Source organism: Vigna unguiculata, chromosome 10 (assembly GCF_004118075.2).
Source record: "Vigna unguiculata cultivar IT97K-499-35 chromosome 10, ASM411807v1, whole genome shotgun sequence".
Lineage (NCBI taxonomy): Eukaryota > Viridiplantae > Streptophyta > Magnoliopsida > Fabales > Fabaceae > Vigna > Vigna unguiculata.
In genome coordinates this window covers 15,762,924-15,835,012 of record NC_040288.1, presented here as the reverse complement: position 1 = coordinate 15,835,012, position 72,089 = coordinate 15,762,924, and the positions used below count along the sequence as shown (strand labels likewise).

Sequence of the window (72,089 nt, the reverse complement as noted above, 5' to 3'; positions counted from 1 at the left end):
GAGCTGGAAAACAAGAAAAATACATTTAAACACGAAACCCTAGCTTCCCTTACCTGGAAAAGCTACTGTAAGGGGTTTTGGTACGAGTAGAGAAGCATCACAGCTCCTATAACGGTTTAGCGAGCTGAGAAATAGCAACACCAGAACAAAACTAGGTGACCTAGAGGAACCCTAGCTGGAACCACGAAAGTAAGGCTTAGAAAGAAGAAAGTACGGTTCAAGAACTAACTTACGTGAGATGGAAGGGAGCTTTGAGCTAGCATGACCAAGAAGGGGACCAAACCCTAGCAGAGCTTCTATTGAGGGAAAAAGGAAAGAGTAAGGTGACTGATTTTGCAAGGTGGGCAAAGAATGAGAGGGTTAGGCTGGTTTAATGGTTTTGGACACCCTATGAGCCAGCCTTAGGCCCAACTGATTAGGGCAACCCTTAAAAATTGGGCAGAATTAAAGTGGGCCTTACAAAGGGAACAACATGAGTTTTCATTATGTCGTGTTCACTTGGATAGATTTAGTATTCACAGAAAAGTGAGAAGAATGATTTGCAGGTGATGTAGTTGTTCATTTCAGTAAATTTGAGTGGGAGGGAGAGTAAGGAAGAGAGAAATTCCTCTATTTTCCCATCGTCTCTCATATGTCATGATTTGAGGGAGTACATGCCAGACATATTACATTTATGGCTTCAATTTATTTTTCAGTTTAATTATGATATAATATAAAAATATGACTTTTAAAATTATGTTTATTACCGAAAATTTTAAAATTGTTATAAAAAAGTTTAAAAAATAATTATTAATTTTAAAGTTTTCTATTTAAATTTTTAGAAATATTTTTTTATTAAAATATGTTATTTTAATTTATTCATTTTAATATTTTTTCTAAAATAAATCTAATTCATCTAATTATAATATTAAATTATTTTTAAAATCAAGGACAATTTAATAATCTTGTTTTTGTTTTTATTAAGCTTAATTTTTAATCCATCTGTATTTATTAAGTTACTCACAAATTTTGCTTCTATATCAACTCAGTTTGAGCTCTAAATCCTTTAAAGTGAACAATATAAACTTTATTCTCTAATTCACTTAAATTTATCCTTCCGAACATCTCAAATCAATATTTACGAGTGAATACACCTTTATTAATAATAATAATAATAACAAATTACAATCCAAAATAATTTTTTACTGACAAGTTTGTTAAAAAGTTATTTTAAGATAATTAGTTTACTTGTAAGCTATGATGCACCGATACTTCAACTTGAGTCACTTATCCGTATTCGATACGTATTGTATCCAATACTTTAGGATACTTTAACGATACTTATCAATGAAGTATCTAATTTATAAAGGAGTAGTACACTATAATAAAATATTTGAATAGTGAATAATTTGAGTGACAAAAAATAATTAGTCACTATTAAGTAACCAAATTGACAACTAAAATAGTTCCAAAAAATTATAATCGGTCTCTAAATTGATAATTAAAATAGTTTCAATGATGAATTGATTTTTAAATTGATCACTAACATTAGCTACAAGGTTTTGACTACTAAAATAATTGGCTTCTAATTAGAAAATTCGGATTTACATATTAACAATCATATATTATTATGTTTGTAAGAATTATTGTACACTTTTCATTATTCATATATCATATATCACGTATCTATCACGTATCGTATTCTATTATTTTAAAAATAAATGTATCAACGTATCGGATACGTGTCGTATTCGATACACGTGTCGGATACGTGTCATATCCAATACAGGTATCGTATCGTATATGTGCATCATAACTCGTAAGTAATTAAATTTAGATTTTTCGTTAAAAAACTTCAAAACTAGAAGGAAAATGACACTAAAAGATAATTAAAAAGATACAAGTTTTTAGACTTAGAAACAATAATTTACATTTTTTAATAGATTATGTGATATGGCGTAAAACTTTTGAAGTAGAATCCCCTTGTTAATATTTGCAAACATGCTTTGTAATGCCAAATTCGGAACTATTACTTCAATCACAGCCTCGATCTTCGGCGGTGCAGTTTCTTCCCATGTAACAACTCTTCAAAACTGCAACTCTCTCTACTGTAAGAGATGGATTGGCTTAGAAGCAGCCTTTCTATGAGTTCAAGGAATAGCAAAACCCCAAATACCCAAACACAGTCTAACTCCAAACTGCAGCATCAACAACAAGAAGAAAGCGTATATGGGATTACCGAGGAACTCATCAACCACGTCAAGTCCTTCACCGTTGACACCTTTAAGAATTTCCCTCTCAAAGGTTTCCCTCCAATGTTTGTACCCTAATTGAATGAAAATGTGTGATTGCGGGGCACTATTTTTGAATTTTCAATTTTCGTAATTTTCTTTGCCTGTTTTACCATTCACCACAGTTGATATAAATTTCTTTAATTGTCACACTAAGTAATCGTGATTATTGGTTGCTTGGAATTGGCAGCTGTAGTTTCGCATTCTTCTCAGGGAAACCCAATGCTGTTGCAGTGTTATTTTCGAGTTATCTGTTGTTTTTATTTGAAAAAAAAAATGTCTTCTCTTGTTCAATTTTGTTTTTTGGTTGCAGATGAAGATGAAGGCAGTTATTGGGAAGAAACTCAATCCTCTTCAACCAAAGTTCGAAAGGATCTCTCCGATTGGCAAGAGAGACATGCAATCCTCGTTCTATCAAGAGTCAAGGTTTGTCTTTAATTATTCTTGTTTATTTGTGATGTTGAACACTTGAAGAATTAAACAGTAAAACTACGTGTGCTTGTTTGTAGAAATAGAGGATTTTTCCTTCATCGGTATCGCAAATATTGCAAGGTTGATGACACTCCTTAATCTAATCTGTAAAATCTTGTATTTTATTCTTGTTTGCTTGCACCACATTGCCTAGTACCCATCCCGTTGATTAGTAGTCTTTTTTTTTCCTGAGGGTTGAGCAATCAGGTTGGTATCGAGACTACCTATTCTAAGTGTAGTCAAGTGGCCCCACTTAAAGGAGCAAAGCTCTGTCTGATCATGTTCCTTCTTTTCACGAAGGGAAACTATATATTAGGAATAGACAATGACAGCAAAAGTTGTATTCCACTAGATGATGTCAATGGTGGTGAGCGATCCATGTTAAGGATTTCAACTAGTTACATTGAAGCTCGAGTTTCTGGAAAAATCCTCCTTTTCCCTGGCTTGGAACCATCATTTATGAGACCATAGTCTTTGTACAAATAGCCTATTTGCCCATGTTGGCTTTAAAAGATTATAGAAGTCGTGGATCCCGCCAATCGACTTAAGGCCTTTCAGGCACAAATGTTGATATCAAGAGAATCAGACGTGGTGCAATGCAAAATGTTTGTAGAGATCTTGTCTGATGCCATGTTGGCTTGGTTTAGCACTTTGCCTGACGGGCATGTATCCTTACTCGTGGAGTTACCAGTTTGTTCTTTGCTCAATTTGCTGTGAATAAAGTAAAACCTCTCAAAATCGGAAATTTGTTTGACATCAAGTAGCAAAGTGGCGAGCCTTTAAAGGACTACATGGCTAGATAAGGAAATGTTCATGGATGTGTTTGTAAGGACTCCGGGAAAGCCCATTCAGCAAATCACTTATATAGGGAAAGGTGGAGACGCGTAGCTGAGGAAATGATGGCCCACCAAGAAAACAACGAACAACTTAAGCCTACGACCTCCAAAAAGGCTCTTAGTCGTGATCACCAAGATACATTGATTTTGAATTTTCCCTCCTGTTTCCTTTCAAAGTTCAGTTACCAGTCATTATGTTAAAATTAACATTTCATTTCTTTATAATTAGCATTTGAATTTTTTAGGTTTACTCATCCTGTAAGTAGCTATGCCTAGCTCTTGTGTGTGTGAAAAAGCATTTTGAAAGTCTTATCTTGGTTCCTAGGAATCAAGTGGTGATTCAATACTTGGAGCTTATCTTTGAGAAGCATGAAGTTCTCTTTTTATTCTTCTTCTTCTTCTTCTTTTTCTATTCGTAAGTCCTCTCATCATTTTCTTTATTTCTTTATGTCATCTCTCTATATTTATTTTAACCCTTGTTCTTATTCTAGTTTCTATCTTCTTGTGTTGTTCTTATTCTACTCTCATATTATGATTGGAATACTTTACTATAAGTTGATCATGAAAGTATTTCATGATAGCAACACATGAGGAGATTCAACTCTTGTTATTAATTCATGTTCATGAGCCTATATATGCTTCCTATTCTTACATGCAGCCTATCACCTAGTAAATCATCTCTGTTCACGGCCTATTGGTGTTGAATTGCCATATTTTTCTTGAATGGATAATGATATAGTGGAAGTTGTGCTTGAGCCTTCCTCAACACTATCTCCCATATTGGATTCCATCTTAACTTTTGAAATTGACCAGCCTATGGCTGTTCAAAATATATATTCCACACGTAACCCTTTCCCCACTATACTACCCTAGGTTATCATTGTCTTTCCTCCATACATTATGGTTGTTTGTCCTTTTTATCTTTTATTCCAATTCCTTGGTCTCTAAGTGATGTTTTAGCTCACCTTGAGATGTGTGCTCTCCAAAGTAGTGGTACTTGGGAGTTGATTTCTCTCCCAGCTGGCAAAACAATTGTTGGGTTTCAGTGGCTGTACACTCTTAAAATTGGTCTTTAGGGGAACATTGATCGTTATGAAGCTTGCCTACTTGCCAAAATGACCTCTATTTCCCTTGTATTTTTCATGGAAGCTATTCATCACTGGACTTTGTTTCAACTTGATATTGAGAATGTATTTCTCCATGGAGATCTTGAAAGAAGGTCTATATGAAACAACCTCTTGAATTTGTTGCTTAGGGGAAGTTGTCTAATAAGGTGTGTCATTTTTGCAGGTTCTTTTATGGGCCTTAAGCAATCACCTTGTGGATTGTTTGATAACATTTTTTCTTTTATCATTCAACAATACGAAGTGAAGCTGATCATTCAACAATAAGAAGCATGGAACATGAGAAAATATTAAGAATTTGTCATGCCTATAATGATTTTTTCTTAAGGATACATGACTGTAAATATAACAAGAATGAAGATTTGGAAGAATGAAGCAATCTTGTGCCCAGAAATAATATGGTGTGTGGTTTGTTTTTTAATGTTCCTATCATTTATTTCTTTTGTGTCTATGTTTCTTCTATTGTTCAACATATTTTAACCAGAAACAAATAAAAAGCAAAGAAGAAGTGATACTTTTCCTTGTAGATCTATGCTGAATGGAGAAAGCACGAAGTATATTTCCAATTTCTAATTTCTAAGACCAAAGACTTAAGATCAATATTCAGCCAAAAACATAACAGGATATGATAGGGAAGCACCTAGCTACATATCTGAATGAAGAATCTGACTTATTCACCAATAAATCCTCTGTCTGGTAATCTCCTATGTTTGTTGCTGCTCATCCCATCTCTTCAAGGGGGTTGCTCTTTATCTGTGTGAAGGGGGACTGTAAATGTCTTTTTAACCTTGTACTCTTCTATCTGGCAAATTTTGTTCACTATTATGAATGATCCAGTTTCAATAATTATACTAGAACCGAGGAAAATAGAATGAAAATTGAATAAATTTCTTTCACTTATGGTTGTTGATTGATTGTTAATGCTGTAGTCAATTTAGACGAATGTGTGCAAAATTAAGCCCATTTAGATTCAGCAGCTGTAAACATGATAAGTTATTAATGCAACGTTATACAGGATGTGCATGAATCTTAAGTTGGTGAAGACTTTTACTAGTTGGAGTCTCGTAAGAACATTTGTAGTAGCTAAAAGACCACCACTGTCTAACCTTTCTTAAACAAAGTTCGTCAATCTCTCTGTTTTCTCCTCTCCTGTCCTGTTGAGTTGGAATATGGACAAGTCTAATAGTTGAACTATTGTAGCAAAGGCTCATCGTCTGCCTCTCATACTTTGCTTTGAGGTCATCAAGAATAATCTTCATCTATAATCCTCCACACATGTTAGGTTGCATAGCTCTAAAATTTTGCTTGTGCTCTAGATTGAACATCTAATTACAATATACAGAAGTGACTTTGCTATCCAAGAGTGACTTGAGACAGTCTGCATCTGTATATATTTCGATGGAGGACAAAGTTCTTGCTATCCTGAATAGCGATTTCCCTAGACTTGCTTTCAAATATTGGAGGATCCTATCAACTGCCTATTGATTCCTTTCTTGGGGTCGTGTATAAAATTACAGACCACACTACCAACATAGGCAGATAGAAGATTAGTATGCACAACTTCATATATTAGATACCTTATAGATATCTTCCTTTACTCAAGGCAATTGGCATGATTTTTGTGACTTACCTCTAGGTTAACTCATTAACTCCCTAATTAACTATTTAATATCCTAATTGTACTAACCATCCCTTATTCTTATACTTACATGTGACTGCACAAGTATTTGAATGCTCAATTTTTATCTACTTTCCTATTTAGAAAATAATTTATTTAAGAAATTAAATAAAAATGCAATAGTCTATCTCTATGCTTGATACGACACAATTGAGTTACAGTTATCAGAGTTATCGTGGGTATATCAATAGGAATTTATATGGGAATTTCAGAGTCCCTAGACATATTGTCATATTTGATTAGGTTGTTGTATTTACATTGATGTTCCAAAGTCATTAACTTTTTTTTTATGCGCACACATTGAGTTTTAAAAGTCCCAATTGGGTACTTAATGTTTTTGAAAGGTTCATTTTTATTCTTTCTACCTATAAAGTTAATTATATAATAGAGTTAGCTAATGTATCCTTTATCAGACTTTTAAAAGTCTCCATTTTTTGGTACTTTATGTTTTTATAAAGGTTCATTTAGATAATTTGTGATTTAAAAAATTTCATTTTGGTCATTTTTAATTAAAATGTTAATAGGTTAATAGATACGTTACTCAACTTTGTTAATCTATTTAACATTTTTGTTAAAAAGTCTAAAAGAATATTCGATTGACTCTTTCAAAAGTTAATGTATCAAAACGAAAAAAAATATCAAAACATGAAGAACTAAAAGTAAGATTTTGTTGTGTTTTTTACAATCAGTGGTGGCAGTGTTGATGGCTTTTATTACTAACTTTTGATTTCACTTTATTCAAAACAATATTAATATATATAATCTTATAGTTGGATGATGGGAGGATTAACAAAGCCATTCAATTAGTACCCATGAATAATTATGGTTTTTGTTATATTCCAGGAAATATCTCAATTGAGATATGCACTGTGTCCACGCCATTTGAAGGAAAATCAATTCTGGAAAATTTACTTTAAGCTCACCAGAAGCCATGTTCTCGAGTAAGTCATACAAATTCTTGCAAATTCTTCAATGATTATTTGCAAATGAGTAAAACTGAATTACTCTGAAGTTTTGGCTACTTATTTTGTAGATAGTAGCTGCTTTGAGAATTTTGCTATCTTTGTTCCACTCTACCCCATATTTTATGCATGCACACATTCACAATGCCTATCACGTATGAATGGATACCAAATTAGGTAAAATGTCCAATTCATGCTTTTTGATGAAATATGACTCCCTTCATTGCTGCTAATCAGATATGAGCTTCGCCACATAAAACAGGAGAAACTGAAGCGGATGGCAATGGAAGATGAGAAATCTTCAGTTAACAACTCGTATGAAGTTGAAATGGCAGAGGCAAAGGATATCAGCTTTGTTGAGCCTTTACCACCCTCTGAATGAAAACTCTGATATTTGTTGATGGAATGAATAGAACAGGTATTAAACTATTAACTTATTTAGCATTGAAGGATCTTTGTTAAATAGTGTTGCAAGTTTGAAAATGCATTTCTTCAGCTGTTATCAACATATTGTTCTGAACTTAGTCTTATTTACCGTTAATTTGTATTAGCATAGAGCCAATTGTAAATCTTAATACAGCTGTCAATTTGTTAGGCTTGATTAGGATACATTTGTTAATCTGTTAGAATTGTTTTGGATAAATACTGTGTTAACACTCTGCTGTAAACATTTTTAGTTGCAACTATTCAATATATTCAGTTTCTTCTGTTAAGAGTGCATCTTTTATATCAGTTTTCTTCTTTCGTATTATGGTATCCAGAGCCAGAAATCTCCATTAATGGAGTTTATGCATCCTGCATTCTCAACCTCCTCTGTTCCTTCCTTTCATCCTATCTTTGAGAAATTGAGTGAGTCCAATTTTCTTTTATGCCGGCAGCAAGTTGAACCGATGATCAAAGTGCACAAATTGCAGAGATTTGTTGTCAATCCTGTTATTCTTGTGCGGTTTCTTACTGAAGATGATCGTGCAGCAGGCAGTGAGAATCCGGCGTACTGCACTTGGGAACAGCAAGATCAGGTCCTATCCTGGCTTCAATCGACTCTTTCTTCTTCAATCTTGTTTCAATTGATCGGTTGTGTTCATTCGTATGAAGTTTGGTAACAATTTCATGAGTACTTTCAAAAACAGACGTGTGCAAAAGCTAGACAGTTGAGAACAGAGCTTTGCACTACATCCTTGAGCAAAAATCAATGTCTGAGTTTCTTCTTCACATTATGTGGCTGGTTGACGCTCTCAACACTTGCGGTCATCCTATTTTACCTCGCGAACACCTAGATGCAATTTTTGAAGGTTTACCAGAAGATTATGCTTCGGTTATATCTGTTATCGAAAGCAAGTTTAATCCTCTTCCGATAAATGAAGTTGAGGCATTCCTTCTTGTGCATGAGTCACGTTTACCAAAGTTTCGAAAGACGTTACTCGAATCTTCTTCGATTAACATTGCTCAAGATGGATCTAGTTACAATTCCAAGTTTGCTTGAAATTTGGCCATACCACAACTGTGTGTCATTATCGATATGATTCTAACTATCAACCTAACTCAACGTTGAGCCTTCAGGAGCTTGTGTTTTTTAATTCTTCAAGCATATCAAATGTTCGACAAAATGTGTCACAGACCAAAAATTCTGTTCCAAGTGCCATGTTCCTTAACTCTGAGAATCAGAATCCGAACCATACTACGTGGATTCCTGACTCTAGTGCTTCGTTTCATGTTACGGGAGAGTCTCAAAATATTCAGCAGTTGGAGTCCTTTTAAGGTCCAAATCAGATTTACATAGGCAATGGCCAAGGTCTCCCTATCCCGTCATCAAGTTTCACACAGATCTGTTCGCCTTTGAATTCCAGCTTTCCTCTTGCTCTTAACAAGTTGTTGCATGTTCCCTCTGTTACCTAGAATTTGATTAGTGTCAGTAAATTTTCTAAAGACAATCATGTCTTCTTTGAATTTCATCGTAATCCTTGTTGTTAAATCACAGGCCACTCATGAGGTCTTGCTTCATGGTTCCTTGGGTCCTGATGGTCTCTATGTCTTTCCACAATTACAGCCTTCCCAATCTGCTTCTATGTCTATTCTATGTCTCCAAATATTGCTAACAATAAAAGTGTTGATCCAAGTTTTTCTGTTGTAAATCCAGGGCCATCTGGGTTGCTCCTGGTTCTCAAACTTTGTTGGGGTGAGCTTAGACCTCTTTCTTCATACTGTCAGACTCATGGTATTGTTCACAAGCTCATTTGCCCTCATATACATCATCAAAATGGTGTTGTTGAGAGGAAGCATAGACATATTGTTGAGTTAGGAATGACTCTTCTTAAGCAGACCTCTCTTCCAACCAAGTTTTGGGACTTTTCTTTTTAAACCTTTATTTAATCAACAGACCGCCCACGTCCTCTTTACAGTTTCAAACCTATGACAGCATACTACAAACTCAGTAAACACGGGACAAATTATTTTCATGACCCTTCTCTTTATAGGTTACGTCTCTGCTTGATGGTTCTCTTGTTTTGACTCAAAGCAAGTATATCAGATATCTCTTACAGAAGACTAAAATGGATGAAGCCCAATCTGTTTCGTCACCTATGACAGCATACTACAAACTCAGTAAACATGGGACAAATTATTTTCATGACCCTTCTCTTTATTGGTTCGTTGTTGTGCCCTATGGTATGTAACAGTGACTCGCCTCGAATTGAGCTATGCTGTCAATAGAGTGTGTCAATTTATGGCTACTCAGTTGGATTCACATTGGGTTGCTATCAAGCATATATTGCGATACTTAAAAGGCTCTGTCCATCATGGTTTACATATTCCAACAACTTCTTCGAAACCGTTTTTCATCAAGGTGTGATTCTGATTGGGCCTTTGATCTTGATGATCGACATTCTACATCAGGGCAGCAGTCTATTTTGGTCCCAATCTCATTTCTTGGTGGTTGAAGAAACAAACTGTCATTGCTAGGTCCTCATCTGAAGCATAATATCGCTATTTAGAAAGTGTTGCAGCTGAAATTAACTGGATCCAAACTCTTCTTGCTGAATTAGTTGTTTCCTCTACAGTGCCAGCATTATATTGTGATAATTAGAGTGCGGTTGCGGTCACTCACAATCCTGTTTTACATTTTACACATGGAAATTGATGTCTTCTTTGTCAAGGAAAAAGTCTTAACTCAGCAGCTTCAGGTTTATCTTATGCCCGCAAGAAATCAATGGGCTGATGCTTTAACTAAGCCTGTTTCTCCTAGGCGATTTCTGTTTTTATGTTCCAAACTCAATGTTGTTGATTCAATTAGTAATTCAACCCATTGAGTTTATGGGGGATATTAGTATAGAGCCAGCTGTAAATCTTTATACAGCTGTCAATCTGTTAGGCTTGATTAGTATACATCTGTTAATCTGTTAGAATTGTTTTGGATAAATACATGTTAACATTCTGCTGTAAACATTTTTAGTTGAAACTATTCAATATATTCAGTTTCTTTTGTTAACCGTGCATCTTTTATCTCAGTTTTCTTCTTTCGTATTAATTTGTATCTTTTGACATTGCTTCTTGATTCCTGACAAAAGTTTACTGACTGATAGTGCGAAATACTTGGAGACGTCTGATGATGGTTCTTCGTTATGGAGGCAAGCTATTTCTTTAACTTCAAGTTTCAGATATCGGACAAGCAAATCAAGGATCTAACAAATTTACAAATTAATCACGGATGATATTGAATTTGACATAGATAGTCTGTGTTTCTGATGTCTCCTCATTCTTGTCCGAAATGATATATAAGTACAAAATCTATTTGGACGGATGAAGTTATGACCACTTTGCCTATGACGTTAATGTTCATTATAAATGTCGAGAATTGTCTTTTTACAATGTTTATTTAGTAGTTTCATCAATTGTCTAGTGTTGTGACGTTAAGATCATAAAACTATTCCAGGAAATAGTTTCTTCAAAACCGCTCTTAACAATATATTATTGATGAACCAATATTAGAGGTTCTTATTGATTGGGGAGGATATTACAATATCGATTTCTTTTTACAGTATGTCGGGCTGCTTTTTCTTGCATTTCCCTTTTTTTCTTTCTGTACTTTCTGTTAATTATAATATTTCTATTTTACTCTTCATTAAAAATATATTAAAAATCTTAATTTTTTTTCATCATTTGTTCAGTATCGGAGACTGATCTACACCTTCCTCCACTTTTCTTTGTGATTTGAGTCCCCTCCTACCAAAACCATTGTTGACGCTGGAGAGAAGAAGGAACATAGTAGAAGCAGGGATGATTCATCCACTACAACCATCATATCTTCTCTCCTTTATACTACAAACCACTCTTTCTATTCCTCACCCTAACCACCCAACTATATCAAGAGAAGCGTGAAGAAGAAGATGGATGGTAACCGTGTGATGGTTGGTGAAGGATTGAAGAAGGAAAATTTGAAAAAGAACCATGGTGGAAGTTGTTTAGGATACTTAAAAAAAAATAAAAAATCATCCGGATTGGGTGTTTTAAAAGGTTGAAATACCTTCCAAAAAGAAATATTTAAAAAAATATATTTTTCGAATTGGTGTTCTAAAATATACTTTTGGATTTGAAAATATTTTCGAAACACTCAATCCAAAAAATGTAAAATATAATTTCTAGAATGACGGTTCTAAAAGGTGTTTTTGGATTTAGAAATACCTTTGGAAATTCTAGTTTCAGAATTTTATTTTTTGTATTCCAAAATACTTGTTTTGAAGATATTTTTTAATCCGAAAATACTTTTCAAAATGTAAAATGATATTCAGAATGAGTGTTGCCGACGATAATTTTCAGATCCAGAAATATTTTGTTATGAACAAGAATCAAACAATGATGGAACATGTATGGTCACTGTGTATGTATTGTGTATGTATTATGTCAAGTATAAATTTCTTACGATGGTAAAGATGACTACTAAAGTAACATACACATGAAAACAGAGGAAAATTAAAAGATCCAGAATAAACCCATGGCCTAGCAACATATTCCCCCTCCCTCCTCCTTCCATAAACAGAAAGACTATATATATTGGACTCTGCCCACACGTAATTTCTGAAACGTGGATTGATTGTTTTAATTCTCTGGTTATACTCATCTATTGCCTCGAGGTCATTAGTCATCTATCCCATTTCCTTATTCTTCTATTTGTTTTTTTATACCTCTTTTATATTTTTTTCTATTTTACATATTTTATATAATATTTGTTTCATTTTTTTATATTTTAGAGTGGCTGTTCCATGTTTTTGGAAGGTATTTCCGAATTAAAAAATATCTTTCAAAACAAGTATTTCGAACTAAAAAATTTTTGGAATGATCGTTCCTGTGAGGCCTACTTATATTATATGTCTTATTTTAAAAGGGCTGTTCCAAATCAGTTGGATTTAGGGTTGGCCCAAAAGGGAAACCAGATCCTAAACTGCCCTAACCATACTAACTCTTCTCACTTTCATAAATCATCCTCCTTACTCCTCTCTCCCAAGAACTGTGCTCTGCTAGGGTTTCGAAGTTTAATCACATTCAAGTTTAGCTCGACCCCGTTTCTGCTCACGTAAGTGTTCTTCAACTCATGGTTTTTCCATCTTTGGTCTAGTTTCGTGGCCATTGTTAGGGTTTCTATAATAAACCTACTTCTGCTCACTGTTTCTAGCTCGCAAATCTAATCCTAGAGCGACTGTGCTCCGTGGTTATGCGTCGAGGTCTTGTACTAGCTGTTTTCAGGTAAGGGAAGCTAGATCCTTGTGTATGTTCCATGAAATCTACCTGTTTTCTGATTATTTCGTGATTGAATGGACTGTGTGTGAATATACGCTGTTGGGATTGCATGTTTGAACTACTTGGGTGTGTGTGACTGTTGCACGAGAGAACAGTGGTGAGCACTGGTTTTCTTGCCCAAGCGAGCATGTCTCGCCTAGGCGAGATTAATAGAGGCTCGCCCAGGCTATTTTACGCGAGTCGTCGCTCAGGCGACCAACTCTATTTTTGAGCAAGCGAACGTCTCGCTCAGGCGAGGGGAGTGTCGCCTAAGCGAGAATGCACGTAAGGTCACTGTTCTTGTAAGTCGAGCTCTCGCCTAGGCGAATGGAGCTCGCCTGAGCGAGAGTCCCTCTTGCCTGAGCGAGACCTTTCAGCCTGAGCGAGGAGCTGGGTGAGGGTGCTTGACTATTTGTTGCTTCTCTGTTCTTGGATAGTTGGCACTTACTTGAATTTAATTGTTATGTCAAAAGCATGGGATGAATGATTATGCATGAGTGATATGGTTCATGGATTATGAATGATAGGTTTAGTATAATCTTAGCATGTGATTTAAATGGGATGGTTGGTTATCAAAGTGGCATGGTGTCGGTATGGAATACACTTCTATATTCATGGATTAGGAAGGATAAGTTGGAATGAATTCAACGTGGAATATGAATGAAGATTGATTATAGAGGTTGGCATGAAATTTATATACATGATAAATATTACTTGGTTGGTTGAATATGATTGGTATGTGGTCAAGACGTAATTTCATGAGCCTCTAGGTGAGACATCATGGTGGTGCTTCAGTGGTCGGGACGTAATTCCATGACCCCTGTTAGTGGGAGTTCATGGTGGTGCCCCATCTTTATAATTTAGTAAGAATTCAAGGTAAGGTTGCATCCTGACGCTCTAAGAAGTCAGTTAGTCTCACATAGAGCGGACTGACTCTTGTGGTGAGAGTAGTAGGAGACCTGAAATTCATTAAGGGCTAACCTTGTGTGTGGGGGTTGAGACATTGTAACACTTAGCTCAGGGGGTGAGCAACTCGGTAGAGCAGGGAATCCACCACAAGTGCAAGCATTCGCTGAATCCAACTAAATTATACGTATCCGGATGAGTCGTGTCAAGTCTTAGTGTATTGTTTGGAAGGTCATAACATGCTTGGGTGATGTATGTATAATTGACTATGAAAGTGTATTTGCATGATAAAACTATTTTTCGGATCTAGCTTACCCTTTTGTTGTTTGTTGTATGTCCTGTATGTGTGGTTTTCTCTTTTGCGATGATCATCAATTTATTGATGTGAGCATATGCGAGGAACACCCGTGGTCAACCGGGAGGTGATGGTTCCGCTGCGTAGCCCACCTAGGCTGGATGCTACTGTGTTGAGCTTTTGTTATGGGGCTATGACCCATGTATTGGCTTGTCCTTTAAATTTCAATTGTTTTACCGTTGAACTTTGTATCTTGTTTTGCTTTGCCATCGTTGTTTGCCTTGAATATTGTAAGAAGTAGTGTTTATACTCTAAGACCGCACTACTATATTATCCGTGTGACGTTTCCTTTAATTTGGATTATTGATTAAATGGGACGTTACAGTTCCAGAAGACATTTCTGGGTTTGTATATATATTTTGGAACATTCGTTCTAAAAATTTTTTGAGTACTCAAAACTCTTTCTTCCACGATGGTTTTTCTCCAAATTTCCCTTTTTTTTTGTTCTTCTTTCGTTCCTTGTTCTCTCCAGCATCGACGTAAGTGTCGAGGAAAGGCTCAAATAGCATAGAAAAGTGATGGAGTGAAGTGCAGGTCAGTCTGCGGCACGGAAGAAAAGAAAGGATGAAAAATTTTTAGAGTTTTTAATATATTTTTAATGAAAGGTAAAATGTAAATATTATAATTTGAGGGCGCAGGAAGAAAAAAGTGAAGAAGAAGCAGCCTAATTGTCCATGTATAAACCAATCATCTTACCCAGTCTCCAACATATTTGTTATACGATGGAGGGTATGTTTTTATTTACGCGTGATGGTTTATATAGGTAAAATACAAAATATAGAGAGAAGAATACAAGAATGTGATAAAATGATGAAGGAAAGTCTTCGTATCCTATTATTATTATATTGCGAATGTTGCTCAAAGAGTCACAATTGTTATAGAATAACGGGATAATTCACACATTTCACATCTCATTCCTTTTTATGGATCCTTACATATTTATTTATTACACCAAATGTAATCCTTCGGTACATATTATACGAAATATAATTGTAGAGTTAATATTTTTTTTTCCATGCATTCTTCTTATCTTATCTTCTTAAAATAAATTAAAATTTATGTTTGTGTTGTAATAACATAAACACTAATAATTATCTCCTGAGAATTAGAATTACTTGTACCTTGTGATCCATAACTACAATTGTTTCAAAAATTGTATTACCTAACTAATCTATCACTATGAACCACGAAAAAAAAAATAATTAGACACTTTTTCAAATAAATGATTTTGTCCCCATAGTTGTAAAAGTTCTTCCCAATGTTGTAAATTAGAGGAAAAAAGAAAGGCTATACATCAATACAAAGAAAACCAAGATAGGAGTCCGGAGTTGCCCTTGAAAATTTTGATTCATCAAACTTTGGAATGAGGCTAGGGTGTTGGATCAAATGGCATTACCAATCAGTTGAATGAACCAATATTTGGTTGTGGAATAACCATGCTAACTCATAATTTATAGTTGCAAGAATATCCAACCATTGATCCTTAGAAACCTCTTGGTGCTGAACCTTCAAAGTGTACAATTCTGCAATGATATTTTTGCCATTAGTGAATCTCCATTTCCCAATAGCACCTAAAAACTCGGAAACTAATTCAATTGGTAACCGAAGATGATGAGCAAGGCGTAGTTGAATGAAATTGTCAATGTTTCCACAATCCAACAATATTTGTACTATGATACAGTACTGCTAATAAATTCCTGAAATTTCATATAAGACGTGATATTCTACTAATTAAAAGGGGTGCACCATATCAACAGAAGGTGGATCAAGTAATTTAAGGTTTCATTTAGTGGAAACTATCGGTATCAATCTGTTCTTTCCAATCCGAAGTTAGATTTTTGACAAGATGATGTGACAATTTTATTAGAAGAACTCAATCATTGTAATATAGTGGTGCGTATTGAAGGAGAATTTCTAATCGGTGGCCCAATATTCTTAAGCGTCTTGACTCAACTGAATTGACTTTTAGTTGATTCATTGAATTCATAAATTTATTGAAGCAAGTTAAGTAGTTGCAGTGATTGAATTTGATGTGATGAAATTAAGCAACTGTGTTTGATTCAATCAAGCATGCAACTGAAATTGTTTGCACTAAAAATTGATTACCGCGAAGTAAAGGTTTAGATTTAAACTTTCTAGATCAAAATTTATGAGTTTCTATCCTAAGTTCTTTATGTTGAAGTCTTTCTTTTAATCTAGAAAGTGCTTTTCTTTTTGAAATTCTTAATTTTGTATTATTTTCTTTTAACGTTCACCAATCATGTATCTGAGCTTTCTACTTTCTTGAATTTCTTGAATTTAAGCTTATTAAAAGAAGCCCAAATCCATGACGAGGTATGTGTAGAAAAAGGAGGATCTTTCTTCCTACACCTCTGTTTCTTCTGCTCCTCCAAAATTTCTTCAAATTCCCAAAATACCCTTTGACCATTTAAGGAAACTCACAAACATCACACCCCCAAAAATACTTTCGGATGTCGACTTCCGGAAGTCAAAATATATCACCGAAAATCGACTTCCAGAAGTCAAAATATATCACCGGAAGTCGACTTCCGAAAATCAAAATATATCACCGGAAGTCGACCTCCGGAAGTAAAAAATAATTACCGAAAGTTGACTTCCGAAAATAAAAAAACATTACCGAAAGTCGACTTCCGAAAATCAAAAAACATTACCGAAAGTCGACTTCCAGAATTAAAAAAAAGAAAATCAATTTTACACATTTTTAATTCTTTTTAAAATTTATATTTTCTAACTTTTATTTTATTTTTTAAAACACATACTAAAGATTATAAAACATATAAATTTTAAAAAAAATTACTTTAAAAACTAAAAAAAATAACTTATAAAAATACTAAATAAAAAATTGAAAAATAATTTAAATTAAAATAATAAAACTTTAAAATAAAAAAAAATGAATATATATATATATATATATATATATATATATATATATATATATATATATATTTCTTTTTCTGCTTTTAGTTATTATTTCAATTTAAATTATTTTTCAATTCTATTTTTAATTTTATTTATTTTATTGATATTATTATAATTATTTTATTTATATATTTTATGTGTATAGTATTTTATATTTTATTTGAATTTTTAAATTTTGTTTAAAATTTAAATATTTAATTTTATCCAAATTTTTAAAACTTTTTCAATTATATATTTTTTTCATATTTTTAAATTTAAATTTATTTTTATATAATTTATTAAAATTTAATAAAAATAAAAAAGAATTAAAAAAATCATATTTAAAATAACATATATAAATAATGTATAAATAATGAAATTTAAAATTTAAAAAAAAGAATTAATATCCATGAACTTGAGTCTCTCACGTTCTCCTCATAACCCCCTACTCCTACAAATATAATTCTATTTGTCCAAACAATTTGATTAAATTTGTATAAAAAATAAATATTAAACCAATTACACTATATAATTTAGTAATTATAAACTAAATAATTTATTTAAACTGAAACAAGAATCTTTACAAAAATCAACTTAATTAGAGATTTAATTGCCATTATTAAAAATTATTACGAACATGTATGCAATAATGTTTTAGATCGATTTTGGTATTAACCAATCTAATATTTGATGTATTAGATCAGTTTTGGCATTAAATGATCTCATATGTGTTTTGGTATTAACCAATCTACAAGAAGTATTTGGCCTATCGGGTCTTAATTTCTATAATCGTCTCAGATCTCAATGGTTTATTATTGTAAAAATTATTGTAAAAAAAAATGTAGTAATGAATGCATATTAATTATTTCATAACAACATAAATCATAATATTTTGATGTTTTACCTCATCCTAGGAATCTTTTAGACTGACACAAGTTATGGTCCACATCCAATACATAACATAGTATCCACACTCAGCTTTCATGTTGCTTAATACACTAACATATGAAATTTAAGTAATTAGTATATGAAAAAATAATACAGGTTACTATAAAATAGGCTTAATGGAAAGTAATACCTTAGGAGCAATCACTTAGAAGTTATGTGAAGATGAAATGAATTTACCTACAAACATATTATAGACATTCATATCACTAAAAAGAGAAGTCATTAGTCCTTTATATCAAATTTTATGATATAAATAATACATTAGTTTTAATTACCACATACCTGGTAGTATACCTTTCAAGGTTTGGGGTATGTTCTAATGCAATGAACATAACCAAACAATTGCCAGTGAGATTTATTGAAGAAGAAATTTAATTAATGATTTGGAATTAGTTACTTAAAAGCTAAGTGAGTGAGCTCAAGTTACGCTGCAATATGAGGACCATGTAAATTCCTTTTTTGGATTTCTCCATCCATTTTTGAATGTAAGACTGACATTCCATCTTTTTTTTTATTTCCAGACCTTTGTATGTTTTTAGGCTCAAGAAAACCAAAGACATGAGCATTCCCAATTTTGGTAATTAGTTCGTTTATATACATATACTGAAGTTTAGTGACAATGATTAATTTCATAAAATGTTTATTGACAATATAACATAAAGTGTACTAATGACATCCATAGTTGAATAACTACAATGTTCAATGTCTAATCCCTTCGAATGATTTTGCAGACATTGTTCATGTGGATATACAATGGTATATAACCATTATCGATACTGAAGATTGTTGAATTCCAAGAATTACACAAGATGCTTCAAATAGATCTGCTAAAACCATGGGCAAACTCATGAATCAGACTAACATTTTCCTTGGGTTGGGTTGGGATTGGGGTTGAGGGCTAAAATCATATGCACCTGTAGAAGATAATAACAAAGTTAAATACGAAGTTTTTGTTAATTTAGGAAGTGTATCATTCTAATGAAGAAAAATATGCCTGCTTGTTTGTTGAAATAGCCTTAACTAATTTCTTAGGCCATGAAATGAATGTTCTAAGTGCCTCTCCTACTAATTTCACCCCTTTGTGGGCATTGGAACTAGTACTAGTGCAATTTGGGTTTTTTAACTCGTGTTATAGGCATCGATTGTCACTTAACCAAAGCATAAAATGACGCGGTGGCATTTTTGTAATTTTTTCCAAGTTTTATGTCTCGGTTCAGAATATACCCGAGGCAGAAAAAACCTTTCTACTTTGGTTCTAAGAAAACCGGTGCCAAAAAGGATTTTCTGCCTCGGTTAAAAATTGAACCGAGGCCAAAAAGTTGGCCAGTATTTCAAAAATGCCACTAGAATGATGTTTGGCCTCAGGTGAAATTGAACCGATGCCAAAAAGAGTTTTTTGCCTCGGTTAAAAATTGAACCGAGGCCATATGTTCAAAAACGCGAATCCCTTTTCTTCTTCTTCTTCTTCTTCCTCACGTCTGCAATTTCTCTCATCGCGCCTCGTGCCTACTGTTGTTGCGCTCCAACTATTCACGCCACCACAGGTCTGCTGCTCCGTCTACCTTGCACCACCACGTCGCACTGTTGGGTCTCCTTCCCTACGAACGCTACTACAATCCACGATATTGTTGTTCATGATGCAGAATTAAGGTGAACGTTGGTGGTTCTGTCTTCGGTGACTATTGCAAGATGATAGTGGACTCGTTGATGAGTGAAGATGCGAGTGGCGAAGGTTCCTAGGAGGTGTGGTGTTTTTCGGTGAGTCGAAGATGGACGACAACTTCCATGGTGGTCCAAAGGTAGCAGAATAACTCAGATGGCGGAAGAACCCAGGTGGCGGAAGAACCTAAGGTTGATTTTCTATCGCACCATATGGCTTCGGTTCTCATAAGAACCGAGGCAGAATGTGGGGTTTCTGCTCGGTTCACACCCGAGGCCAAAACCTGACTCCATTTGGCCTTATCCTAATATGCCTCGGTTCTGGAACCGTGGCAAAATGACAAAAATAACCGCTGCCAAATCCTCTTCCTACACTAGTGTAGAGTTGTGGCATCTATAATATCTTCAACTACCAAGGAAAAGAATCCAGCATTTGCACAGTGTGTATGGTTGATCCCCCTATGATAAAGGACTATTTCCTGAATATATATATATATATATATATATATATATATATATATATATATATATATATATATATATATATATATATATAAGAAGAATTTGAGGATGAACATTTGCAATTCAAAGATCTATAACTAGGTCAAAGATCAAAACATGTCTCCTTGAGGCTTATAATGTTCCATAAAAGAGGGAACTTAAAGACCAGAAGATCTTGAATATAATTGAAAAAGTAATTTAGGAAATTAAATAAATTGTAATTTTATTTTAATTTTACAAAATGTTAAATTCGTTGGGCAAATGAATCTTATTGGGTAAGCTAGTTTGTATTTGCTAGGCGAGTAGGTCTCGTTAGGTGAAAGTTTGCGTCTTTAATTTTTGTTTTCCGTTATTTTTATGTGTTTTGGGCTTTGGACTTTCTTTTAGAGTCTATATTATTTCTTAAACTTATGTGCCTATATATAAAGGTAACAAAAACTAATTTAAACACTTTTAGTCATATATTGAATTTTATTTCATGAAAGAGATAATTCTCTTTGTTCTTGACTTAGGCCTCAAGTTCTTATCAAAGATTAACATCTTTGTGGCGAATCTTTCTTCACATATCAATCTTATTGATTGTGGTGTCTCTATTATCGGTTCTTATCAAACATTTATATATTTGTAACGAATCTACACTTGACTTATCTATCCCTGTCTTATTTTACACTCTTCTTTGATTTTTTTTATTATGCCTTTGGAAGATTCAAATTCAGAAATGATCATACTCTTTCCTAGATAGGATCGTGTCACCTTAGATACAATCTACCAATGGCAACTAGTTGAGGAGGAACATTTCCAATACAACTTACACCTATAGGAGATATCAATCTTTGTGTCATACTTTTCATCGTCTTGTTGTACCATATTATGTTGTTGGCACATGGACTCCCATCATTGATCAAATTCATGCCTTAATTGATCAACAACTTGTGCCTTTATCATCTATGTTAATTGCTCCATCCTCTGAGGTGTGATAGGAGTCGTCACATATGTGTTTTGCCGATGATAACTTCCAAAATATTGTCTCACACTCACTCCATAACGACCAGGGTGGTCTTCAATACCAATAGTAGTGGTCAATATGTCATGGTGACCTTGGGGAATAAAACATCCCTGTGCACTTTGGTCTACAATAGAATCCTATAAAAATAATATATATGTTACTCATAACAAAAAATAGAACAAATTATTAACTCAAATATATTTACCAACTTACAACTCGTTTAGCAATAAGTTGTGACTTCTCAAATGTCATTTGTCCTCCTTGTTTAGTATGGGCCAACTTCTATTTCTCATGTTCGGTAGGAGGGGATGAAGGATTGAGAACTTCTTCATTCAAATTTGTTGACTCCATCCGTTGTTTTAGCTTAACTTCCATTATTCTCTACTCCAATAATTGAAATCCTCCACGAGAAAGCTTCTGAGGTGTTTCATTTTTTTATTGTATAACTTGTGCTTTCTTTCTGTTTTCCTGTATGGCATGAGGTTAGTTTCCTTACACACAATTAAAGTCTAATATGTGAAAATAGAAATATACCTCCCAAGAAGGATTCTATCAACTTTGAACAAATAATTCTCATGTCTGCTCATTTATGCCATATATCAGACAAGGAGGATTCTCTTTGTATTTACCAAATACATAAAATATAGACAACACTATCTTGAATGCTCTCCATTTTGTAGCTACTGATGAGAGTATCTTCCTCGTTATGAACTCAGAAGTCTCAAACTCAAAATTATGCTACAAAATAATATGGGATATTATTAATTAACATTGAATAGAAATGAGTAGTAAATATACTTATAAGTTGACAAAATAACTTACACAAAGAACCTGCCAAATCATATTTTTATTTACTTCTGACACATGATCCTAGTCATGTTTCAAAATAGGCACCTTTGTTCAAGCTAACACCCCTAAATAACTAACAAAATTTGCACGGTTAGGGCCTATGACTCTACTTGTCTAAGGGTCTATGTCAACATGTATTTTAGCGTTACCCAATCGCTTAATAACTAGATTTTGTAGACAAATACCTTCTCTAATCTTCTTCTTGGATGACTTTACCATGTAATCTGCAAAAAATAACATATGTTAGATAATTATGATTTTAAACAAAATCAAGAATAAAACTAAAGAATAAAAATAAGAATATGAACATAACCTATAATGGAAGTGTTAGAATGTTCTCATATATTCCTTCATTATGATCGTTAGACGTAACATGAACTTCATCATTATCAACATCCTTATTTAGAGGAGGTATTCACCCTAAGATTGAAGGACAATCTTAAGATTGAGACATGAGTCATCATAATCATGAGTATCTGATTTAATCGTTCCTCGAAGAACAATTTACCACCTCTCATTTGAAGAATCTTTGACGTAAAAAGCTTTTTGCTTGGTATGCCATGATAAAAGGGTCTTCCTTATAAGCTACCTTCTTAGGATCAACCAAAGTAAATCCTAGCTCATCAACATGCACTCCAGTATTGTTATCAACTCATTTGCACTTAAATACAAGCACTCTAAATTTGACATAATCAACCTCCCATATTTCTTCAATGACCCAAAGTAACTTATAGAAGTCATAACATAATTATTATCTTTTCAACTAGCAAAGTGCATGGATTATGCTTCAAGGTGTTGCTTCAAGGGTGATCACACCACTATTTTGCATAGTGCTTTTGTCATCTTCCACCTTTTAATAAAAAGAGAACATGTTAATATCAGATGTGGTCCATCTTATAACATCAAAGTTAGGGCTCCATGCTAGCTGTTTTAATTCCTCAACATCACAATCTAATTAACCAATTTTTTCTTTAAACCACTTCAAAAATGTCCTGTTATGCTCAATCAACAACCATTTTTCATTTGTCTGAGGATTCATTGACTTCACCAATTTTTTAATAGGTTAAAAATGCAACCGATCTAATATATTTTTTAGTATTTACAAAATTGTCACCAAAATTTGCATTACATGGGTTCCCCCACAAATGTCTATTTTGCACTATGCATGAAATATATATTACATAACTTTGCATAATTTTGCATAACCATTGTGGAAAATAATTAATATTACGAAAATGCATATACACTACTAATCTATCTTTGATTTTATTTTCAAAATCAGTATGTTGTAATTCAAAAAAGTCCAGTCCAATACACTAATGCAGATTTGGGCTTTTACAACACCCTTTATGCCTCAGTTAAAGAAGAACATAAGATATTCAGACACGGTGGCATTTTTGCAATTTCAGCAAATTTTATGGCTCGATTGTGCAAATAACCAAGGCTTGAAGGATTTTCTGTCTTGATTTAAACATAACTGAGGCATCATGTCCCCAAAAATTTTCAAATTTGTGATCTTTAGATATTTTTTTATTTGAATTCAGAGGATTGGGTCTCGGTTCCCTCCAAACCGAGGCATATAAGCTATTTTGCCTCGGTTGCATGCCACCCAAGGCATAAAACTAAAATTTTTTAATTATTTTATTCGAGATATATAGCCTCAGGTGGTCTATGAACTGAGGCAGAATGGTAAGAATTGGAATTTATGCCTCGATCTTCCTAAAAGCGAGGCAGAATTGGACTTTATGCCCTGGTTGCTCGAATAATCAACTTAGATTGCACTATTCCATATTCTTCTTCCTGGTGAAGCAGCATTCCCTAGTTCGAAATTGTCGCGAGTTCGTCGTGCTGCAACACCTCCACACCAGTTACGTCATAGTTGCCCCACCAATGGACCGACATTTTGCCACCCATGTTGTTCAATGTTTAATCATGTAATTTTGTTGTATTTTATTGCCTTTTTTCTTCATTATTGGTAGAATATGCGTGCACCATTAGTTTTTGCTTCGGATAGATGCAACGTTGAGTGTTTCGCGTTCATGCACGACGATTGAGGTGCATTTTCAACATGCTGGTTCAAATAGATCTGGCGCCGCGAGGTGCAGATGGTGACAGTGCAGTGGTTGTGAGATTGGAGGCGGTGGAAGCTCTAGGGTTTTTGGTTCTAGTTTTTTGTTTGTTTTAACAATCCAACTTTCTACATTACTATTTTAATAATTTATTTAAATACTTTGTTAGCACTCCAATTTTGATTATTTTTCCTTTCTAAATCTTTCTTTTTAGTTTAAATAAATTTTAGTTTTTCTTTAATTAACTAGTTTTTGTTAATTGCTTAGGAAAATATAGTTTTCAATAAAATGTGATAAAAAGGTTAGTTTTAATAGAGTTTTTGTTGCATTTAATTTTATTTCTGTAGAATTTCCCTTTGTAGAATAAATTAGCTTTGTTTGTCAGGAAGTCCTTTAATTTTATTGAAATTCAATTTTGAACCCATGAATTGTTTCTTTTCTTATTTGCATATCAGTCCCTACTGCCTTGGTCAACTAAAGCTTTGACCAACTATTCTCTCATCAAAATGCATGTTTCACTTATTAGTGGCTGATCCAGGTTGCGGTGCTGATCAAAAGAGGTGAGCTCTTTGCAACATGCACACTAGACCCAAATCTGATGATGCAGCCCTTGGTGTTGAAACCTGATGCGAGAGAAAGCTGATGTGTGAATCCAATTCAAAGGAGGTCAACGCAAGCTTTGATCATGATTAAAGAGGTGATTTGAAGATCAAAATGGAGCGTGAGATGGTTGAGTCATGTTGAATGAAGAAGGAGAAATAAAACTAATCAAGGGCGCAAAACTTTTGGTTCAAGATATGCGATTCTAGATTCGGGGCAAAGCAATTGGTTAGGAATTTTTCTTGGTTTTTGGCTCACTTTTTGAAAGGGGTTTTTAAGGGAGATTTAGGTTTTTGTTTTGAGAGTCGTAGTTGCGCGAGTAGAAACATGTCTACAAGCTAGGGTTCGAGAGAGGTTCTTGCGCGAGAGTGAGAAAGTGCATTGTAATGGGGTTCCTCCTTGATGAGCACAAAGCGACCTTCAGAGATTGAGATTTTCTATAGTGCGTTGGGTAGTTTCACTTAGCCAATCATGAGCACAAAGCGGTCGGGATATTGCTAATTTAGCTTCCTTTCGCCATTTTAATTTTAGTACTTTTCTCTATCTTGTGTAATCCTTTTTTGACTATGCAATGAAATATCCTGTTTCAGCTTCAATTCTCGTTTTATAGTTTTCAATTGTTTGATTGTTTAAGACTCACTTGCAATTTAAGTTTTCTGCCTTTAAATTATGCAGTAATTTAGATTCCCTTTACTGTTTTCAAGTCTAAATGTTCAGCTTGTGTTGTTGTGATAGAGTTTTAGCTTGGTTCATATTTTGCACACAATTTTGGTTCCTTCTAGGAATCCACATGACCTCAAAGTGGACATAAATTATCGAGATGTCTTCTTGAGTGCAAAAGAACTGTAGTTTGATCACTAAAACAACTTTTGCATTCATGTTTGATTTTGCAGTATTTAATTTTGGTTATTTTCTGTTATGATTCTATTTTCTTTAAGTTTATGCACCAATTTATGTTATTCATGTCTCAGTTTTTAATGTCCTACAACAAGTAGTTTAGGAAATTCATCCATGTTAGACTTTTGCTTATAGGTGGTGTGTGAACTTTATACTTTTCATTTTATTTTCACGTTTTGCATCTACATTGCATTCATGTTTAAATTACTTGTGCGTGCATAGTATTTTGAATTACTAGTTGCATGCATATTTAGCTAGTGCGTATGCATATAAGTAGTCCATACCATATTTGCATTGTATCTAGAACCTGAATATGAATTGATTGAGCTGCTGTTGGCTAGGTAGTTTTCATGTATTCAGGACTGATATTGAGTGAAAATACATAAGTGTTATTTTGATGTGCAACCTTAAGTGTATATAAAAGTGCATGTCCTTGAGTGGGGTGTGATCTTGGTTATGTGAAAAGCATATCCACTGTAGTTGGCTTTCATACGCTATTTAATTTGTTGTGCTTTTTAGATTGTGCTAAAATAGGCTGTCATGCATACCCATCAATGGATGCCATCTTAGGTGCCTTCTTTAGAGCATAACTCACTTGTCCAGAGTTAGCATTTCAATTGGAAGTTCAGCATTGCATCCAAGTACTAATCTAGCACAATTGATTGGGTATGTGGCTGTGATGAGTGAATCCTAAAACTGTACAAATATGAAATTTTTCTGCATTGTTGATTGGGATTTATGCTGTTAAAATGTACTGATTCTCTACTGTTACAAATAAAATGTTGTTGCCCAGTTGGTTTCATTTAATCTTTCACTTGCATTGTGCAAATTACTTCATTTCTAGCTACATTTTAAACCATTTGAATTTGCATTATGCAGGCTTATTCATGAAATGTTGTTGTCATGAATAGTTTCTTTGTTGCTAGTTTTAAATGCAAAACTGTGGAAATGAACAACTTAGTGGATTCAATATCATGCATTGCATAAAACATGTATTGATTCATTTAACTCTGCATTTCCTCATTATATTTTAGATTAAACTCATTCCATTAGATTCCATCTCGTATTCTGCATTTAACATTGCATTCATGGCATAGTTGCACTCGTGCATTTAGATAGTTTAGTTTCAATTAAATAAAATTTTGTACTTCTATTATTTTCTTTTTAACGAGATTTAATTACGTAAACTAAACTTAACACGCACAATATTTTTGAATTCGATCCTGAGTCATCTTTCCTATACTTCATTAGGGGGATTATTTAGGTTTTGTTTAACTCTATAAACGATTTAAAGAGAGAGAGTTAACATACTTATATCGAAAATATAGGTGTTCCATTTGGAGTTGAAACTATCTATAATTTTGATACTTAAATAGAACGAAACATTTCAATTTAGTTTTCATAGTCTATTTTACAATTCTATTCAATTTGGATTTTTTTTTTACAATTTATTTCGATTATTAATAATTCAGTTATGTTTTTTAACAATCCAACTTTCTACATTACTATTTTAATAGTTTATTTAAATAGTTATACCGAAAATATAGGGTGTTATATTTGGAGTTGAACACTATCTCTAATTTTGATAATGTTTCCAAAGTATTACAGGTGGGGTTTATTTGAGTTATCTGCAACAATGTTTTGGTTATTTTTTATTAGGTTTAATTATGCCTTTGGTCCCCATTTTGGAGTCAAAATTTCAAAATGGTACCCAAAATTTTAAAAGTCTCAAAATGGTCCCCAATTTTGTTGAAACGTCTCACGTTTGTCCTTGCCGTTAAGTCAACGTTGACGCCGTTAGAGGGAGTGTCACGTGTCAGTTCCTCGATTTTTTGAATTTTTTTATTAATTTTTTTATTTTTTTTTAATTTTTAATTTTTTTTTTGAATTTTTTAAAAAAATTAAAAAAATTGCCACGTGTCAAGCTGTCATCGTGCCATGTGGCAGTGATAGTGACAGTGACAGTGACACGTGTCAGTATTACGCCACGTGTCATTTTCTTAGTCTCAATTTGGTCCCTTTATTTTAATTTGTCTCAATTTAGTCCCAATTTTTGTAAAAATTAGTAATTTTGTCCCTCTCCAAATTAAAATCAAATTTAATTTCTGTATAAATGTACACAAATATTTTCATCAAAATTGATATTTCAAGTAAATATTTTTAACCAAATTAAGTTCATTTAATTAATATTTTACATTGAACTTTATTTAAAATGGTTTAAAAGTTGTTAATAGAAAATAATGTTAATAGAAAAAAATTCATAAATTACCTAGTTCATGTTACAATAATAAAACACATATAAATTTAAAATTTTAAAACAATTTTAAGTAAAGTTGAATGTGAAACATAATTTTAACTAAACTTAGCTATGTTAAAAATATATAATAAAAATATCAATTTGGATACAAATATCAAATTTAATAAAAATATTTGTATAACATTTATATAAAATTAAATTTTGTTTCAATTTGAAGGGGGACAAAATTGCTAATTTTTACAAAAATTGGGACTAAATTGAGACAAATTAAAATAAAGGGACCAAATTGAGACTAACAAAATGACACGTGGCGTAATACTGACACGTGTCACTGACACTGTCACGTGGCACGATGACAGCTTGATACGTGGCAATTTTTTGATTTTTTTAAAAAAAATTCAAAAAAAAATTCAAAATAAAAAAAAAATTCAAAAAAAAAAATTAATAAAAAAATTCAAAAAATCGAGGAACTGACATATGGCACTCCCTCTAACGGCGTCAACCTTGACTTAACGGGAAGGGCAAACGTGAGACGTTTTAACAAAAAAAGGGATCATTTTAAGACTTTTAAAAATTTGGGTACCATTTTGAGATTTTGACTCCAAAATGGGGACCAAAGGCATAATTAAACCTTTTTATTATCTCTATTGTTTTGATTGTGATGCATCCGGAGTGGAAATTAAGGTTATGATGGATTGAACTTTTCAAAATACAATCTAGATTCAATTTTAATCCTCACAAAGTAAAATAAATTTATAATCTAAATCTATTTTAATTAGATGAATTTGATTTTGATTTTTTAATTTAATTACGAAATAGGGTTGACCTACTTCAAGAAGGACATCTCATAATGCACTCTCAGTAAAAAAAAAAAAATTGAAAAATAATCTCAGTAATTAATCCATGTATAACAAAAACTTTTATGCTCTTGTTAGGGATTTGCAAAAGTTGGGATATTTCATTTACCTTTTCGCTTTTTTACACCTTTTATAACTTCATAGAAAATACTAGAATACTCTATAAACTCGTACAAAAAAAGTTATAAAATATTTTAAAAACTTCTAACAAGTTACAAATTATGTTGCATCATAATTTCTTCTTCTAACGTGTTAAACTTTCTTCTTGTAAATATTCCATTGAAATTATTCTTTAATTTTCTTCTTTTCTTTTGTCATTCTGAGCTCTCTTCCTTGAATTTCTTATTCCTCTTCCACGATCACATCACAAACCTTTACCATAATCATGACCGAGGTATAACAATATATCTCATTTCTTCATTATTAGATTTAAGGATACTTTGTGTCCAAGAACCACAACATATACGGCAACAAGTTCACCTAAACTCATGGCATGCTAGTTAAAAGAAGCTGATAACCAATAAACCGAGGATTTAGAAACAAATTTGCAGGAAACGTAGTTTAATGAACAATGTGTTTGAGTTGTACGAGTGCTTTATCTTCCATGTCCTAAAAGGTGGTTACGTGTCATGGTAATTCACATGGAGGGGTTCCTTTAGGTGGGTGTAGATGAGCAAAGAGTGTAAACAAAATAACACTCATGAAAACAAATATATCAACAAATGTGAAGAGACATTATATATATTTTTTTAAAATAATAAATTCAAGAGTGTAAACATCATTTATCAGTCATGAATATTTTGTTAATTAATTGTTGCTTAATCATAATATTTTGTTTTCTTAATAAAAATACAAAATATTAATAATAATTGTACAAATTTTTATTTTATCTTAATGTATATATAATTTATTGTGTTCTTTAAGAGCCTAAAAAGTTTCCTACTTCAGCCGTGCTCTGGACCACCACTATTCACACATTATAATCTTGAGCACTTTTTCAACCTAAACTTATTTTGTTTTCATGTACAAGAAAATGAATAGATGTGAGTATTGTATAGTGGAAGATATGATATGATATCTTATCGAAACCATTATGTGATGTAGGAACATTTGAGACCCTACTTCATTAACTCTACTAGTGTCCCACAATATAGGTGGTGGGCAATCATAAATTTTAATATTATGAAAGTTTCCATGCCCATCTCTATCCAAAATTTTGAGTGTTCTTTCTCTTTTCTTCACCTTTATCTGTTCCTTTCTTTAACGTGGAAAGGGAAATCATTTGCAGAAGCGCAAAAACGAACCACCTTTTCTTATATTCGCGACTTCATCTTTTCTAAATCTGAAGCAATCTAAATTTTAAATATTTTTCCTCCGTCTTCACCTTTTCTTGCTTTTCCTTGTTTTAGCTCTCTGGTGCTGGAACCAGACGATCCTTCAATTTTACTTTAGAAAATGTTTTACGATAAATTTTGTTCTGGAATCTCTTCAAATTCAAATGTACATAACATGTACAGTTAAGTTAGTCCTAGAGTTGTCAAGAAAGAAATATGAAAATTAAAATATAAAACAACTATTTCTTTTCTTAGAAAAACAGAACTCTAAATAATATATTTAATACCAATTTGTTTTTTTCAAGGTTTCAAACATGAGTTTTCTTCCATGATAGAAAACATGGGTTCCCTTACATTATTCGTTCATAACGCGTGACGCAAAATGTGTATTTCTTTTTTTTTAATTTTAGAGATTTTGAAAATCCGAGAGATATATGTAATATATTAAGTAGCTTATAAAATAATGTATTCTAGGTAGAATAAAATGTGATAGAATCTAATATTTTTTATATCTCAATTTTAATTTTTAAATGTAAATGATAATTAACATATTTTTATCTTTATATAAAAAATATTTCTAAAGAAAGATGTTTTAAAATTAATTTAAACAAAAAATGTATTAATTACATATTTTCAAAAACTTTATTTTTAAGTAATTTTTCTAATCTTTTATTTCTTTCATAGATAAAATAGAAAATTTTGTTAAGAAATTATCTACCGTTTAAGAATAATTTTAGATAACAATAAAAGTTATCATAACCTAAATAAAAGTTTACAAATGTAAAAGTATTTATTTCTTAAGAATTTTAATTCTAATACAACTTTTATTCTAAATCTTTTTATTGTTATTGCAAATTTTAGAAACATACAGAATAAAATCAAGAATATGAATCTAACATACTAACATACTAATTTCAAATAACTTTTAAACAACAAAGCTTATATGTTGCCAAATTAGAAGAAGGGAAATCTTGTCAAATAAATACACATTATTCCAAAGATTCGGTAACACTGAAGATGTAAGCTAACACATTATTGCCCATGGAAACGGTAATCAAGGATGTCTATTGTGGTATCGATTCATGATCATGCTTACTAGTGACCGACAATTATTAGAACTCAGAACATGTACATGAAAGATATAACACACATAATAAATATAGTATTATTTTATTTTAATAGCACAGTCATGTTCATGGTCTTGAACGGTATACGTGAAGTACAGAAAAAAAGGCACGGATAAGATGTTAAATATCGATTTCCTTTAGTTAGTACTTTGTTTCAAAACAATCCAAAGGGGTTCCAAACACTAGAGAGGTAGAAGTGTAACTAAATTACATGTTGTACTTCTGAACTACTCTCAAAAAGTCTCATACTATTTTTACCGGATTTGGATGGAGGTGCTTCTCCGGTGGGAGTATGAAGATTTTAAGAATCAAGTTGTTGATTTTGTAGTGAAAGAGTTTCTTGAAATACATTGCATTCTTCCTGCCTCGTGTATGAGTATCAAGCTTATTGTTGAGTGTGAAATTGCTAAGTACATTTATGAGTGTAGAATGTGGTCGAGGACTAACAAGAATGGACAAGGACGAAATATCTCTTTTTATTTGTTGCAACATCGTCTCGCAATAACTTTAAGCAAGGCTTGGCCTTTTTCGCAAGGCGAGCTGCAAGCTTTTCGTTAAGGTGTTTTAGACTTCTTTCAAGTTTTTGAGACTCCTCCTCATCGTAAGGATGATCTCACATATTTGTCGGGGTTTTCCTTGATGTCTCGCAGAGTTGTCAGGAGTCGAGAAACTTTTCTCTGTTTACCCCCAAAAAACATTTCTCTAGGTTGATACACATTGTTCATACTCACTTATTGAAGACCATTTCTAGGTGGGAAGGATGATCTACTTTTGTGTTCAACTTTACATCATATCATCGACATAAACTTTCGTATTGTTTTCCATGAGTTCTGAAAACACCTTATCCATTAAACACTAGTATACAATGATAACATTTTTTTTAGGCCCAAAACCTTATAGCATAAATTAGCCCCTTTGTTCATGAGCCTTGTTTTATCTTCATCTAGTGGGTTCATCTTGATTTTTTTACCCTAAATATGCGTTCAAAAAGTCGAGTAATTCAAAGCATGCCATGTTATTCACAAGTTGATATATGCTCGACAAGGGATAAATGTCTTTAAGGCATGCTTTATTTAGGTTAGCGTAGTTGGTGCACATTTGTCATTTGTCATTTGTCATTTGATTTATTTACTATAACCAAACTTTTTAGCCACGTGTTGTACATTGTCTCTCTAATGAAGTCGATTTCTAAGAGCTTCCGAACTTCTTGGTCAACTGATGCATGTCTTTCCTCTCTGAACTTGTATTTTCTTTAGGCTACCGACTTGGCATGATGGAGAATGGCAAATTTATGGCATAGAAACTCTGGATCAATATATGACATATTAGTGGAACACCATGGAAAAGGATTAACGTTGTTTGTGGATAACCTCTCTATCTCGTGTCGTAGGAGACGATTAATTGTATTGTTGTCTTTTATATAGTAAGTCGAAAGGCGACCTAGTTGAAGATTGACCATCGGTTCATCAAAGGTAGGCATGTCTTCCTTGAATTTGGCATTAGAGTCGAGGTGATGAGGACCCATTTTAATCTTAAGAATTATGGAGTTTATGGTGAAGAAAATCCAAGGAAGATCCCCACTAGACATTAAGATAACCAAATGGTTATCTAGATGTGAAGGTTCACTTTCAAGGATTGAATAGAAGGATAAAGTTCAATTAAAATGAAAATGAAAATGAAAGAGCTAGAACAAGAACATGAAAAAAAAAGGCATAAAATGAACAAGAACATGAATCAAAATGGAAGAAAATCTGAAAGACTATAAAAGGGAGGTGGGAAAGGTGCAATCAAGCCACTTAAGGTGGATTATACATGAATAAGATATTTAGGCCCTTCTGAGATAAGTTTGTTGTCGTATTTATAGATGCAATCCTTATTTATTCCAAGATCTTTGAAGAACATGAAGAATCCTTAAGAAAAGTATTGGAAATTTTTAAAAGAAAAAAAATTGTATGTCAACCTATCAAAGTGCGAATTTTGGATGGAAGAAGTGAACTTTTTGGGGCATGTTGTATAGCCTAAGTAATAGTAGTAGATCCTAATAAAGTGGGGTGGTGTTAAAATGAGAACAACTGAGTATAATGACTAAGATTAAAAGCTTTGTGGGGTTAACATGTTATTAATAGAAGGTTTATAGAGGGTTTTTCAAAGATTGTGGTGCCTTTAACACGGTTAACTCGCAAGGACCAACCTTTTGTATGGACAAACAAGTGTAAGTAGAGCTTTAAAGAGTTGAAGAGGAGGTTAAGCAGTGCCCCAATATTAATCATTCTTGACACAGGTAAACCTTTTGAGGTTTAATGTGATGCTTTTCTATAGGGACTGAGTTGTGTTCTTATGTAGGAAAATAAAATAGTGGCTTATGCTTCAAGACAACTTAAGGTTTATGAGAAATTTTATCATCCTCATGACCTAGAGTTGGAATCAATAGTGTTCACTTTAAAGGTTTGGAGACATTATCTCTTTGGGGCACAATTTAAGGTATTCAATGACCACAAAAGTCTAAGATACCTTTATGATCAAAAAGAGTTGAATACGAGACAATGAAAATAGATGGAGTTTGTGAAGGATTATGACCTTTAACTACAATATCACCTTGGGAATGCAAATGTTATGGAAAATGTGTTGAGCAGAAAGACAATTAAAATTTCATCCTTTATGATAAAAGAGTCAAAGTTGGTGGAAAGATTTAGAGATATGAATTTAAATGTGTAGCTTGGTAATAATCTCATTAGTTATAGTGAGTTAACTATAGCTATTGATTTTCTTACCTAGATACGAGTAGATTCTAATTCGACCGTACAATGGAATTGGTGGGAACAGATCAGGCCAAATATTTTGAGATTGGTTTGGATAAGATATTGAGATTTAGAGGCCAGGTGTGTGTGTGCCTAAAGATGAACATATGAAAAGAATGATACTGGAGAAGGGTCATAAAAGTCATCTTAGTTTGTATCCTGGCATGACTAAGATGCATAAATATCTTAATAGGTCTTTTTGGTGGTTAGGAATGGAAATAGATGTTGTGCAGTTTGTGGCTTCATGTTTAACCTGCTAGAAAGTTAAAGTAGAACATGAACATCCTATAGGCATGTTGCAGTAGTTGGAGATACCAAAATGAAAATGGGATAACATATCCATGGATTTTGTTACCCATTTGCCACAATCTGGGAGAGGGCATAATGCCATTTAGGTGCTATTGGACCACTTAACCAAAAGTGCTCATTTCCTGCTTATCAATTAGAGGATGTCAATGGCAAAGTTAGCACAACTTTATGTCAACAAAATTGGGAGATTGAATGGAGTGCCTTCCATTATTGTCTTTTATAGAGACTCTAGATTCACTTCTAGATTCTTGCAAACATTACAAATGTGCTAGGGAGTAGTTTGAGCATGATTCAATAACTTATCAAATTGCTTTTCCTCCTTAACTGGCAAATATCAATAATGTTTTAGGTTAAATATGATTTTCCTCAACTTTCAGTAAAAATTGAAATTAGCCGTTCTTTGAAACTTTGGTCAAATCTTGTTCCCCAACTTTAAAAATGTGTGGATTTAAGTTTTTTAACCAAATTTTGTTAAATTTATTTGATATTTCAAACGTGTTTTATGATAGTATTTAAGTTATTTGCACCATTTATAACATATTTAACCCTAATGTTTTTATATGTCCCAACTCAGTAAATATGTTCCTAACCTGGTCCATATTTGATAATTAGATGATATTATGTTAAAGAGGATTTATCTTAGAAGTCGAACCTATACAAGTGTTGGATCAACAAACAAAACAACTTAGGGGAAAATGATAAGGTTAGTAAAGGTGATGTGGGATGCTAGGATTGGGGATTCCACTTTGAAAATAGAGGAGGAAATGAAGAAAGCCTATCCTCATCTGTTTTCTAGTGAGTAAAATTTGTGAGGATGAAAATTTTTGTTGTTAGGATGTATGTAAGACCCTAGAAAATGGTTAGTAGTAGAGAAGAATTTTATAAAATAATTAGTTTTATATTTTAATATTAAATGAAAGTTATGTAAATATATAACAATCTATTATAAACAAAATCATTACTAAAAACCTTTATCTCTTTAGAAACCTTTCTCTAGAGCTCTTCTACACTCTCTCTAAGATTCTGGCATCATCTTCCATCTATTTCAAGATCCGAGCATATTATAATGATCCTGAAATCAAGATCAACATTTATAACCGATCAATTTCTTTAGAGAAAGTTCCCTCTACTTTTTTTCTTGAGTCAAGAAGTGATACACATGCATGTGAGATTGTTGATTTTGCTTGTCTAGATCCTTATTTTGAGTTCTCTCTTTGTGTTTTAGAGCTTCCTTGAGATATAGAGTATTAGAGACATTGTGAGACCAAGAGAAGTTCTCTACAACAGGTGAGGGAAGCTAGACTCAACTTTTGCCTTTTGATTCAAAATTTTCAGTTTAGTGTTCGTATGCTGTGAATTTGGATTGTGATGCTGTGTTTCAAATTGATTAGTCATGAGAACTTCGGGTTTTGAAATTGGGGTTTTGTTTTGGTCTTGAATTTTATGATAAGTGAAATATGATTTTGATTAATGAATTGGTTATGACCTATTGAATGACACTTTGTAATCTCTATTGAATGGTATATGCTATTTCGCATTGAGTCGTTTAAATCAAAATGTATGATGCTCATTAGAATCCATAAAATGTCATATTGAAATGTAGAATCAGATGCATGTGGTTTGCATACCAGTTGGGCGAGCCTGTTCCTTGCTAAGCGATGGCTAAAATCGAGTTTGACACATATTCAGGGAAAGTCTTCTTGTTGGACGAGCAAAGTCTCACAGAGCGAAAGTCAAACTTGAGTTTGATAGAGAGTTAGTGAGAAACTTAGTCACTGAGCAGAGCTTGCTCTTGTTGGGCAGATTTTTCTGCCTTTTGTTCCAATGGTTGATTTGTTGAGCGAGACATCAATTTGCTAGACGAGAACCTTCCCGATGACTTGTTGAGTGAGTGGATCTGTTCGTTGACGAATATGTTTTAGTAAGTGAATTTTTTTCTAAAATGCAAATTTATTTATGTTTAAGTTTAAGAATGTGCTTGCATAATTGTGCTAAAATGTTGTATGAGATGAATGAATGAGAAAGTAGTTTCTCTTAAGGAGGGAAAACTACCATGTTTATATGTTTAGTGTCATGTATGTATGACAGAAGCAATCTTGAGATCATCTTGACTCTGCTAACTATTGGAATCATATAGATGAAAACAATTAGTTGAGAAAGTCGAGAGAGCTTTGTATATAGAGTATTAGCATTAGTCAAATTTAAGAGAGATATTGAATTTACTCTCTAGCATTGATATTTACAAAATCAAAATCCAAATAAAAAATAACATTTCTTACAACATATATATATATATATATATATATATATATATATATATATATATATATATATATATAATGACAGAATATTAAGTTTAGTGTTGCAAATTATTATTTTTAATTTTACATAAGTACATATTAATATTTAATTTAAAGAAATAAAGACTATATTTTACCAATTTACCGAATAAATCAATAAAATAAAAGAAACTAACACATAAATAAACATTTGATACGAGTGAAGGTTCCACGAAAACCGTTTGTCAACGTTGTCTTTAAGGGGGAAAACTTGTATGAACTGGAGACAAGATATTATATTGACGTAAATCATAAATATTATAGTATGCATTGAAAAAGAAAATAAGACAAAGTTTTGAATAAAACTCACCATTATCAAAAGAGTCCATAAAATCTGCGCAAAAGCAATGTGCATTATTTAGTTACATGCCATAAGATTGAAGTGAAGAAATATTCAAACCCTGCTGGTGACAAACATAATTTGTTCAGAGAAAGAAATGATGAAATTTGGAGTAAAGGGGACAAAAAGAGTGACAGGACAAAATTGTCAAAACCTGTTTAACAACTTTTGTTCCCACTTTCATTTTTGTTCCTCTGAGCAACACTTTTTACTTTTCTCTAAAAACATCTTTCTTAAAGGAACACCTACTATCGCCTCTATTACCTTTTCGCGCGTCTTTAACCCCTTAAAGAAGCCAAGAAAAATATAAAAGCACCGAACAAATAAAAAATCCTTGTGTCTCACTCACACACAATCACTGACTTTCTCTTCCACCTAACTTGAAAATTTTGTAACTAATTGGGGTCATATCAATAGTGAATAAAATGGTAAATAGTTGTCTCAATTATTTGTTTTGTGGGGATGATTTAATTGATTTAACTGAAATGTTATACCATGATTAAAGTAATAAATGTAGTGAACTCTAGACATTGTTAATGTAAGGTGTAGAAGGTTCGTTCGATTTAAAATTTAAAACATCGATGTACATATAGTGTATTATGCACACTATACCTGATGAAACATGTCTATTTTAAATTCATTGGATCGTTGTGTACACTATATGTATGTTTTGATTTTGTTAATTTATTATATAAAAGGAGTAAAGAGAAATGAGTTACGTAAAGCAAGCTGTGACCCACATCACAGGCCCATTACTTTGGACAATTGCAATCTATGCAATGAGCACCACCTGTTCAACGAAAATGGCCAAAGAATTCCCCCAACAGCAACATCTCCAACTGGGTCTCTGTCTCTTTCCACACTTCGCTGCTTACTACCTTAAACTCACTGCTACTATACTTTTATCTTTCCTTTCACATTCGGTTCTGTTTTACTATCTTGTTTTTTCTCACTGCCTATGGATCGTACTGACAAGCAGCAGCTATCCTTGGTCAAGGGTACAAGGCAAAGATACAGTGAATGGTTCGTTTCATGCTTTCTCAGAGTCCTTTCTATGCTCTTAATTTTCCATGCTTGCCTTTTGTTTTCCTCCTAGATAAGTTTTTGTTTGAAGGGAGAGTTTCTGATTATCCATGTTCTGTCATTCTTGTCATTATCATGTGCACTCAGTAGTTTATTTCCTGTGAAAAGCTTTTCTTGTATTATCAGCAGGTGATCTGTTGAACAAGTGGTCTATGTCTTGTCATGTCTTCTTGTAATTGTGTTTATTAACTTGGATTCTGGTATAGACTGCTGCAACCGAACTTGATTTTTCTATGGTTCTTCTGAACTTGCTGCTGAAAAAAAAAATGATCGATCTATTCCAATGTTGTTTACGAGATGATGTAATGTATCTCATGTTCAGCAGATTATGTTCTATGTGAATGACTTCTTGGTTACTTGGATGATCTGAATTATTTTCCTAAAAACTGCTTTCTGCTTGAATTGATTTTGTTTTGGCTAGAATAATTTTGTCTTTAGCAATTGTTATTATTCTATACCTAGTAATTGAAGTTGATTTTTTACATTTTCCGCTTTACTTATTATTCCTGAATTACAGACATTTGGACGATCGCCTTCTTTTCTAAGATTTTTTTGTAAGACGGGGTTCTTGACAAGGATCATATAAACAGAGATTGTTGAATTTAACCAACCAAATTTTGTCGGGGAATGCTGAATTCTTAATTAAGCAAACATGTTCATGGGACTCTCTCATTTTAAAATATGATATTTCTTCTCATCTTTTGGGTCGGTCCTCTGGAGTTAATGCAATTTACTGGAAAAAAATATATGACGTCACCTTAAAACTGTTACATTGTTTGTTCTGGAATGATTGTTGACAAAGTCGGTTTTGATAAACCCAGTATCATTTTTGCTTATTCTTTCTTCAGCTTCCTGTAGTTTAAAGAAAACAATTCGAATAAGAGTTTGTTTATATGTATCTGAATTCGAAGTAATTTTCAAATCTGAATTATTCCATTATTTTTGTATTCTTAATGCTCGAGTGTTTATATCCTTACAAGCAAAGTAAGGATCAATTATCTTCCTTGCTTTTTGAAATCATTATGATGAGTGAATGTGGTGCATGAGTTGCTATGATACAAAGTCAACAAAAAGGAATTATCAATTTTATGTGTTGAATGATTCACGCAATGACCTTCTGCAGGATTTTTCGCGATGTTCCAAGTGATATAACAATAGAAGTGAATGGCGGATCATTTTCATTGCACAAGGTTAGTACCTTCTCATATACTTTTGTTGTGAGGAATTTCAATATGATATGACAAGAAATATGCAGAATTTCCTCCATGATTGTTCTAATTTTTATTACTTCTGCATGAAGTTTCCTCTTGTCTCCAGAAGTGGAAGAATAAGGAGGATAGTTGCAGAACACAGGGGTGATGATATCTCAAGATTTGAGCTTCTTAATCTACCAGGAGGTGCTGAATGCTTTGAGTTGGCAGCAAAATTTTGTTATGGCATTAACTTTGAGATTACATCCACAAATGTTGCTCAGCTATGCTGTGTCTCTGATTACCTTGAAATGACTGAAGACTTTTCAAAAGACAACCTTGGCTCGCGTGCTGAGGAATACCTTGAGAGTATAGTTTGCAAGAATCTTGAAATGTGTGTTGAAGTCTTGCAACAATGTGAGAGCCTGCTTCCTCTTGCTGATGAGCTAAAAGTAGTTAGCCGCTGCATTGATGCAATTGCATCAAAAGCATGTGCAGAACAAATAGCGTCTAGTTTCTCAAGATTAGAGTATAGCAGTTCAGGAAGGTTACACATGAGTAGGCAAGCCAAAAGCGATGGTGACTGGTGGATAGAAGATCTTTCTGTTCTGAGAATTGATATGTATCAAAGAGTCATAACGGCCATGAAATGCCGTGGGGTTCGGCCAGAGAGTATTGGTGCTTCCCTTGTGAATTATGCACAGAAAGAACTGACAAAGAAATCCAGCTTGTGGAATCCATCTAGCCAGACTAAGATTGATTCAAATTCCACTTTGCATGAAAAGCTTGTGGTTGAGACCATTGTTAGCCTTTTGCCTGTGGAGAAACTTGCTGTTCCAATCAATTTCCTTTTCGGGCTTCTGCGAAGTGCAGTGATGCTTGATTGTACAATTGCTTCTAGACTTGACTTGGAAAGAAGGATTGGATCACAGCTAGATGTAGCCACCCTTGATGATATCTTGATTCCATCTTTCAGGCATGCAGGTGATACCTTGTTTGATGTTGACACAGTTCATAGAATTTTGGTAAATTTCTTTCAGCAGGATGATAGTGAAGATGATCCAGAAGATGCATCTGTTTTTGAATCTGACAGCCCTCGTTCACCCTCTCAAACTGCATTAGTCAAAGTGTCAAAACTAGTGGACAACTATCTCGCTGAAATAGCACCCGATGCAAACCTGAAACTTTCCAAGTTTTTGGTCATTGCAGAAACCTTGCCTGCACATGCCCGCACAGTTCATGATGGTTTATATCGGGCAATTGATATTTACTTGAAAGTATGTTTTATTGTTCTTGCTTCATTATATGTGTACAAAAACATTTTTCCAAGGCATCAAGGGGAATTTTGTTGTCCTTCAATACTAACCTTTATTTGATTATATATATAACTTGTAAAAATGACGTTTCTGTTGTAAGCTGATGATACCTTGTGAATTTCAGGCACACCAAGGTTTATCAGATTTGGACAAGAAAAAACTATGCAGATTGATTGACTTTCAAAAGCTTTCTCAAGAAGCTGGAGCACACGCTGCGCAAAATGAGCGTCTTCCTCTACAATCAATAGTGCAAGTTCTATATTTTGAACAGCTAAGACTCAGAAATTCTTTGTCCTGCTCCTACGGGGAAGATGATCCCAAGCCAATACACCAGTCATGGCGCATAAGCAGTGGTGCACTAAGTGCAGCAATGTCTCCACGAGACAACTATGCATCACTGAGACGCGAAAACCGTGAGCTTAAACTTGAATTGGCACGTCTAAGAATGAGACTAAACGATCTGGAGAGGGAGCATGCTTGCATGAAGAGGGACATGGCCAAGTCTGGATCGCGTAAATTTATGAGTTCTTTCTCCAAAAAAATTGGTAAGCTCAGTCTTTTTGGGCATAGTTCTTCTAGAGGATCAACTTCTCCATCCAGGAATTCTCATAGAACAGATTCAAAGGTGATTGAGAGAACCTGTGCTAGCACAGAGTAGGCAAAACTGTGTAGCTATTATTTTCTTACGCATGCGGCAATTGTAAGTTATGCTCATGGGCACATATTCACCACTTTTTGTTTACTTTTCTTCCTTTTTTGCCACCTTTATGTCAGTACAACCAGAAGTTACTCTTGCTTGCAGGTTCACTTTTACGGGGATTGCGCCACTAGCTTTGTTATGTGACTAGATATTATATATTATATAGGAAAGTATTTTTTTACATCAATCGCACCAGTTCACAGAATATTATGATCATTAAAAAAATTATTTTTTGTATTTATAAAGGAAAGAAATTAAAATTTTTAAAAATAAATGTAATGTATGAATACAAATTTGTTGGTATTAAAATAATAGTAGCTATTATATATGTATAAAGTGTTCACATCAACGTTCATTGAAGTATATGTAAGCGGATTTTCGGGTTAGAATAAAAAAAACTAGATTAAAAGAAGAGACTCATTAAATATACAATGCTTTCATTCATATATATATATATATATATATATATATATATATATATATATATATATATATATATATATATATATTGATGTAGCTTGTGTCATGCTATATATGGTAAAGTTAATTATAGACTTTTAATCAACTTATTGATATAAGTGCTATTGAATATTGGGCACGACGGAAATCGATAGCGGTTTTCTAGTCATATGTCATAACAAGGCGGAGGCGAATCGTGTTTTCCGTGGTGGTCCATGGTAATCGCTTTAGGCATAGTGGTTAGCGGTGGCGGAGCAATCCTGATGAAAAAATCAGACTGAATAAAAAAACCAACATCTTGAATGGATGAGAAGAGAAGAAATAGGAGCAAGCAACGACAACGTGTGTGGGAGAAAGAAGATAACATTCAAAATCTAGTTGCATCCTTTATGTTCTGATTTATTTAAAAATTGGACTTGACCCATTAAACATTTATTTACCCAAACGTACAAAAGATCTCTTCTCTTCTTATTTTACTCTTTTATCCTAACTTCAGTCACCTAAATACAACTATTTGGAATTATTGTTGAAAAGTTATGAAAGGAGGAGTTACTAGAGTAAAAGAACATCTCATGGCCAAGAAGGGCAATGTTGCTACTTGCAATAAGACTCTGAAAAATGTGAGAGAAGAACTTTGGAAATTATACAAAAAAAAAAGCAAACAGCTCCTCCATATATCTTGGATATATTGCAGCCAATGATAACCATGAGAGTGAAGATGATGTTGAAATTTTCATGGCTAGTAACGATAAAGGGAGAAATAGCGATGGAAGAAAAGGACTAATAGATATGTTTTGTAGAAATCCAGTTGTTGCAATAGCGAAGAGAGAATAGAAAAAACTAAGGTAAGCTAACATTAAAGAGGCATGTGACAAAATATTAAAGGCCTCATTCATCAGTATATTGCTCGATTTTGGTACCAAGCAGGCTTGTCATTCAACCTTGTGCAGTTGAAAAGTTATCAATATATGATTAACACCATAGGTGCTAATGGACCTAATTTACGCGCTCTAGTTTATCATGAAATTAGAGTTCCACTTCTCAACAAGGAAGTTGAGTACACTAAGAAATTGTTGCAAGATCATAAATTGCAATGGAACAAACATGGTTGTTCTATTATGTCAGATGCACAGATTGACCAAAAGCAACTTTTGGGTGAGCTCCCTTGAGGGGACAATGTTTGTCAAGTCCATTGATGGTTCAAACTTTGAGAAGAGAGGAGAAAAACTATTTGAGAGGCTTGATTCCCTTGTGGAAGAGATTGGAGAAGAAAATGTTGTTCAAGTTATAACAAATAATGGGATCAATTATGTGTTGGTTGGTAAGTTGTTAGAAAAAAAAATACTCATCTCTATTGGACTCCTTGCGCTGCTCATTGTATAGATTTGATGCTTGAAGACATTTGAGAGCTTCCTTTGATAAAGAAGACAACTCAAAGAGGAGTTAGTTTTGTTGGCTTTATCTATAGCCATTCTAGTACCTTGAGTTTGTTAAGAAAATTTACAAACAAAAGGGAATTAGTAAGACATGTCGTTATAAGGTTTGCTACCTCTTATTTATTATTACAAAGGTTACATCAAGAGAAGGGAAGTTTAAGAAAGATGTTCACTTTTGATGAATGAAGCAATAATAAGCTATCTAAGGAAGCCAAAGGGAGGGAGGCTACAAAAATTGTTCTTATACCGTCATTTTGGAATCAAGCAGTATTTACTCTCAAAGTCATGCCTCCTCTTGTTCATGTGCTTCGTCTAGCGGATGGGAAAAGAAAAACAGCTATGGGTTATATAAATGAAGCAATGGAGAAAGGCAAGGAAACAATAATGAAGTCATTCAACAACGATTAAAGTAAATACACTGATGTATTTAAAATCATTGAGAATAGATGGACATGTCAACTTCATCGCCCCTTGCATCATGTTGGTCACTTTATGAACCTGAGTTCTTTTATTCCAACCCAGACATGGAATATGATTTGGAAGTTATAAATTGATTATATGACTGCATTAGGAGCTTGGTGCCAAGTAAAGATGTGTAACAAAAATTTTTAACTGAGTTGCCTCTTTATAAGAGTGCAAATAGACTCTTTGGTGATGATTTTTCCAAAGAATCAAGGAAGACCATAACCCTAAGTGAGACACTTAAACACTTTGTAAATTACGGTAAGATATAATGGTTAAATTCTAAGTAACTTTCTTTGATTGTGTAGCTCAATGGTGGAAGAATTATGGGCATGCAACTCCCCAACTTACAAAAGCTAGCAATCAAGATTTTAAGTTTGACGTGTTATCATCAGGATGTGAGCGAAATTGAAGTGTTTTTGAGCAAGTGAAATACATGACTCATTTCATTATTATCTTGTAAAGTGTAGAAATAAATTAATTCATATATAACTTATTCATAATGCATATTCATTCAAATAAAAGGAATAGGCTAGACCATAAGAGGTTGCATGATTTGGTTTACATAAAGTATAATCAACAACTTTCTCAAAGATATGATATTAGGGATGAAATAGACCCTATTTTATTGAATGACATTGGTGAATGTAATGAGTGGTTAGTGGGAGAAGTTGATGATGATAATGATAATGAAGATAGGGGTAGTGATTTGGTTTTTTATGATGATCCCACTATTAATTAAGCAATTGTTTATAAAGCTTCAAGTATTGGAGAACCAATAGTTTATATAATGAGACAAGCAAATAATAAAAGAAAGAAACAATCAAGTGGTGGTATTGTTATTGGATCTTCTCATGCTTCTAAGAAAGGTTTAGGTGCAACTCCAACTCCAACACAACCCAAGAACGATAAAGAGAAGACTCAAATTCAAGTTCAAAATGAATTGCTTGATAGCTTTAATTCTAAGTTTGAAAGATTACTTAACTTTGACAAAAGTCTCTCAAAAGGGGAAGATGAGGAGGGATATGCCCCATTAGATAATGACATTGAAGACAATTATGTTGGAATTGAGGAAGAATATGATGATTAGAAAGAAACTTAATACATATAGTTTATGATTTATTGTTATTTTATGTTTTGAACTTTAAATTTGTGGTGTTTTGATATGATGTTATTATTAATTGAATTTTTAGACATAATATCATTACTTTTTCATTAAAATTATATGTGGTGGTATTATATTTTTTTACCGCAATATTTTCATTATAACTCGTCATGGTTTCTGTTATAACTTTATAACGGTTTTTTAGGTCGCCAATATTTTTCGTTATCCGATATAATAACACTAATTGCGATAATATAAAAGAATAGTTTAAGAGTTCAAACCCTAAGACATACCTACATATTTATTATAACTAGTGAATCTAAAACAATTTAAGAAAAAAAAAATCTCCAAATGAATTTTTGTTGCAAAAATAACTTTTGTTGCCATTAGATCAATCTCTTCGGACTTTAATTTTAAATCAACAAGTAATTAATAATCTAAATCTTCAATACTGAAACTAATGAAAATAAATTTAATTAAGATGGATAATCAAGGTATATGAAGAGTTAATTAAACAATTCAATGAGAATTAAAATGATTTTCTGGTTCTGAAAACTTGATAAGGTAGCGGTTTCAAAATGGAAAACTTTTAGTAGGTTTTGGTGTATGGTAAGTGACAACCAATATCGTCGGGTAGGAATAAGAAGAAAATTTTCTCCTTCTTTATCTTTTTTAATGTTGAGTGATGAAGCTCCATTGATGCATTTGGTGGTTGAACGAAGCTCCATGGCTGAATGTATGCGGAAGCAAGGTTTTGATGGTGATTGGTGGTAGCGAAATTGAGTGGAGAAAGATATCTAAGAGGTTAGGCCAACTTAGAGGAGGAAGGCTAGAGGAGAATTCTAGGTGAATGCTCTAGCTTTTGACTCTCAAAAGGCAAGGTCATGGAGTGATCTCAACTTGTAACTTTACAATAAAATTGAAGAGTACCCTTTACAAGGTGTGGAGACTCTCATTTATAGTAGAGAGCATCTCCTAAAATGGAAATCAAATGCAAGACTAATGGAATACAAATGCACCCTACACTACAACCTTAGGCCCAAATACCAGGCCCAAAAGAAAACCTAGACCACTTAGCCCATGATATAAGGCCCAAAAGGACAACTTTATACTACTAGACCCATAATACAAGGCCCAAAATAAACCTAAAATAATAAGGACTCACTGATGGCCCATTATGATAGGAGCTTGGGGCCACCTTTCACAAATGACTCCAACTCTTCTTGAGTGTGCTTGGTCAAGCTAGGGGTATGCCATCATACCCTCCCTCTTCAAATTGTCAAGTGCCTATCCTTCCTTCTCTCGGAGATGTTTGGTTTTTTTCCTATCGGGGTCAAAGACCCTTTTTCAAAAAATAAGAGAAAAAGTAAGTGTCATTAGAATAATCATTAAAAGTATGTAACTCCCAAGGATTATACACCTTTGACCAAATGAAAGATCAAGGCTTTGGAGTTTGGGAGCATGCTCTTCAAGCTCTTGTTTGCCTTGTGTTGAATCCATTTGTTTCTAGAGTGTCTTTCTTTTCCAACACAATGTCTTATTTGGTCTTGTCTTCCCATTCTACTAGAAGAAGATGAAAATAATCTTCACAAAAGCCTTTAGCCCTTAACATGAGTACTCTTTGGTTAGGGCACTCATTGGACTTGTGTGTACTACATTGGCACTTAAAACAATTGATCTCACTTTGGTTTGTGCAAGTGTCAGCTCTTTCTTTCTCTCTCTTCTTTCTCATTTATACTTGATCCTCTTCCACTTGAGAAGGTTTGAGAGGATGAAGTACAAATTTTATCTCTTTGTGGGTGAAAGTTAACTCATTGGTATGGCCATGGTGTATAGTTTCTCTTTCAAAACGCCAAGGCCTTCCCAACAAGATGTGACAAGCTTCCATAGGTACTATATCAGATAACACACTATCCTCATAATTCCCTTTGAAAAACTTAACATTCACTTGTTGATTAACTACCATGTTCTCATCATCATTAATCCATTGAAGTTTATAAGGGTTAGAACATGTTATGTAACATCCTTAAGGAATATTACTGATATTAAATAAATAAAAAATCGAAATCCAACATGTGTTGCATTTAATATAAACTATTTCCCAAAACACAGGAAATAGTAAACTTTAAAAATTAAAATTCATAAATCTAGGAGTCCATAATTCATAAAACCGAATTAAAAGTCAAAGACTCCCAAAGGGATTACATAATTTTCTCAAAGCTAAAAATGTAAACATCTATATACATATACAAAATTTTCCCCTGCTAGCCCTCACTCCGCGTCTAAGTGTCTCCTGACCCACCTGTCACATCATCTCCTTCCGGATAACAAGTTATCCTATCATCGTCACACACACACAGAAAGGGTGAGCTATGCACAACATATATATATATATATATATATATATATATATATATATATATATATATATATATAAACATGATATAAATATGTTTTACATAGATAATAATACAATTGAGGTGGTAGGTATTGTTTATTGATTTTAATCTCTTTTTTATTCTTTTTTTCGCACTAGATGTATTTTTCTTTTCAACCCCACAAAAATTAGCAGCCCCGAATATATAGCCACATGCAGCAGTAAAAGAAAAACAAAAACATAATTAAAAGCTTCAAATGTATATAAAGACGTTACCAAAAGATAATACAGTCAAGTTCAGTTCGAAAATATAGTCATCACAATCACGAGAATATTTTATCTCTCGTAAAACGGACTAAAAAAATATATTTTTCCTTTAAATTTTAAATTACAAAGTCAATTTTTTGTTTTACGTGGACTTAGTAAATAATCTTGTTTAGTATATATCTCGAAGAAGTTGTTCCTGTACATGGATTTTACAATAATAGTAATGATTTTATTATTATTACGACATAGAAGAATATAAGTAATGTAAGATAATATTTAAGTGTGTTCATTCAATTCAGTAAAGTAAAGGGACGATGCTACGGTGTTATCCTAATAGTATAACATTATATTGAACCAAACACAGAAACTAATAGCTAACAAATCTTAACACATTTTAATAAGAAAATACCGAAAATCAACAGTGTTTGTTTCTTGATACAGTATTAAATAATGTTGAAAAGGGGAAAATTTTTCAAAAATAACTAGTAAGGAAATACAATAAAGAACTCAAGCACAGCCAATGAGGTATAATGGAGTGAGAAACAGGGTAAAATAAACATTGAACTTCTTAACTATAAACTATACTACTCAACAGAAACAAGAAAACGATGCAAAGAAATAAAGTGTAAACAACGACACTAGGATTGAATTCCATAACTCAATGGATCCTGTTCTGTTCTCAAAAAGGAACATCAACTTACCAGAAGTCACACATCACCATTTTCTTAATGAAATTATTTAAGGTATTTTCATTTGGCTCAGGACAAGACTCCATTTCCAAGTCATTTGATTGGCCACATATAAGATAAACAGCTGTGTTCTTGACCATCAATCCATGACCAAAAGTCAAAAAAATCTCCACTCTGTCTCCACATCCTAAATTTGATATTATAACCTGCCAATCTATATCATTAAAGGGAATTAGTGTGTCATGGTTGTGTATCTGGAATGTGCACTTTGTGTAATTAACAATTAAGACACTTCTAAGACATTCAGCTGCCACGATTTCAGGGGTTGATAAATAAACAACACACAAAATCATTCCCTTCATGTCACAATCCAGAGGTAGATTGAAACAAACTGAATGTCCCTCACCCACATGAGACAACCAATATGGATGATTGTCACCTGGAAGAGAAACTTCACAAGACTCACTGCATGCCAATCCCTGTACCAGCAGATCAAAGACTTACAATCATTATTTTATTATTCCAAATTTGAAATATGGGGCCTTTTAATTCAAATTACAATGTATTTCATAATACAAAAATAAACTTTTTAAACAAATTACAGTGTAATACACAGATCAAATTTAACGAAACTGTTAACAGTTTTTGGTACGTTTCTGTATACGTATTGCAAGTGCTTGAACTAAGTGTAGCATGATTGTTTGGCTTGTCGATCATTAAAACCAGGTGCGGAAAGGGGAGTATTATAGTTTCTTTTAAATACTGTATTAGGATCAGTTCACATTGTATTAAGTAATGAATGGTAAAGGTATGGACACAAAGGTAAGAGCTAGAGAACGAACCTCAGAAACGCTGTCTCTGAGAGTGCTGAAGAATTCATTGTACCTTCCAACACCAATCAAAGAAAACCTCAAGCCACGATTTGACAATCTTGATTCTGTAAAATTTACTCCATATTCAACAAGAATTGTTTTTACTTGCTTAGATAGTTGAAAATCTGCATCACATTGAACCAAAACACTTCGAATATTTGCAAGGCTTTTATGCAATGGTGGAAGGTCACGCCAATAATAATTCTCTATATCCATGCAAAATGGACGAATATAAGATTCGGGATTCATTGTTGGTGATATCCAATACTGAATGATAGAAGGAAAAATACTATTCGACAATCCTTCAAATCGACGTAGCGATATATATCCAATGCTTTTTGACCTTACAATTGAACAGGGCACTTGTTTCACAGCTGTATTTTCAGTAACTAGAGTTATCAAGGACTCCATCTGCACTATATCTTCTTCCATTATATGAATCTTGAAACAACCAGAGAGGATGAAAGTTCTTAAAGATTTCAATTTATATACCTCTCTGGGGAGACTACTTAGACTTGTGCAGTCCTTCAAATTTATCAGTAGTAGATTGCAGAGATCTCCAATGGATTGGTGTACCTTGCACAAACTTGGGCAATCTTTTAGAATGAGTTTTTCTAGACTTGGTAATCCAGAAAAGTCAGGTGTTTCTCTCAAGTACTTGGAGTGACTAAGATTAAGAAATTTTAACCACTTTAAGACCTACAAAGATAGTTTTTGACATAGAAAAGAAAATAGAAAAATGCACAGGTTATAACCGGAACCAATTACACTTTATCTATTTTAATTAACCTATGAGTTTTAAAAGAAAAAAAGTATGTAATAAATACCTGGGATTGTTTCCAGACAAGTTGAAGATGACTATGTTTTAATTCAATTGCAATTACATTTTCCATGTGAAAGTTGTTTTGAATGTATTTAGAAGGAAACCCTTTCCAACAAATCCATCTCAGTTGTTTAGAAAGGTACCCGTAATCTCCAGTAAGTTGTACATGATCCAGTTGTAGCAGTTTTAATCTCTCCATTTTCTCGAAAGCATGAGCTTCAAAGCAATCTCTGCTATTTAACTGCAGCTTCAGGGATAATCCTTCAATAGCTTCTGTCCCCTGTGATTAAAATAGCAAGAGGAAATAATTAAGAAATCCCTCAATATCTGTTGATCAATGATACTTAATGCTGAGTCTAACAAGTTAACAACACATGCATTGCATATGAGAAAGAAAACACTTTCAAAAGATTTCAAAACCATACAAAGAGTGTGCTTACAGTATTGTTTGTCAGTACTTCTTTTACATCATCATGAAACCATAATCGACTCCTGTTCTCCAGTTCCACTGGCCATCTTTGACGAATAATTTCTCTTCCCATATCTCGTAACAAAGGATGCATTTCTAGTTTGTTGTTCTTTTCAACTTTAATTAGATCACGTTCTATGAGAACTCGTATTCCAATATCAGCATGTAGTCCACAACCATTTAGTATCTGAGTGACATAGCCTCTCTCTTTACCAATAAAAAAACAACATACATCAAGAAATATTTCCTTTTCCGTATCATCATGTAAACCGTCAAAACTAGCACGCAAATTGTGTAGAACTTCATAATTGGGAATTATTTTTAGTTTTGAAAATACACTTTTCCACTGTTCCTTTGTCCTATCACATAAATAGGAACCAAGAACCTCAAGAGCCAGTGGTAGTCCTCCACAATAAGCAACTATGTTTTTTGCAAGTTCATTCAACTCTTTTCTTAGTTTTGCTTCTCCAAAGGCATGCCAACTAAAAAGTTCAAGAGACTCATTTTCGTTCATATCATCCATTTTAAAAACATAGGTAACTTCGAGTAGGTTTAGTAGGTGTACATCTCTGGTTGTAATAATTATTACACTTCCTTGACCAACCCATTCACAATTCCCACATAGGTATTGTAATTGAATAAATTCATTCACATCATCAAGCACAATGAGTAACTTTTTTCGAGAAAGTTCATTCTCAATCATAGTTCTTCCCAACCCAACACTTTCCACCTTAAACTTGGATTTTAGGACATCATAAAGAAGATTTTCTTGCAAACGATGAACGCCTCTACTAGAACAAGCTTCTCTAATATTTTCAATAAAACTCTTACCAATGAATTCACGATAAATTCGATTGTAGATGGCTTTGGCTATGGTTGTTTTCCCTGACCCTCCCATTCCCCAAATCCCTATCATACAGACTTTGGTGGAATGATTTTCAATACATCCAATCACCTTTTTCACATGGGAGTCTAATCCAACAGGAAATCTGGTAATAAACAACTCTTTATAATCCAACAATGTCTGAACGCGGCTAGCAATTAGTTCCACAAGTTCAGCATCATACCTTCAAGATGAATTGCAATGTATTACCAAAATTAAATGATAACCTCAACATATGCTTCATTCAATCTCAAACAGAAGAAAGTAAACGAAGGATTCATTTGTTTACCTGAAATCTCTGACATTCCAACCATTGATACCTGCAGCAATGGTGAGTGCACAGACCCACCAGGACAATGAATGCTCCAGTTGTTCTTCTGAATAACTTTTCTGTGCATCTGCTTCTAAAGCTTTTCCAAAATAACCTTCGTTACATACCTCGAATGGGTCAATCTGGTAAAATACGGGCAAAACTATTTGGCCGAAAGTTTTGTGGCACTCAATGATTTTTTCGAACTCTAGAAAACTGCAAGTAGATTCGATGTATGTTTTGGAGAAAACGATTATTATGATCTTAGATTCTGATATTGCTCGCATGTGTTCTTCCAGGTTCATTCCCTCCTGCAGATTCCCCTCATCAACCAAAGTTTGGACTTGAGCTTGCAAAAGGACATTATGGAGATGAGAAACGAAATTTCTACTTATTTCTTCTCCCGAATGGCTGATGAACACATCGTAGATGAAATACGGTTCTGAGTTTAAGAAGGATGACGATGAAGATGAAGAAGAAGAAGAAGCAGCAGCAGCTATCTCCATTAAAGGAATTGGAGTGAAGTCTTCAAAGGAAAAGCAATAATGAGAAATACAGATAGTGCTACTGCCTTTTTTCCTTAATTGTCTTAAATTTGCATTAATTTTTAATAAGTATTTTAACGGGACATAGAACCTTCAATTATTTTTTGAGAACAAACTGTACTGGTTAAAAGATAATAAACTCTGGATTATATTTAAAAAATCCAGGTTAGTATTGTAAAGATTAATAGTTTTTTATATAACTAGGTTTAGATCCGTGCATCGATTTTTTTTTTCATTTATATTAAAAATTAAATATAATTATTTTTATATTTGAATAAATAATTTATTTATATAATTATATTTAATTGTTATAATCATGTGTAATTATAAATAAAAAATTTGAAAAAATGAAAAGAAAAAAATTATTAATTATAAATATTTTTTTACTTAACAAATTAAATAATTTTATTTTAATATTTATTTTTTATATTAAAATAATAAATTAAATAATATTAATAATAACAATAGATTATATTAATAATAATGGTACCAATAATAATAATAACACTACAAATAATATTTAAATATGACTTTGTTTGTTTTAAATTATAAAACTAACATAATAATTGGTTAATAATGCGTAATAAAATAATATTATTATATGATTAAAATTTATGATTAACTTTTGAGTGATATATTTTATTAAAATGAAATACGTTTATAAGAGTGTTTTTAAAGTAAAATGAAGACATATTGTGTAATAAAATCTTGTACAAAATAAATACAACAATGTTAAAAATTTTAAATAGTCATTTCTGTTAAGTTGACGTTGAGTTGATATTAACACCGTGTTTGTACATGTCACGTGTCCTTTTTTGGAATTTTTTTAAAAATTTATAATTAAAAAATAAACTGCCACGTGGCACAACCATGACATGTCATGTGGAAGTTTTCATTATTATTTTTTAAATTAAAAAAAATAAAAAATTTCACAATTTAACATGTGGTACAACCATGATATGACACGTGGTAGTTTAATTTTAAAAAAAAATAAAAAATGTAAAAATGTAAAAATTAAAAAAGAAACTAAAATATTCCACAAAAGAACACATGGCATGTACGGACAACTTTGAGACTCAATAGCTAAATATATGGTGATTGAATCATGAGCCAAGATCATAAAGAGCATACTACGAGTAGGAAGTGAAATTAATACAATGAATTCAAAAGCATCAAACCTCTCTTGTTCGGATGAATCAAAACACATCGAAATAGTACCAGTCGTACTTAATAATAGAAGGATTTGGAGAGGAGCGCCAACGATAGGAAAAAGCAAGGTTATTAGATAACTTAGGGAAGCTCGACCAGAACCACACATGCAAGTTTCCCTACATGTGGCTCATCGGTGTTAATGTTAACCTAACAAAAATAACTAAATTAGATCTTTTTAAGGAATTAGAGGATGAAATTGAACCAAAATATAATAAGAGGACCAAAATGAACCAAACCAATAAATTAAAAGACTAAATCACTAAATAAGCCAAATTATAATTTTTGAGATGTAATAGTTACTTTGTTAAGTACAATATTCGGTATAATGGTTATATTCAAAAATGTACTTTTTATAATAAATAGTGTTCCTGCGGAAACAAATAAGAGATATTAGGAAACACAAATAATGTCTTACCTCAATCCTTAACCTCTCGAGCCGGTCCCTTCTTGACTTGTACATGTCATCTCCTAACGTAGACGGTCTGGACCCTTAGGGGTTACCTGTGGAAAGGGTTCCGACGATTAGCAAAAAGGCTCTCAAAAGTCAAATCTCAGATTAAGGGATTAATGAAAGCATACCTTTAATTGTTGGGGTCCATTCTTATTTATAGAACCATTAAATGTGTCTGCCTCTTTTTGTGGGTTGGGCCTTCTTCGAGTCATTTTGGGCCAATACCCAGATTTCCTATGGGCCTAGGCTGAGCCCAAGTTCTGAGCATCTGTGACAGGCTTAAATTCGAAGTTCAACGACCTCATATTCAATATGATACTTTATAGTAGACAGCCTGGACCGCTATGTGATGTTGCTTAACCGGTTACTCATATACTGCTTCTATTTGTGGGGCTATACCTAGACAGTTTTAGCCGTGTAGTTATCCAAGTATGCCTGGGTATAGTACAAATATAAAATGTAAAATCATCATAAAATGAATATTATATAATAATATAAATGTGAAGTTTAAATTTAGTAGTTAATTGTAAAATGAATTTTGTATAGGTTTTATGCTGGACTAATTGACAAATGTAAACAAATCTTACAACAACCACTGCTTGCAAGAGTAATTATCTTGCTATATTCTTGGATCAACGCTTTTGATTTTAGTCGCTATCGGTGTCTTTTCAAGATTTAAAACAATCTTTATGCCTAAATATTGATGTTTATGGGTAAAATTTTGATTTTTCCCTAATTTTATTTAGTTTGTTGTGTAAAATAAGAAATGTGATGATATTTATCATTAATTTTTTTAGTTTTTATTTATTTAGTATTTTTAATATTTAATCCTGCGTCATAATTATGCAATGCTAAGAAAATAAAATATGAAATGCGATAATTATTGTCAAAACAGGTATTAATAGTCTTATTCATTTTAGTGAAATTTCAGCCAACAAAAATTTTTTCAAAGCTTAAAAAACTATCCCTAAATATGAAAGGAAAAAATTGAAGTTTTAATTTGCTTAATTGGTTTCACAATATACGTAATAATGCTGGTCATGAATTTATTTAGTGTATCTTTTCTAATTCTTATAGAGCCTGGAAAATAATTAGAACTTGTATGGTCAGGTTTAGATATTCTATATAATGTTCCTTTCCTCCTCATTAGCAGTGGTTAGGGATGACAACGAGGCGGGCAGGCACGAGTTTCGTTATCTCATTCTCATTCCCGCTAAAAAAATTCATCCCCATTTCCATATTCAAATCCAACGGGTATCAAACTTTTGTCCCATCTCCATCACCACCGGGTAACGGGTATAATCTCGTACTCATACCCATACCCATACCCATTTTCTTACTACTTCAATATTAATTTTTATAAAATAATAAAAAATTATGGTAAAGGAAACATAATATTATCAAATATTTAATATTAAAAGGATGATTGTTTCTTCGATATCAACTACTTTAAAATAAATTATAATTGTTTAAGAGTTAGATTATAATACCAAATGAAATTTCATGAGAACCAAAACATTTATTAAATTTGCAAATATTAATGAAACATAGTTGATAAAATTTAAAAATATTTTTTAAAAAATATAAAAAGAAAATAAATATTCAAATTAAAATATATTTTAAATGTTTGTTTACTTCAATCTCTTAAATTTTAATGAATCTCTTCTTTATACACTGATAAAAGTTATAATACATCATTTGATCAAACTGATACAAAGAACAAATAATAATCATAATAAAAGTTTAAAATAAATTATAACTTTTTACATTTTAGATTATAATACCAAATAAACTTTCATGAGAACCAACACATTTATTAAATTTGCAAACATTAATGAAACCTAGTTGATAAAATTTAAAAATATTTTTTAAAAAATATAAAAAGAAAACAAATATTCAAATTAAAATATATTTTAAATGTTTGTTTACTTCAATCTTTTCAATTCTAATGAATCTTTTTTTTATACACTAATAAAGTTATAATACATCATTTGATCAAAACGATACAAAGAACAAATCATAATCATAACAATAAAATTTTAACATAGATCTTGTATCTTTTGAACTTCAATTATGTTGGATGGTGATAAAAAAATATTCATGACAATTACATTAAATTTTTATATTGTAGTAAATAAAAGTTATTTATACAATTATAGTGAAAAAATTATAGTATGATTGATAATGAGTTTGAAAATAAAAAATAATTAGATAAAATATATTGAAATAGTATTCTATATAATTAAAATAAACAAAAAATAAAAATATTAAAAAATTAACAAATATTTACAAACAATTTGAGAGACTATTGAAAGAAATTGTACAAAGGAAAACAAATGTATAATTAAGAGTATGATAAATTGAAAAATATCTTAGAGATCAACATATATACTCAATGGTTGAGAAATAATAAAAATTGTTTTAGCGAAATAAAAAGTTCTTCAAATGAAACAAAAACCAATAATAATAAATGATTTTTTTTATATTACCTAGTAAACAAAAGGTTGTGCTATTAAATACTTAAATTAAGAGTATTAAACATTCTCATGTGAAAGGAAAATATATAATAAATAAAAATATTAACAAATAATAGAAATATTCAAATGTGAGACGTAATTTTTTTTTTAATTGACATACATCTTTTTAACATAATTACATAAAGTTTGTGATAAGATGAAAAATATAATTGAGATGCGAATGAGTTTCATGACAAACCAAATAATTAAAAGAAATAAAAAATAATATATATATATATATATATATGGTTACAATAAAGTAGTGGTCATTTATCTCCATTATAAAGTACAATAAAATATGTGAGAAAAAGTTAACAATGTTAATTTTATTATGTTTTTATTTTATTTCTTTCCAGCATCCTTTTATTATGTAATAATAGTACACCAATTTTTTGTAAGAAGAATATTCTTTTTCTTTAGTCATTAACCTTTATAACATTTGTTTAATCTTTAAGAAGAATAAAGGTAAAACTACAAACATAAAAGAACATGTTGTATAAAGATGATATAAGACTAACATTGATTTCACTCCATAAAAACAAAAGGAAATTACACTATGTCCCTATTACTTTTTCCTGGTTTTATTTTATTGTAATAGTATTTTAGAGAAAAAAAAAGACTTATAGTTGGAGAAGTGGGATGGATGTGATTTATTCATTCATACTTCTAAGAAAAATACCTTAATTGACATACTATAATTATTCTTGTGCGTAAACAAAGGTCGTTTTTTTTGTCATCCTCTTCCTCGTTCATAATCCCAACAAACCTTGCCATTAGTTATCATTCCAAGGTTTTAGTATAAGTTATATCTTGTAAACATCGAAAAAGCTAAATGCATAAACTTTTATTCTTTAGTGCTATAAAATTGATAAGAAAAAAATAGACGACTCGTATTCTTCCCAGTATAATTTAGTGTTAAAATAATATATACAAAGATAATTAATACATTACAATTCAAAGAAGGATAATTAAAATATCTAAATTTTTTGAGATACAATGAACCAAAACTAATTGTAAAATAGGATTAGTGATAAGACTCTAGACTTTGTCTGGCAACTTCTCAATATAAGTGATAACATCTAGAATAATTGTTTCTCTATTCATACAAAACAAAATTTAGATTCTATAAAATGTGCTTATATTCTAGCAATTTAGAAATCAAACAATGAAATTGAGTATTAAAGGAACAATTAGACAAAGAAGTAAGAAGTAAGAAAATAAGGACTTAGGTAGTTGCATTTGTAATACAGGGTTTCATACCTCTTGAATATACTCTAACAATCATGTTGATATGCTCCCTGCAATGGTAGAAAACAAAATAGTCCCATTAAAATTAAGATTAAATACCATAAACACGAAACTAACCAAATGTTTCTTTAAGTTATAAAAGGTTAGAAGTAAATAATATTATTATCTAAATCCAGCTTAAGGAAATTCAATTGAATAAATCAACCTAGCTTTATAAATTATCGACAAAGTTCATAAAGAACTTTACAAACTTCCATATGTCTAATCTATTGGTTACAACTACATTATGAATTTGGTCTTTCATATCATACACTTGTACATAATGTATTGTTACCTTTGTTAACAAACAACTTAACGTTGAGGCTAGAGGAACTACCTAAAATTTTACCTTTGAAGTTGGTCAATTGAACAATTATGTAACCTGTCACCAGATTCTGAAATCACCAAGTTTGTCACTATTTTTGTATGTTCTTGGATTTCTTGCAACAAATAGAATAAATTAGTATTTGTAGAACTATTTACAAGGAAACTTATCAAGCATGACTTATTATTTATACAACTATTCATTACTAATCTAATATTACTCAACATAAGGCTCAACCAATGTAGACTTAGCATATATAAACAACGCATTCACTAAAAACTTCAAAACGATTGGCCTTCAAAAATGAAAAATTCATGTAAGCACAACTAAAAACTTTCAAAGAAGAAACTAAACCATACAATAGAGTATTTAGGGTTTATAATGAAAAAAAAAATACAAAATGAAGTATTTAGGGTTTAGAATTCAAAGATCTTACCTTCTAGGTAGTTGATAAAATGTTGCAACCTCATAACTAAACAACCTCAAAAAAGCTTAGGAAGCTTCAGAAAAAAATAACAAACACCTTACTTGGACAGGAATAAGAAACATTAAAAAATTGCTATTACATTAGAGAACTACTATTTATATAATTACCAAATCTCAAATGAAAATATTAGCTTAAAGCATCACATCTCAAATGAAAATATAAAAATAAACAAATGCACATGAAAGTCTGAGAACACACAAGACATCTTCATATAACAATTAAAGGTAAAAAGTCAATATTATAAAATTAGTCAATCCTTAAAATCATAAATAGAAATAGCAAATAGACTTAAGACTTAAGAGATGTTGGTATAAACTGCTTACTAATTAAAATTAACGATAACAATTTAACAATATGAAAAAGGCTAATATATGTAAGTTTATAATATTTAAGTGAAATATTATATAATATTTTGAATTAGTTTGAATTATAACATTTGAATATAATAATTTACGTAATAAATTCTATACATTTATTAAAATATATGAAAAGATAAATATATTAAACTAATTATTATTAAATATTATGTGATGTCATCTCTATGTATATAATGAGTAAGTTAGTATTCTTATAAATGAATCTTAATTCATAGTTTTTTAAGTCTTTTATTTTTTCTTTTTGACATTTGCTTTTGTAAGAATATGGAAAATATAAATTATTTATGAAATATTTTTTTGATGTGATCATGCATATGTAATGAGTGGGTTGCTATTCATATAAAGATATAAAATGATATAGAATCAGATTTTTATCATTATCAATAAAAAATTAAAATATTTTCAATTTTGACGTTTGTTTTTGTTATTGTAATAATAACTTATCTTTTCAAGCCTTTTCATTTTTCGATTTTGACATTTACTTTTAGTATTATAATGATAACTTATCTTTTCATTTTTAAACTTGACATTTGCTTTTGTTATTGTAATAATAACTTGTTATTTCATATCTTTTCATTTTTTTAATTTTGACCTTTACTTTTGTTATTATAATGATAACTTATCTTTTCATTTTTCAACTTGGCGTTTGTTTTTGTTATTGTAATAATAACTTGTCTTTTTAAGTTTTTTTTTTTTTCAATTTTGATGTTTACTTTTGTTATTGTAATGATAAGTTGTCTTTTCATTTTTTAACTTGAAATTTGTTTTTGTTATTGTAAGACCCGAAAAATTTAAATAATAAAATAAATAATTATTTAATAAATGCAGGTAGTGGGAACCTTTATTTCATTTAATGCTAGTGATTATGATTTGGAATAGTACTAGCTCAAATGGTTAAGATTACTTAGTCCTTATGAAAAGACTTGGGTTCAAGTCCTATATATGCAAATTGTGTGTTATTTTAATTATTTATTATTTAATAATAATATTCTTGATCATGATGAGTGATAATAGCAAAAATTATTTTTGCCATCGATGTGAAGGGTCAAAAACCCTAATTGTGCAGCCAAGAGGGCTAGAAAAACAACCAACAATAGACTTTTTAAACATTAATCCACCAGTAAGGCATAATTAAGAGGTCAATTAAGGGGGGGAGGGAGTGTTTTTTAGGGATGAAGAGGTTCACGAGGGAATAAAATGGAATAAGGTATGTTATTATCTAAAATCGAAGAATTGATGGGTGAGGAGTGAAATTCTAGAGCAACCACTATGTTTCAGAGAGAGAGTGTGAGTGTTGTTTGTGGAAAGAGCAAGAGGTGGCCATTGTTGATCAAGAAAGAGCTCTAGAATAATCAAGTTTAAGCAAAGAATCCATGTTAGGGTGTTGAACTACATGAATTTAATTTGTTTTACTGCATTTGAGTGATGTATGATTAATTGGATGTCTATAAGCTGTTAATTCTATATAATTTTTGTTTTTCTGGAAATTTTCCAAAAACCGCCTAGCGGGCCTTGAAGGCCGCCAAGCGACTTATAACATTTTGAGTGAAATTTTGGGTTCCTATTAGGAACCGCCTGGCGGCAAGAACTGGCCGCTAGGCAACACAACCATTCTTACCTAGTTTTTGGGTTTCTCCATGAACTACCTGGCGGCAACAAACACCCGCTAGGCGACGCGAGCAAAATTGGCTCGATTTTGGCATTTTGGAGGTTCTGGGTTGATTTTGATCGGGGAAGAGGGGATTTTTATTTATAGGTAGATTGTTAGAGACTAGGAATTGGTGAAATACGTTATCAATTGAAGTTAATTGGAGAAAATTGTATGAACGTTCTTTTAGGGTTTTGAAATTGGGGGTTTTACGTTACTAGATTAATTGATGTATGAATTTTAGCAAGAATTGCTATGTTCACATTTAAATTTATAATTAGAGTCTTTGGATGTATGATTACATGATTGGATTGCAGAATTAGGCAGGAGAAGACACTTTGGAATTGTTAAGGGTTCTATTGCAGGTGCAGCAAAATCTAGGTTTCCCAGAAACTGATGTGTCGCCTGGCGGGACGTAATCTGCCGCCAGGCGATGGTGTAGGTCACAAGGACAAGTTTTATTTCTAGCGAGATGGGATTGTGTCAGATTCTGTGGTAACTTGTGGATAAATAGTTAAGAAATTGGGGAAAAGACAATTCATGAATATATTGGGTGTCAGAGAAAAAGCAAGATTAATGAATGGATTAAGGGTTGGAGATTTTGGTGTAATGGGTATTATAACTGGTGTTGTGGTGTGAGTTATAAAATGTTGTGTTGATTGGTCTATGTTAATCATAGGCAGGGGGTTTCTTTTCTCAGTTTTAAACTATAAGTAATTTGATCTTAATTGAGAATAAATGAGCATGTGGCATGTTAAAGGATAATGCATTGTGATAGAATAGATTTGGTGAAAAGGGATGTGTTGTTTAGGACCATAACAAAAAATAGGTACAATTAGGGGACTATGGTATGAGTTTTATGTAGAGGTTGTATCTAATCAAATTTAGGCATTTAAATGGCCTAAGTAAGTGGAATTGGAGATGTAAATCCGTGTAAGTATGGGTGAGATGAACTCCAACTTTTAGAAAGAGGTTTGGTATGTCACAATGAGCTTAGTAGCCTATAGTGGTACTAAGAGGAATTGGAATTTTGTTGCAGTGGTAAAATAACCAGTAAGCTTGTTGTATTAGTGTAGCGCCTGAGGTTTGAACCACTAGGTGAGAGCTACAAAAACATAAAGGTCTTGGAACGCGAGGTGCCTGGAGGGTAGGTGTGCTTCAAAGATGAAATGTGGCTTTTCAAAGGTAATGGCTTCAGAGGAGCGTGGCACGTGGCGCCTAGCGTGTGGCGCCTAGTGTGTGGTCTACAACTAGCTTTTGCCTGGCAGCTCTAGAGCAATGCTAAATGATAATGCAAGGGCAGGGCTTGTGTGATGTTGATGTTCATGGTCTACGAGGCTTTGGGTGATACCTTGAACATGATCTTTGTTGGAGAATTCCTTGAGTTGTGGCTCAGGATGGAGTGTAAATGCGTGACATTCCTTGATTTATGGCTCAGAATGGAATCCCTTGAGTTGTGGCTCAGGATGGCGGATGAACACGAGAATTCCTTGAGTTGTGACTCAGATTGGCGAGTGTTACCGATGTAAGTGTGCGAATTGTGGCTCGTACGGAGGGTCTCCACTCGATTGAGTAATCACAGGTTATGGCCAGTGATGTGCTAATCTTGTGTCAAGAGTATGAACTATACTTCATAGTGGGAACTCCACTTGGCATTACAAAGTGTGGTCTATAGCATGTATTCTCGCACATGTTTGACAAGTTTTGGTTTGTAGGTGGTGGTTGCAAAAGGTATCTTGAGGTTATCCTCCAAAGATGTAAAACGTGGATAATATGGTGGCGGCCATGTGGTATGGAATTAGAGGATAGATATCCTCTGATACCTATATGCATATATATATATATATATGTGTGTGTGTGTGTATGTGTGTGTGTGTTGTGTTTGTTTATATGTTAGCTTACCCTATCTGCTTTTGTTTAGTGATGATCGTGTAATTTGTTACACAAGAGCAAATGATGTTGCAGGTGGCTCTAGTGAGGCCTACATCGGAGCGAGGCAGCATGAGGGAGTTTATGTTTCCAGCTTATTTCCATTATTTTGTAACTTGGTTTTATGACAGTGTCGAAAATGTAAAACTTGGAGCTTAATTTACATTTATGGCTATTATGACGTTAGATGTATGATTTTAATTTTCTCGCATTTTTTGGGAAATGACATTATAATAAATGAAGTTTTCATTTTATTTTTCTGTTTGATTTATTAAATTCAGTAATATACGGTTGGGATGTTACAATTATTGTAATAATAACTTGTCTTTTCAAGTCTCTTCATTTTTTCAAATTTGACGTTTACTTTTGTTATTGTAATGATAACTTGTCTTTTCATTTTTCAACTTTATGTTTGCTTTTGTTATTGTAATAGTAACTTGTCATTTCAAGTCTTTTCATTTTTCAACTTGACGTTTGCCTTTGTTATTGTGATAATAACTTGTTTTTTCATTTTTCAATTTTGACGTTTACTTTTGTTATTGTAATGATAACTTGTGTTTTAATTTTTTAACTTGACGTTTGCTTTTGTTATTACAATATGTGCATCACATCCTAACGTCAACAAAGAAGAAAAGAAGAAGGAGAACATACTTACGTACTAGAAAACCTGATTCCAGAACAAAGATAAAAAAAAGTTGGATTACACAATACCTAACCTTCAAGAAGAAGCATAACTTAACCTTGAAGAAGAAGAATAATTGGAAAATATTTCATGCACAATAGCATATGAAAATAAATATTTAAAGAAAATAGAGAAATGATAAAAATGGTACCTTCTGAAAATGAAACCTTTTAAATCTGATATTAATCCATTTGCTTGAAAACACCATGTTGATCTTTAAGAACTATTTGGTCTTCTCTTCAATAGCTTCTAAAAATTTTAGAAGAATAAATCAAAGAATAAGAAGAAGATACTTTGATGAATGAAAACTGCGGATACGAAAGGTTAAAGAATGGGTACATACAAGCTTTGATGAATAACAATTGAACAAATTAAAACAAAAAAGTAGAGCAATAACGTCTTTTGAAGAAGATGAATAGAAAAGTTGATTTTTTAAAACAACTTTATATAAAACCAGAATCATAGTATATCCTTGTATATAAAAAAAAACCTTTGATCAAGTAACATTTTGGTCCATAAGAATAATCTCCATGTGTCCTTTTGATATAGAAAAATCCTTGTTTCCCACAATCCAGAGATTGATAATTTTGACTTCTAGTTTCAATGTTTCTCTATTTCCATCAATATCTTTGATCATATCAAGTTTCCTAGTCATCTGCAAAAGCAATATATAGACATGAGTTCCACTATATAATTAATAAAAGAACAAACTTAGAACAAAAAAAAGTCATGAAAGGTTGAAGCTTCAACATACAACAAAAAAATCAATGAAGTTTGAAGCCTTAAAGTTACAAAATAATAATATTATGACAAAACGAAGGAAATAACTTTAAACCAAGAAAATAAACGAAACCTTGCAACTTCAAAATAACAATATACAAAGAAAACCAAAGCAACCACAAACATAAGGTTGAAGCTTTCAACCACAAAAAAATCAAGAATGGTTGAAGTTTCAACATTGAACAAAACAAAATCAAGAACGGTTAAGAAAAATACTATGATAAAAGGGAGGAACTAACTTTAAACCAAGAAAATATACCAAACCTTGCAACTTCAAAATAACAATTTACAAAGAAAATGAAAGCAACAACAAACGTAAGGTTGAAGCTTTCAACGAAAAAAAAATCAAGAAAGGTTGAAGAAAAATAAATTTCAACCAAAGAATATCAAAGCATCTACAAAAGTAACCTTTCAACCAAGAAAGGAATAAACTAACTTTCAAGCAAGAAGGAAGAAGATGAATATGAACATAGGAGGTGGAAAGCTTTGAAGATTGAAGGAAGAAGATGAATATGGAAGAAGGAGGTGAAATGAAGGATGAAGTGAATATGGAGTATAAAAAGGAGGTGTACATGTGTTAGGCAAATAATTGATGTGCAAAATTATGTAGAATGACGAAAACACCACAAAAATGGACACATGTCAAGAAAATAAGTTGGGGTATTGAAGTAATTTCATTAGGCTTAAGTTTTCTTAGTTATATAGTAGATCTCAAATATGTTTTATATTTTTCCTTCTGAACCCAGTTCACCGTGCATGCTTCTTTTTTCTACGACCTTCACATTAAACTTCTACAAAGAAACTTTAAGGTTGTATTGATAAATTGGATTTCAAATACATTCAAAAGACTTTTATATAGAGAAATATCATGATATTTTTTTAAATATTAAAAATATAAGAATTTTCTTAGGGCATAATATATGATAGTTTCTTTTTCATTCATAAAAAAGATCATACCAATGAAAATCAGTTTATTGATTAAAGTGCTTAGCTCAAGCTAGGTATAATTACAAAGGTAACTATGATTTTAGTGTAGGTAAGAGATTGTGTACCATCATCGTTAGGACAAACTAATAGAGACTTTAACAATTCGACTTTCATTTGTGCAAGTTGAGGACCGGTCATGGTCTTTTAACTTTATTTATTGATTTGAGTGTGTTACACTACAAACACACAAATTTCTTTGTCAATTTTCTTTTGAAAACTGTTTCTTAGGTAATACTTACAAAATTTTTTATGAATAATAATTTAAAAAAAAATACTATCAATTTTTTTGGAAAATATCTTGTACAAAACACTTTTCACAGCAAATTTAATAAGAAATACTTATGAATTTTATAATTTTGTAGAAAATAATTATCCACAAAGGAATTATCTACCACTTAAGATTTCTAGAAAAACATCACTTGAGCATTTTTTTTTTCGTTTCTCCTTAGTAGGGAATGCAAAGGTGGCTACACTCTTTCCCTAAGAATAGCCTGACTGAATAGAATGATTTGGTATAAAAATTTCATCAATTTTTTCTCCTCAGTCTAAGGTTAAATAGGGAAAGCATGAGATAACATCGTTCCAACAAGGCTATGAAGAATCACTAAGCCAATCATGGGAACAATTCAAAGGGTTGTTGACGAAGAGTCCAATGCATGGATTTGATGATCCAATCCAAATCAACATATTTTTTAGGGGAATTAGAGCATAAACTAAGTTGAAGTTGGATGCCTCAACTGGAGGCAAGATCATATCCAAGACATCTACTGAAGCCAAAGAAATGATAGAAAACACGACTTCAAACAATTACGAAGTGTAGAATGAGCGAACTCAAATGCATAAGAAGGGAGTGCTAGAACTTCAAACTCACGATTAAATAAGCTAATGACATAATAGATAGAAACACTCATAAAGAAGTTGTCATTTTTGTCACAGGAGTCAATAATGCTTTTGAAGTACAACAAAATGCACCATCCAATAGGCAACATCGACAACAAAATGGAAAGTTGTATGTTGTGTAGAGGAAATCATGCTAATGGGCAATAGGCCATGTTGAGTCAGCCGCAAGAGGAAGCCAATTACATGGGAAATCAAGGATGGAAGTCTTATCCAAGCATGGGGTAAACTGCACCATCCAATAGGCAACAATAACAACCTTCCTTGCACGAGAGGCAAACAAAATTGGACAAGACACTTTGTAAGACCCAAGAAATTTAAATAATTAATTAAATAATTATTTAATAAATGCGGGTAGTAGGAGCCTTTAAGGCATTTAATGCAGATTGTTATGACGTGGAAAAGTACTAGCTTAAATGGTTAATAGTACTTAATTGTGTGAGAGGAATTAGGTTCGAGTCCTTTGTATGCCAATTGTATGTTCTTTTAATGTGAGTATTATTTTAATGTTATGTTTGAAAGTGATTGGTGATAATGTAATCCTAAAATTATAGGAATTATCATGAAATATGATTGGATGAATTGGTTATGCATTGACTTTGTAATTGAGGGGTTGTGTGTTCAAACCTTGCCAAGAATAAAATTAACTTTCTTTTTGCCAAAATTTCATTTGGCATGGAGATGAAAAGGCAAAGGAACCCTAGCTGCCAAGAGAGGCAGCCTAATGGGTTGAGAAACATTCTGTTAATGGTTATTGAACCATTAAGCCAATTTTAATAAATTTTCGTTTTAATAGTAAAGGGTGATTAAGGGAGACATTAATTTTGAGAGAAAAGAGAAGTAGAGGGGAAAATTAGGATTGCATTTTTGTGGTGCTGAAGGGAGCGAGTTCAGAGACATCAAAATGTGCTCGTGGAAGAGTGGGAATTGAGAATTTTGGTAGAGGGGAGGAAGGTTCTTGGATTTCTTGAAAGAAAGGCTTAGGGAGACCAATTGGAGCGAAGATTTCCAGGTAAGGGGAGTTGTCCTTGCATGTTTTATTAGTGTTTGATAGATTGCATTCTGATTGGGTCAATTGCATGAGAATTCCTTATGTTTTACGTTGTTTTTCATGGTTCTGGGTTTCTACCCAGAAACTGCCTAGTGGTCGTGAGTGTGCCGCCAGGAGATGCATCAATTTCTGCCCATTATATTGAGTTCTGCTATGAACTGCCTGGTAGCGAAAGGGGACCCGCCAGGCGACACATGAGTATTGCCCCTACTTTGTGAGTTTTGTGAACTTTTGTGATTTTGAGACGCTCCAGTTGGATTGCTAACTCTGTGTAATGTGTGATGTCATAGCGATATTATAATTAAAAGGAGTGGAGACTAAAAATTTGAAACATAAACCAGAGTCAATCGTGTTAAAGTGATGAAGAATTGGAATTAGAGAGATAGGGGTCAATTACGATTTTGATGGAACTAGTATGATATGATTTGTTGAGTATGCTGTTGGAAATAAAACGATTGTGTACCATTGGCTGGTGCGTGAAACCCTAGACTTGAAGGTTAAAAGAGAATGGCGAACCAAGGCGTACGAGAAAAGAACACAGTTCGAGAATTTTGGTCAATGACTACAAAGGGGTGTGCGAGTGAATTGAGTCTCAAGGCCATGATTATGGATTTCGATGACGAGAGCGGAGTATTACAGTTTGGAATTGGAAGGGTTAATGAGGAGAATAGGATGGTGGTTATTCTAATATATAAGTGAGAAGTAACATTAAATGGTAATTACAAGGGAATTGAGATCAATAATTAGGAGCCAATATGATGGTTGATATGGATGGTAGAATTTTGAGTGTTGGTTTGGATGATTTTCCTATAAGCATGATTGTGAAGGTTAAAGTAACCCCTTAAATTGGTGTAGCGTTGAGTGGAAAAATAGTGAATAACAGGTTTGAGATTACTTCGGTAGTGTAGTGGCAGATGGTCTATGTTAGGTACTGGATTGGTGGTCTTATTTCCTAAGATTGATGGAGAGATTAGGCAATAATAGAGTACTTGGTAAAATCACAAGTATTGAAAAAGGGGACTTACACTTGTTAAGGAGTGACGCGTGAATCGTATGTGGGTTGCGAAGCACCAATAATTTGAATTTGATTGGTGAGTAAATACCTGGACTTTTAGAAGTGATTTAGATTGCAAATCAAATTGTTTTGTGGTGCTAAACCAATAGAGGTCGTTATTGATATCGTGCCTAACGACACATATGTGTGCATCAGGCGATAGGATTAGCAGGGAGGCTCCTGCAATGTGTGGCGCCTGGCGGCAAGGTGTGGCCTGCCAGGCGATAGAGCCTGAAACAATGGGTCTATCTTGAGCTTGGCGCCTAGTGGCAAAGAGGTTCTGTTAGGCGGTCTGCGCAAGTTTCGCCTGGCAGCGCTTAGGCCGTGCCAGGCGATAATGCTGCGGTCAGTGGCTTGAGTGGGTGGCTTTTATGTAGTGATACTATACTTGGATAAGGGGATGTTGTGCCATGAGCGGGTAGGTTCATGGATAGTGGTGAACACGTGATGATATGAGCGTGAAAGGTTCATATCTTGTTACTCTCGTGTGGGGATATGAGCGAGGTAGGTTTGTATGTCCCGTGCTCACACTTGAGAGATATTACGTGCGGGGAGGTACGTAGTTGGTGGATCACATGTGTTGGACTACGGGCGGACAAGTCCGTAGAGCAGGACTACGAGTAGGGAGGTTCATAGAGGCAGGACCACGAGCGGGCAGGTTCCTGTGAGCATCATAAATCCCGAGTCCAAGGCTAACCATTTGTATGATTTAAGGTTGAAAAGCCTTGGGGGTTAAGGTCTTGGCCAAGAACTAACTAGGATGAATCAGATGGGTGTATTGCTTTCATTATGTAATTTGACATGCTATTTTATTTATTTTATAAGCTCACCCTTTTTGTGTGTGTTTGGCGATAATTGTGTAATTCTTTACACGGGAGCAGATGACGCTATAGGTGATGCTGTTGACGCTTGAGACGGAGAGAGGGGCTAGCTTGGGAGACTATGAGCTAGGGATTTTTACTATGTTTTTACTATTTTGTCGGATTTTGAAATTTGTAATAAGATCATTACTTTAGTTGTGGCACATTGAATGAAGTTTTAAATTTTTCCGCGTTTAGGATTAATAAAATCATGACGATTGAATTTCAGTTCTTTATTTATTTATTTAAATTAAGTAATTTCCCATAGGGATGTTACACACTTCAACAATTCATGCAAGTGTTTTTTTCAAAGCACAAGAGCACAGAAGCCTCTATTCGTAATTTGGAAATACAACTGGTCAATTAGCAAAGAAAGTGGAAGAAAATTTTGAACAAAATTTACAACCAACACATAGGTGAACCCAAAAGAGCATTGCAATGCAATTATAACGCGAAGTGGGAACGTGGATGAAGAAAGAGAGAAAAAAGTAGAGGTAGAGAAAGACAATGGAAAGAATGAGGATAGAAAGAAGAAAAAAAATAGAAAATAAAAAAAGGAGAAAATCGAGAGACGAAAATAAAAAAATGTGGAGAAAATTCTTCCATATCCTCTAGTACCATCCAAAAAAGGTAAAGAAAAGTAGTTTGCACAATTCATAGAGATCTTCAAACAATTGGAAGCAATATAAAAAATGACTGCATATGCAAGGTTCTTAAAATATATGTTGACAAAAAAAAGAAAGTAAATAAGAGGAAGACACCGTTGAGGTCCAAGGAAACTGCAATGCAGTCATTAAGAACACTTTCCCTCTTAAGTTTAAAGATCCTGATAAATTATTATTCCTTTCACAATTGGAAATGTGGCTATTGGGATGGTGTTGATTTACTTGGGAGCAAACATCAATTTGATGTCCTTATCTATGCTTAAGAAAATTAAGGGCCTTGAAGTCAAACCAACAAGGATGACTTTACAACTCGCAGATCGATTAATCAAATGCCCATGGAGTCGTGGATGATGAAATTATGCAGGTGGACAAGTTCACTTTTCCATTGAATTTGTTATACTTGGAAGACCATTCATGAAAACTGCCAAAGTTATCATAGATTTTGATGGCAGCAAGCTAAAAATTCGAGATCAAGACGAGGAAGTGAACTTCCGAGTGTTAGAAGCCGATATTAATGCTATATGTGACAAGTAAGCAAGGACATGTGTTAAGGTTGTTAGAAAAATGTTTTAGTTGCTTTTCTCCACAACCGCAAAAAAGAAAAAGAAAAGGATCATCCTCCAATAAGAAGAAAAAATTCCAGTTAATCACCACACTTTGTTGGAAGGCAATGAACTCAGACTAGGCCAACCTATTTTGTTAAAGAAGTTGAAGTGGAATTTTTTTTTTCTGTGAAAATGGAGAAAAAGCAGCAAAGTCTATGGGTTATCAAAGAGATCAAATATGATGGGAAACTAGAGCTTGAAAAGCCCTATTTTAGAATAACAAAGATAGTGATCAGTAAAAAGTTGAAACTATACAAGTGTGCAGGGAAGAATCACACCAAAAGGATTGATTGTAAACCGTGATTATTAAGTGTTGAGCTATCAGACGGTAAACTAGAACTTATTGGGAGACAACCTAACATTTAAATTTCCATAAACAAAAGAAGAAGCAGTGACCTCACTCGCTGGGTGAGTTGTCACCCAGCGACCACTTGCTCTCGCATTTTTCACTCGCCAAATGAAGCGTCATTGTCCAACGACCATGGAGTCTCATAATCTTCACTTGCCCAAGGAAGAAGACTCACCCAGCAACCATGAAGTCTCGCAATCTTCACTTGCCTAGGGAAGAAGACTCACCCAGCAACCATGGAATCGCGCAATGTTCACTTACCCAGTGAAGAAGACTCTCCTAGTGACCACTTGCTCTCTCAAATTCTACCCGCTAGGTGAATCAGCTCGGCCACTGAGCATTTTCTTATAAAATTTTCTCGTTCAGCGAATCCGCTCACCTAGTGAGCAACTGTCCTCGCATTATTCGCCCAACGAGTAGACTTGACTCGTCCAACGAAGGAGTAAAAAGCATTTCAACAAGAGAATTTGAGCAACTCGTCCAATGAACAACATGAACTTGCCTAGTGAATGTGACGTGGCAGAGATATTTTTAAGAAATTGAAAGATTCGAGACAGCTCGCCCCACGAGCCATGTTGATTCGCCCAATAAGTGATAAATGTTAGAAATTAGTTCAAATTTTAAAAGATTAGAGTTCACTCGCCCAACAAGTGATGCACGTTCGTCCAACGACTGCTCGCAAATGGTTTTAGAGGTCAGTTTTCAATTGCACATTGCACTTCACTAAGTTTTCAATTTCTCTTTTATGAATCCTCTTTGCTGGCTCCTTTTCGTTGTCGTCTTCTAGATTGCTCTTCCTTGTTGCGCTTGCAACCCTCTAGCGAGGTATTGTTCACTAGTTGTCTTGATCTTTCTCTTCTACTAGCAGATGGCCCCTTTCACGTACTGCATAGAGATCCTTAAGGAAAGGAGAACTACCATAGGTTCTTCCTCTCAAGCAGATGAAATTCCAAGCTTCATCGTAACTTTTGATCAGTTTTTTTTTTGCCACCAAAGAGCCTATGGACAAATACGAGCTGAATCAGAGAAGGTCTCTCATTACAAAAAGGAACATCAAGTTGTATCCAGAAAAATACGATGATTTGATAACAGAATTCGAAAGACGCGGATGGGGTCATTAAATTGGAACCCATTTCAATTAGTAAAAGAAAGGACAAGTGATTCTTTGAGACAAAGAGGAAATGGGGAAATCTTAGGAAAGAACGCAAGCAAAGTAGTGATCTTGAAAGAGAATAGAGGGTGTAAAGTGTTGTGGAGAAAATGAAAGGATTTTAAAGGCTCTTCAGAAATTCAAAATGACATTAGGCCTAAAAGGGCAGGCTGACAAAATGAATATAAATTTTTTCTTCTACAATGGTGGTTACACTCAAGTACACGTGTTAAGTGCATTTTAATGAGGAGTTAGTGAAAAGACAGTCCATGTAACATTTATGTTTAGTCAATATTTTCATTTTGTGCAGGTTTATAAAATATATACGGTTAGCAAATTTTCAAGATTTCGATGAAGATTAAGAGAATATTCTTCATTAGAGTCATGAATTGATAATCTCTTTGGGCATTTTGTTAAGAATATGGTATCAAGAAGAAACTATTGAGATAAAGGAATAGAAGGAAGTAAAGAAATCAAAGGTAGTAAAGAAATCAAAGGTAATGAAGGAATTGAAGGAAAGATTAATGAAGGGATGGTTGTATAGAATATCAAGAAATAGTTGAGTAAGAAGTTAGGGGATGATCAAGAAAGAGAAAGCCATAAAGTTTCTA

The 72,089-nt window shown here is 32.8% G+C and overlaps 3 protein-coding genes and 1 long non-coding RNA gene across 5 annotated transcripts; 2 read left to right on the top strand and 2 right to left on the bottom strand.

Annotated features, from left to right (window-relative positions):
* The first annotated feature begins 1,963 nt into the window (after positions 1–1,963).
* On the top strand, positions 1,964–11,336 carry LOC114167319. 2 transcript variants are annotated; one of them, XM_028052378.1, is made up of 5 exons: positions 1,964–2,283; positions 2,584–2,696; positions 7,223–7,320; positions 7,579–7,759; positions 8,220–10,825. In XM_028052378.1, the coding sequence occupies exons 1-4, from the start codon at positions 2,097–2,099 to the stop codon at positions 7,721–7,723; spliced, it is 543 nt and encodes a 180-aa protein (XP_027908179.1). In that variant the 5' UTR covers positions 1,964–2,096; the 3' UTR covers positions 7,724–7,759; positions 8,220–10,825. The 2 variants fall into 2 exon arrangements, with proteins under 2 accessions (XP_027908179.1, XP_027908178.1); XM_028052377.1 differs by lacking the exon at positions 8,220–10,825 and adding an exon at positions 10,920–11,336 and having other exon boundaries at positions 1,967–2,283.
* Positions 11,337–37,937: 26,601 nt separating this feature from the next.
* On the top strand, positions 37,938–41,570 carry LOC114167412 (BTB/POZ domain-containing protein At5g48800). Its single transcript, XM_028052498.1, has 4 exons — positions 37,938–38,203; positions 39,387–39,453; positions 39,564–40,730; positions 40,894–41,570. Exons 1-4 carry the CDS (start codon positions 38,139–38,141, stop codon positions 41,425–41,427), a joined length of 1,833 nt encoding a protein of 610 aa, XP_027908299.1. The 5' UTR covers positions 37,938–38,138; the 3' UTR covers positions 41,428–41,570.
* Positions 41,571–48,201: 6,631 nt separating this feature from the next.
* Positions 48,202–52,180, bottom strand: LOC114167520 (TMV resistance protein N-like). The gene is made up of 5 exons (XM_028052621.1): positions 51,601–52,180; positions 50,400–51,495; positions 49,964–50,239; positions 49,107–49,835; positions 48,202–48,743 (listed from the first exon to the last, which is right to left on the bottom strand). The coding sequence occupies exons 1-5, from the start codon at positions 52,125–52,127 to the stop codon at positions 48,273–48,275; spliced, it is 3,099 nt and encodes a 1,032-aa protein (XP_027908422.1). The 5' UTR covers positions 52,128–52,180; the 3' UTR covers positions 48,202–48,272.
* A 5,209-nt stretch (positions 52,181–57,389) lies between these two features.
* On the bottom strand, positions 57,390–58,462 carry LOC114165823. The gene is made up of 3 exons (XR_003599805.1): positions 58,394–58,462; positions 57,982–58,072; positions 57,390–57,643 (listed from the first exon to the last, which is right to left on the bottom strand). It is a non-coding gene; the product is annotated as an uncharacterized LOC114165823 (long non-coding RNA).
* Between the last annotated feature and the right edge of the window lie 13,627 nt (positions 58,463–72,089).

Bases quoted from the DNA above. Each gene is read 5' to 3' on its own strand.
- LOC114167412 (XM_028052498.1), top strand. From the start codon at position 38,139: ATGGATCGTACTGACAAGCAGCAGCTATCCTTGGTCAAGGGTACAAGG. The intron at 38,204-39,386 runs GTTCGTTTCATG...GACCTTCTGCAG, and splicing joins AGGCAAAGATACAGTGAATG to GATTTTTCGCGATGTTCCAA. The intron at 40,731-40,893 runs GTATGTTTTATT...TGTGAATTTCAG, and splicing joins CAATTGATATTTACTTGAAA to GCACACCAAGGTTTATCAGA.
- LOC114167319 (XM_028052377.1), top strand. From the start codon at position 2,097: ATGGATTGGCTTAGAAGCAGCCTTTCTATGAGTTCAAGGAATAGCAAA. The intron at 2,284-2,583 runs GTTTCCCTCCAA...TTTTGGTTGCAG, and splicing joins TAAGAATTTCCCTCTCAAAG to ATGAAGATGAAGGCAGTTAT. The intron at 7,321-7,578 runs GTAAGTCATACA...GCTGCTAATCAG, and splicing joins ACCAGAAGCCATGTTCTCGA to ATATGAGCTTCGCCACATAA.
- LOC114167520 (XM_028052621.1), bottom strand. From the start codon at position 52,127: ATGGAGATAGCTGCTGCTGCTTCTTCTTCTTCTTCATCTTCATCGTCA. The intron at 49,836-49,963 runs GTATTTATTACA...CTATCTTTGTAG, and splicing joins TTGTCTGGAAACAATCCCAG to GTCTTAAAGTGGTTAAAATT. The intron at 48,744-49,106 runs GTTCGTTCTCTA...CTGCTGGTACAG, and splicing joins TCAGAGACAGCGTTTCTGAG to GGATTGGCATGCAGTGAGTC.